Below are 72,089 nucleotides of genomic sequence, written 5' to 3' on the forward strand. Positions count from 1 at the left end.
GGTGCCGGTTCCCACATTCCCTATCCGGGCAAACCGGATTAAAGCTCCTCGCTCGCAGCCTGCACTTCTCCCCCATGCATCTAAATTCACAGGGATGAATCGACACAAAGGGAAGCCTGAACAAGTGCAAACTGATTTTTTTTTTTTCCCCCCACAAATGTAAGTGCAGTATAGCCTCCCCTTCCTGCCTTCTCTCACCGTCATCCAGCTGTGCCCATAAACCAGAGCCTGAGGAACCAATGCCGGAGCTGAAGGGAGCTATTAAATCTGCTCCCTGGAGCTTTAACACTGGCAGCAATTTGTAGTGGAATTATTCTCCCAGCTCGGTTTGCAGCCTACCTCCAGGCAGGGTTCCATCTTGGGGTCAAGCAACCTGTGAGCATCTGCAAACGCCTCCGCTCCGGCTGCAGCCAGGCCCGGGGGGCCATGGATGGCTCCAATGGGCACACGTTCCCCCCGCTGGCATTCCAGCTGGGCAGTGAAGGCCAAGTTCAGCCTCTTCTCCTTCTTGAAATGCGGCATTGTTAGTGTTAGCTAATCGGCAAGACGTGCCAACTGTCTGGCAAGCAATTCCAGGCAGCACTGTTTGTTTAGGATAGGACTGGGCTCTGTGAATCCAAATTAGACATTTTTTTTTTTTTTTTTATATCTACCTCAGCCAGGAATGTTTGAAGGTGTGCTGGGCTTCAGGAGGCAGGGAAACAGCAAAACAGGCCACAGGCCTGGAGCTTTATGAGGGTTTGTGTGTGTTTCTTTTTTTAGTTATTTCCTTGCCTCTTCTTTAGATTCTTTGGGAAGCCAGAAACCAAAGTGTATTTGTGTACTAAATTTTCCTTATCACCGCAGAACAGATACACTGATTTGTTTTTCAGCAATGGACTACAGAAACCAGTTTGCGCTTTTTTTCCCCTCCCCTCCTCTGGAGGGGCCCTCAATCGCTTTACTGGTGAGCACTGGAAAAACATTAAGGGGGCCTTTACCAGTACTCCAGCCCTCCTTCATTGCCACCACTGCTCCAGAGGAAAAGCAGACCCTCAAGCCTTGGCAACGACCGGAGGACGAAATGGTGGGTTCCTCAGCTGAGCATCAAACTGTTCTGGAGCCCTGGACCCACCCCACAATGCCGCTTCCACAGCTTTCGGATGTTCACATTCAGATACCCACACCAAGCACCCCGACAGCTGGACCAAAGCACACGAAAGCTCACAAAAAACCCAGGCAGATGAAGAGCTGTTGCTATTTCTCTCTTGTCCCAATATTGCCATGGAAGGGGAATAAGTTGGGAAGAGCTGGGGCACCTGTTGTGTCCCCCCTCACACAGTAGCCAACCTGAGAAATCTCAAACAGCCACATAAACACAGACTAGGCCAGGCCTCAGCTCAAGGGCTAGAAAACAGCTCTATCATAGCTATAGAAGAAGAACATCGTATTTAAGCCTTATAATTACGCACTGTTAAAAGAATAGCCATTCTCAGCTCCTTGCCACAGAGCAGCTGCCCTCAGGATAGGGCAGGACAGCTGATGGTGCCAGTCCAGGAGACCTCCCAGCCTTCCTCCAAGGAACACAGCCCGCAGACCCACCCTCCGGGCAAACTGAAGCTAACTCTTGCCACAGCCCTTAAGGCCTAATCAATCTGGTTAATTATGCCTCTCAGCTGCTCGATTGCAGATTAACTGGTGCTCTTTAACCCTTTCCAGTCTGATGACATGGGGGGGTGGGGGTGTCATCATTACAGCTCTCCTGCCCACAAGTCTGAGCTATCATTATTTTCACTCTAGCCATTTATATGATGTCCCTGTTCACCCTCCCTCAGAGTGCCTCAAAGAGGAAATGATTGGCAAGATGAAAAAAAAACCAACCCAACCTCATAAAAGCATGAAAACATAATTTTATCATCTTGTATGTTTTCAGTGATATTTGCTATGGATTTGGAGTTTTCATTCCATTTTTAGAAAATCTAGATATTTTAGCTCTCATCCCACACATCTGGGGGAAGGGCAGGAAACGAAGATTCCCTAGGATGTAAATGATGTGAAATATTGAGATTTCAAGTAAAAAGTGATACTTTTGGAGAAAGAAATGATGGCGAATAAAAATTCCAGGTTCCTGTCAACAAGAACATTTTCAAAGTACCCAAGTTCATATTTTTCTCCTTGTTACCTCTACAGCAAACATGGTTATGTGTATTTTTCCATTTTATTTCCTCCTGCTTCTCTCTTTTTGCTACCTGCTCCAGCTGTTCCTTTTCTCTCTCCCCTCTTGCCTCCAGTTTGTGCTTATAGTTAATTGCTTCTGTAGTAGATTGTGAGTAAAAAAAATTGAGACTGCTTTCAAGTCTTTGACTCTCGATAGCGAATATCACATATCAGTGGAACAATTAATATGCTTAATCCTAAAACTTCTGTTCTCATTTTTAAATCAAAAGGTTAAGACATTGATCAGCCCAGTTTTTAATAATGCATTCACAGCTTTGTTTTCCAATGAGGAGCAACAGATTTGAGTACTCAGGCAGGGAAAAGAAGAAAGGCTGCTCCCTGGAAGGGATTCTTGTTTGTATTTATATTTTTCTTCCCTTCTTTTTGTTGCCCTGGCCATTAACCCCAAAGTTAAGCCCTTTCATCTAAAAAGTTGCTGTGCTTCTTACAGATTTTTTAACTTGTGCTACTTATTCCCAGCCTGTAGTCTCTGCAGTGACTTGGAGACATGTAACACCCAGTAAGTGATGTGTTTCTACTCAGCCCACTTTCATACCTGTGTTTCTCCAGTACTGGACATCTAATGTACCCACACCTGATTTATCCTGGAGTCAGCAAGAGAGGAAAAAGGCCTACAGCTTCACGTACAGCAGAGAAAAAAGTGAGAGGCATGAATAACCTCAGCTCCAGATGCTTTCATTTTCACAGAAACACCCCCTGTAATGAAAATGGAGGGGCGGAAAAAAAAAAAAAAGCCAGGAAACATGCTGAATCATCCAAAATGTTGCAGATAATGATTCAGACCTTGCTGAAATGAGATACTCATTTCTCTATGTCGTTCTCATTCTTTCTTACAGATTGCCTGAACCTTGGACATAGACGGAAATTTTTTTTTCCTTAACTGCAGTTTCTCTTCTGTCAGAGAAGGCGGCATAAACCAGCGAATGCTCTCTGTTAGAGTAATCAGAATAAATGGACAAGACATTTATAGTATTTCTGCTTTAATACATTACCCGGAAAATACCCTGGCATGCTGGCACTTCCACGTTTTCTTTTCTTGTCCCAAAGAAAGGGCGAAGATTTTGGAGTGCATGACTTCCAACACAACTCCAGGAAAGAAAAAAGGGGCTAGTATTGCAATAAATAATAATACCAATGTTTATTTGGTTTAGGGAAAGATACCTGGGGGTATTTTTTCCCAATGAAAATAACCACAAGCACCAGGATCTGCTTTGTTTTCTTCCATTTTCTGTCCTCAGTTTTTGTTTTCCTTTTTCTTTCTGTTGAGAAAACAAAGAGCATAGGAGAAAAAAAAAAAGGGGAAATACGGATTGAGAAAACTTTAAAAACTACACTTGGGATGAGTCGTTTTTCTGAAGCTCGATTTTGATTTTCATGGGGCTTTTTCACCGGAATGTCAAAATATATGGTGAAAGAAAGTTAATAATGCTTGGACTATAATAGAATATTGATCTATTTTACTTCTGAGAGAGGGGAGGAATAAATCCAGGAATAAATCTAACTCATAGTACATCCTGTTGCCGTCAGCTCTTTTCCTGCAGCAAATAGGTGGGAAGCTGTGGCCATCGTTATCATCATGATCATTATTATGATACTTAGAAATGTTGATCGTAGTTACAGTGCATGCCAGAGAGAGCTGTGAAGTGCATTTTAAGTTCTCACGAAACACCCTAGAGGTATAAATTAGACAAGAATGGGATTAAGTCTCTATTTTCTGTGTATTTCTATGCTGATCCTAGACATTTTTGAATTTAACTTTTAGAAAATCATCATCAGTGATAGCAAGGTATGTTTGTGACACAAAACCATTTTTTTTTACTTAAGTCACTTACAGGAATACCTTTCCTGCTTGATCTAGAAGATGTTCTTGGTGCGCCAGAAGGACTCTGTGCTGTGTAAGGCTTTGTGCTGCGAGATACAAACATTTAACCAAGATAAAATGATTTTTTCATGAACAAACACATCTGTTAATTGTTTTCTGTGATATAAGGGTAATGGATGTAGTAACAAACTCCAGATTCAATAAAGAAGAGGAGATAAGCTTCTCGTGTTGATAACAGTGTAATTCATGCGCACAGAGGATACAGAGGAACAACAGGTGAATTAAATACCGGGTACTAGAGACCATTTAGGAAAGGATGAGACTGAGGGAAAGAAGTAAAATAGTGGGAGTAGAAATGGAAACAGACTGGGGGTAGGGAGTCATGTCAGCTTGTTGCTTGTAAAGAGCTGCTATCAGAAATTATCCTCCTTAACCTGTGTGCCACAGGTGGGCCCCTTACCCTACCCAGCAGTCATCAACATACATCCAGAAAGGTGAGACTGTTACAAAGATGGAGAAATGAAGTTGGCTTGCCAGAAGCCTTGGGACAGCATTGCCAGTGGGGCCAGAAGGTATCTAGAGGAAACACAGGAATAGCTCCAGGGATGTCCCAGCCTAGATAGTCTTGCTTTCCCCTGCTCATCTTCAGGTAGGTTTTTGATTGATTAGTTGGTTGGTTGGTTAGGATACATAGGACACCCATATGAGAACTATCACCATCTGTGAGTGGCCAGTGCATGAGTTACCCTGTACTTCTCATCTACTGCAAACACGAAGATTAAAGAGGCTTTGCCAACCCACCAGGAATAAAACTATGGTCAGCAGAGAGGGAGGAGGGACTTTAAAAGATGAGGAGATGCTATTACGTCTTGCCATGGTCATGTATGTGCATAGCATATCACAGTTATACAAATATTTTACATCATTGCAGATGATGAAGGGTTTTCTTGGGAAAACTGTCAGAGAGGAGACTGGTACAGAAAGGAGCCTGAAAACAAAGATGCTGCCATGGTCTGGTAGTACACTAAGAGAAGAGGAATCAAGTATCCAGGATTTTGTCATCTAAAGGGTTTATTAGGGCAGAATTGCTCAAAATGTTGCCTGTGGAGAGATGCTCCACTGAGCTGCGGTTGAGATGTATGAGCGTCCAGTCTCTCCCTCCATTCGGCTCTCTACAATCAACTTAACATCTCATAACATGAAGAGACTTGAAGATCTTAATATATGGCCCATAAGATAAGGTCAGCATGTTTGTCGCAGCAAATATCTTGGTTGCTTTGCCATTCTGTACTGTGAGCACATAGTCTTTTCTTTGACCCCTCTCTAAACCTGTTTCCCAGATATTCTTGGCATTCTTCTTTGTTTGCTGAAACTTTGAATTCAAACCCGGGGAAGTTCACACCACATTTTCTCTTGAACTTTTAATCCAGTATCATCATGTTATGGGTTTTCTTTTACACTGGGGTGTTTGTGATAATTGAATTAACTTAACCTGAGTCAGTTTTGATTTCATGTCAACATAAAGACTCGGCAGGCCTTCGTGAATCAGGCTTCCTTCTTCTCCTCCACTTTTTCCTAAGTCCCTTCTGACAACCAAGGACCCTTGGGCAATATTTCCTATTTATTTCACTGTCTGAAGCTAATTTGAACAGATGCACTGAGAATAACAAAAGTTAAACAGCCTGAAAAATAGGTTTCCAGCCCTTGAGGCAAAAGTTTAAACTATTCTTTTCTTTTTTTTTTTAACTTTTTTCTTTCTTCACTCAAAGCAGCCTGAGAAAACCCTGCTGCTAAGCTAATGGTTAATGTAGAAATTGATGTATTCTCTTGTTTTATTCTTTAACTGGGTTTAAAGCAAAGGCTTTGTGTTTCAGATACAACAAAACAACTAGGACATGACGTGATTGTACATCACTGTCAGGTATCAACAGTCAAAGAAGGTGAAACCATTTGTAAAGTGTTTCTATTTTCCAGAGCTGATGTACCCTGTAAGCCATTTTATTCTTTCGTTATTTCTCTCCTTAAAGCTCAGTCATGCAGTTCAGGCAATTCACGTCCAATGAGAGCTCTGGTCCTGCTGCTTTTTTGAACATCTCATGGTAATTTCTGAAGCGTTCCCTCCCAAGTCAAATTCTTCCTCTCTGTCCAGTTCTCCTTTCCTGATTTTCCTTCTTTGTCTAAGGCACAGATCTGATTTGCTTCTGTGCTGGAGTTAACCAGAAGTGCTTCACCCCAGAGACAGTTAAATTACAGCAAAGGTCATTTAGTTCCTATGAAAATCATCAGACCAAGAAATGAGTAAAGGTAAAGTATCTCTGAACATGCATTATGCCATTAAAAATGAACTAAAACATCATCATAATTTGGAAAAAAAAAAAACACATTTATGAGGGATTAAAACCACCCATTCCTTTTTACTAAAGCAACACTGGGTCATGCTATCCACTCTTGCGTCCTGGCAGCAATTTAGGCAAGTGCCTATGTGATCACCTAGACATCTCTGATTTTTTCACTCTCTGTTTCATGGTGTTTTCAGCTGTCCAAGTATAAGCATATACAGCACCACATGATTTACAAGACCTACTGAATGGCACACAAATACTGCTAACAGCCCTGAATACAGCTAAAAACTGCTTTACTGCCAGTGTGTTGAAACATGTTTATACAAAATACGTTTTTAAAAATTTCAAAGAATATAAATACCTACAAACCTAAAGCCTGTTTGCAGGATACTGAGAAAAGTTAGACAGCTCTAAAATCGTCAAATGTTTGCAATGACTAATTTACCCAGTTCTACTCCTAACCACTGACAAATGGGTAGCAAGCCTCCATCAACCACTTTGTGTTCTTTTGGTTGTTTTGTTTGGCTTTTATTCTAATTAAAGACGTCCAGAAATGTTTGGGGGTTTATTGGTCTTCAGAATATAATTAAAGATCAGATCTAATGATGTCATTCTTTTGTGGACATAAAGGGATAGTGCTATTAAAAACCCACAGCCATTCAGGAAATGCACTGATAAACGAACATAGTTACGTTACATAGGTGTTGTATCCACACACATGTACATAAGTGTGTATGTGTATAAGAACATGTGAATATTGAATATTAAAATGAGTATTACTCCTTTAGCTTTGTAATGTGCTGTTATAATGCTTCAGAGCTGAGCCATAAGCAAAGAAGAGGCAGGTGGCAGTAGCTAGCTCATGCTTCTGCTTATGTCAAGGCTATGGCTTCTCCCCAAGCCCACCGCGAGCAATCTCTGGAGGAGCTGCATGTGATACACTCCTGATTACAGTCAGTATCTCTGAACAGTTGGCCAAAAAAGACCAAAGACAACAACACATGGCATAGATCAGGTGTCGGGGTCTGCCAAGGTACCTCGGTAGCACCACTGCAATTATTCCCATATCTGGTCCTTTCCAGCCACTCAGATCTCACACAACTTGTTCAAACTCTTTGAAAGTTAAAACAGCCCAGACGCAACCTGCTATTGTCAAAAGATGGCCTTGCCCCAGGGACACTGAAGTCACTTGTCGTCACCAGTGATGATGATGCAGAGCAGCTTGATTTGGCTCCTGCTCTGAACCAACCTTTGAAGCCCATTCATTTTCAGTCTCTCTCCAGCTGTGGGCCTCTGTAATGTCCTGCTGGAGGAGGTGTAGTAATGTAATGTCTGTCAATAACAGACTTGTTTTTCTTAGTTACGTTCCATGTGCCTTGTCTGAGTAGCTCCTGGATTCCCGGCACCAGCAATGTGAAAATCACTGCGGTGGAGGCTCAGGTTCATCTCTGCAAATCCTCCTCTGGAGAGCAGGCACTGCGTCTCAGTGCTGAATCAGCACCTGGCAGCTCAACACGTTTGATTAGACCTGATGGGAGATCCTGTATTATTCCTATCAGTAAATGTTTGAGACAAGCCCGTACAGCCTTTTCATGGTTTGCTCCATTTCTTATTTCCTTCATCCCTTATATTGTTCTGCTCCCGCTTCATTCATATTGTAGCTGCACTCCTCTTTCACTGTAAGTGAAGGAAACGCATGTTCAGTAGAAAAAAGACCTGTTCTGCTAGTTAGGTACTATCTGTTACAGATAGTTTTGTTCCTTCTTCATGCCTGAGCTAGTGCTCCTATAGCTAAATATCTGACAACAGCATCACAGGAGAAATGCTGAGGCCACCAAGCTTCAAGTCACTCCTGCTGCTTCAGCAAGAAGCTGAGCCTAAACCACATGGCCGGAGCTGGTGGAGTGAAATCTGGGGCTTCAGAACGAATCCTGAAGCACCATCGCATCTGAACGCGGCACGCCTGGTAGTCCCCGTGACTGGGTAAATGCCTTTCAAGCCGAAGCAGCGTAGCAAATTTGAACGCTTCACCTCTCTGATAGGAAGTCGGTGCCTACTTTTAGTATTCAGCTTCCAGACTAGATTTTTCCCTTTCCCTTTTTCCATGCCAAGTCCTTGTCCTTCAGGCAGCTGCCTTCTGCCTTCCCCGAAGGGTTCAAGAAAGGGCTGGAGTGCAGGGGAGGTGGGGAGGAAAACGGTCATCGACGTTTACGTCACCGTGAGCGGATGCAGGTTAATGACAGATTGGTGACAGCCCTCACATGGCAGGTTCCTGCCTGCACTGTTAACTTGTAGCCTATGAAGGAGATGCTGTTAATGGCACTCACAGGTCAGCTTTGCAATTTAAAACACTTCGCGATTCTGTTTTCAAAATCTTCACGCTCGGTGCCAAGTGAAAAGAAAGCAGGGAATCAAACGTTAAATGTCTGCGAGGCTCATGACAGCAATGTCTGCGCCAAAGAAATCTGGCGTGTCTGAACTCCTCAGCCTGAGAAGGTGTTTTTTTTCCCTTTCTCCCCCACTCTCTATCTTTCTTTTCTTCTCGGCTTCCCACCACATCCTGAGGTTTGAGTCACTGTGGGTTGTACTTTTATCAACAATGAAACACAGAGACACCTTTCACAGCTGCTGAGCTGGTTTCTTGCTTGGAATTTGGCTTTATAAAGGCTAGTTGTTTGCTTTTGGAGAGTCCACGCACATGTGTACACAGCCTCAGACCTGCACACAAAGAATCCTCCATTTGCTCATGCTGTAGCACAACAGCAGAGCCGTACACCGCTGAATCCGTCATCAGAGGCGATTGCTGCTGGCCTGTCACCCTGGGGTAATGAGGTGATGCCACACAGGCTAGCAGGTAGGCCAGTATTTAATTAGATCCCTGCAAAATAAATATTAATATAAAAACAATGGGTGACGAGCCTTTTCAGGATGCCAGATGCACTGCGCAGCGACAACAGCATCGAGATTAATGTTACTGATTTGGGATCCTCACAAGGAAAATTCTTTTTAGAGCTGCATTTGCAGCTTCTCATTTCAACGAAGTTTCTCATCCTGCTGCATTCCCCAATCACAGGGCAATGTCATTACCTGGGCTGCACCAACGAGTGGGGCGAGTCGCTCTTCCAGAAGCACATCCCACTACCGCCCGGCACAGCAGCCCCTTCCCACGTGTGCTGATGCCTCTCAAGCCTAGCCTGTTAGCTTGATGAACTTTCCTTCTCGATATCCCTTCTCCCCCCTCGCCCCCACGCTGGTTTTCATTTTCGCGCTGCCTCTGCGCTTCCTGATTCCCTCTCGTACCGAAAATGATGAACTCCAGCGAAAAAGGCTCTTCTGATGGTATTTCCTGCCTGTCAAACAGCAGGAAGCATCAGAAACCTTGTGAGAAAACCATTTCTCATGACACTACGAGGTTAATAAGCGGGGCGCAGATGGCTTGGATAGGTTTGGAGAGTGTTCATGTTAGTATCTGAGCGTTAGGATGTTTATCTGAACTTTTGATCCTGTCAAGGTCTGGCTCTCTCTTTCAGGTTCCACGTAAACTTTTGTGTTGTCTACTGTGCATTCTCTGGCCAAATGTATTTCACGAGGAGGGTTATTTATACCTCCTGATCACCTCTGGCTTCGAGCTGCTCTAATTGCATAAGGACACTCTCTCATAGCGTTGTTTCTTGTAGTTTGCTCTGACTTGCGGGGTTTTAGCTCACACGTATCCTGACAAGTGGGGATCTGTGCGAGTGCGTTGATAAATCCCTTCGCTAATCCCTTTGACATGAGCAACCGCTCATTCAAAACTCTTCCAAGCAAACAAAGTGAAAATTTTCTCCTTCAGTGTGTTTCAGTCATCTAAAACTGGGCAAAGGCATTATATTGTGCAGTTTAGTTCACCCATCACAGAAATTGAAAAGGAAATGGCTGAATCAGAGCGTACATCGTCCAAACTTGTTAATGAATATTGGAAGTAAAGACTTGAAAGAATCTAGGTTCACTTCCCAAATAATTCACGAACCAGAAAAGGAGCTACGGTCCTGCTCAGAAAAGCCGTGGGTTCCCGTTGAATCTAGAATCTACCCTTAACAATAAACACATGCTTAAATGCACGTAAGACAAGTGAGACTAAAGAGTGCTGAGCTGGGACACTATCATGGAACATTTTCAGCTGTTTTCAACCCTGGAATTTTTTCCCCCGCATCCTGCAGACGCTGCCGGAAATCCTCAAGGCAGCCGAGGGCATTTGGGTATTCGTTTCTGCATGTCAAAATTTCCCTGTAGGCTGTGCAAAACTTGAACCAGCTCTGCTTTGTATTTGTCTGAGTGACAATGTTAGCTACTGATTTCTCTTGGAGACGGTATAGTTCCAAAAATCAAAGGTTCAATTTCACTGTAGTGGTAAATGGAAATAAAAGACAGGCAAACTACCAATTTCCTGCCTGAAATGAAAATAGCTACCGAGATGCAATAAAAAAAGTCAAAGATTCAAACTGCGTTATTCAGCAGAGCTTCTCAGGACATACCTGAAAGTGTCTTTTCACTTTATTTTTCTCATCTATTCCCAGGTAGACCAGACTTTCTTTACTGTGATGTGTTGGCAGCAAATAACATTTCATGAGACAGATACAGTCTGCCCTGTCCTGTCTGCTGTTCTTATTAACAATTTTTCCCCCTCATCTGTGTCTGCTTCGTCTGAAACAAACAGTCTACATGTCAGATGTTCATTATATTGATGATGTCCCAATGACAACCAATTTATTTTCCTGCCTGCACCTCCAAGAATTGTATTAGTAATGATGTCTATCTGCTCTAGAGATGCTTTGTAAAAACTGATGGTCTGCCATGAGGATACTTAATTACATCTTCTTAAAGGAATACAATTAAGTTTGCAGGTAAAAGATTGCTCTGGGGTTAAAAATGTATTTTCAAATTAGTTTTCCTGGTGGGTGGGATGTCTAATTTTCATTTCGGTAGCCAAACTAGAGAACTGATCTGAGAGATTTGGTAAGATGGATGCTCTCACGAGCAGAGATGACACCCATCAGAGCTGTCTGTCAGCCCTTAGCCAATGTGATATTTGGTGGTAAAACCAGGAAAACAACATATCTATACGACAGTGCATCTGGTCATGAGGGACCCCCTGCGGTGTAGACGCTGTATGCTGGTGGGGACAGGGCAGGCATCCCCCAGGACCCTCAGCCAGTTATACAGGGCACTGCTGAAAATGCAACTGTTGATTTGCATTTCTATCAAGGCTTCCTGGACTGACAATAAGGAAACTTCAGCTTCTTCAGAGATCTCCAATATTGCTAAAGCCTGTAGAGAAGGTCACTCAAAATGCTTATCCTAGCCACAGGTATGTGTTTGCCACTGAAACTATAAGTCCATGGCATTCCCAGCTTGCACGAGCTTCCATGGGACACTTGGCCACCCCATAATGAGAGTGCAGGGCTTGGGGCACCACTGACATCTGGATCCTTCACCCATAAAGGGGCGACGTGAGGATATGTTGGCCAGGCAGTGACAGACTCATCCACTCGAGCCAGCAGAAAGTCTCTTGGCTCTCCTGAAGCCTCCATGGGAAGCAAGGGTCTTTCATCTGTGGTTTTCAAACTGTCCCAACTCTGGTAAAAGTTGGACTTTCTGCTCAGTCTGCTCCAAAGTTTTCCACATCACCTCTGACATATTTAGTTTCCACATTAGCTATAACATATTTATTATTTTTAGCTGAGCAATTCCTTTCTGAAAGCAAATCACTTTTTCGTAGCATTTTGGAAACGAACTCAAAAAGATGCCTGAAAGGAATGTCATGAAAATACATGTAGCAATACTTCCCTACAATACAAAACATAACTCATTTAACGTGCAGATCTCTTCAAATGCTGGAAACCACCTGCTTCCCAAAGCACACAATTCTGTAGTCCAAACCAGAAAATTAATAAATAAAAGTGTCTACATGCGTAAATACACACACACACTCTCATATAAATCCTTATCCAAATCTATTTTAGCACGTCAGAAACCAGAAACTGTTGATGTGAAAAAGGACATAAAGAAGAAACTCCTTTGTATAGTACTAATTTAAAAATAGTCTATCATAGTTATTTCCAGAATATGTCAGCATATAATTTAAAACAAATGTTTTGGATGAAAACGGAGCTTTTCCAATTACTTGTGGCAAATAATATTTATAATAATATTGATTTTATTTGTGGTCTTTTCTCTCCTGTTTTCTGCTAAGCCACTCATTACTGGAACATATTTACCATACAGTTTGGACAAGCAATTGCCAATCTGTTGTCTTTTTGCAAATTGTACAGTATGATATTTTGTTAGTTGATTTTAATAATAATGATGATACTGGTTGGCTCAATCACATGCTAATAGTTCTGTTTCTCGACTGGAGAGACTGGAGAACTTAAAACTAAACAAAACCCCAAGAAATAGTAAATTATAATAAATGCACTTCCAGGTGCAAACATCTGGTTAAGAACAATGAGTTTAATGAGTTACAACTCATTTAAAGAAAAAAAAAAACCCAAACCCAAAACCAACCTACAGAAATTGGGCAAGTATTAATCACAATGTGACCAAAATCTTCATGCTGACTAATGTTTCCAGCCTATTCATGGGAGCATTTGTGAATCAGGTTTTAAGTACTATACCTGCTTCAGCTGACCAAACAACCAAAAAAACCCAGACTGTTCTGGAAAAAAGCTAGATGAGACATTTGAGCTGGGCCATGTTTGGGAACTCTGGGAATATTCTTTGCCTTCCTGGTTCCCATGGCTGGAGACCCCTCTCCCTCGCAAGCGCTGCTGCTGCTGCTGCTGCTGCTCAGGCCACTCTCTTCCCAGGTTAAAAGTCTCCTCACCAACTCAGTCACCCCAGAACGCCAGATCCGATAGATCTTATCCATTGAGAAAAACCGTACTCCAGTACTATGGATTTTCCATGCACGTACAAGAGATTAAGTGAAACCTCCAGATACAAAAAAACCCCCCACCTCCTATTCTCTAGCAAAGTTTGGATCAGGGTTGTAGATCTAAACTCCATGGCTCGGGATCGTTGCCAATTCTGTCGTGTCTTTCCATTCCTCTTTCTGGACACGATCAATAGCGGCCGTGCCAGTAGAAACGAGAGTTAGAAGCTGTTTTTAGAACTCTGTTAATTTGTGTGAAAGCAAAAAAGGAGCAAGAATACCCAAATTGAAGCCTCGCTTCATGAAATTTCCGTCTCCATTATGCAGACTTGGGGTTTGGATGAGGTTCAGTTTTAAGGTGCTTAGCACACAGCTCACCGCCTAACGACTGCCCCGCCGGCCAAGACCTCGTCTTGCTCCATTTCAGCACAGTTTAAACTCATCACTGAAATCAATTGACGAACTTGGGATTTCACCATAGTAACACGCAAAAAAAAAAAAAAAAAAAAAAGAATTAAGTACCCTGGGAGTTTGCTCCTTTTGCTCCATTTTGAATGCTTTAGTCTAATTCTTGACTGCGTTGTATTGACCCTTGCACTAAACCTCTTGAAATCAATGGATGGAGCAGCTTTGATAAGCTTGGCATTCAGCCTATTCCAAGAAAAGCACCAGTCCTTCATGTTACAAAAGGAATGAAAGTGTGTGGGTAGGTATGCCTGTGAGAAAAACGTTTAAAATTATTCTTGTTCTCTTACTCATTTCAAACATTAACCACAGAATTCATTCACTCTTTATAAGCAAACTATCTATGAGACTTTCATATGCATGAGCCATAAATATTGCATGTAGTCAGGTTCCTGCCACATTATTAATAGGTATTCTGTTTACACCCACCAGATTTGATAGAAAACATTGCCTGCTCTGTCAGGAACAAATAAGAACTAGTTGGCACCCATGAAATAAATATTACTTGATGAATATTGCTTCAGACCTAGACTTACAATGTGTTTATTCAAGGCCTTGCAACAATCTGTTTGGATACACCGCAGCTAGGGAACGTGTCACCTACGGTGCTGCTGAGCAGAGGTTCCAGTTAAATCATTTTAATGGTAATATAAGCCATGCTGCAAAGAACCCCTTAGAGGTACTGCAAGCCGTGCCATGTTTAAGAAAAGCTGATTTGTTATTTGTTATTCTTTAAGGTGGGCTGATAAACTGAGGCGTTTGCTGGATACCCTCAGCAGAACCGCATGGGGCCCTTTGACGACAGCACGTCCCTGGGGGCGAAAAGCTGGGTGCAAATGGCTGGAGACACCCCCCAATCACCTCCCCACCGCAGCGCCTCCACCTGCCTTCAGCACTTCACCGTTTTATCTATAATATAATAAATAAAATTTATTTTAAAGGTCTTTTGGGATTAAAAGAGAAAAAAAAATCACTATATGATATTAATTATTTGTTTATCTTGGGCGTGGGGGACAGGGACCGAAAAGTCACCTTCCTATATACAAACCAGGAACAGACTTTGCCACCTGAGCATTGTATCACACCTGAATGACAACCAACAGGTAAGCTTTCTGTTCTCCAGCAGCAGGAACATCTAGGGCACGGCCTTATTATTGTCATTTATTTATTTGCCCGGAGGCAGTCTCCCGAGAAGCTAATCAAATAGCCCATTAGAGAGTCTGCACACAGTGAAGAGATCCTGACTCCTGGCACTCGCAGCCGGGAGCTGCCCAGGAGACAACCAGGTGACGCAAAGCAGCGGTGACAGGAACCCGATGTCCCCACCAGACCGTGCTGAGTGGTGTAATTGGCCTGTGACTGGTGTCGTGGCACACTGGTTGCCAGTCACAGCTAGAGCAAGCCGCTGGTGAGGTGCAAAGGGAAAAAGCACTGGTCCGTAATGAGCCCTGACTACACCATGGGAGAGATCATAGATTTTTTTTCTTTGTTTCTAAACTTGACTCAGCACAGAGCAGGTGCCGAGCTGGCAGCCAGGAGCAGTAAAGCCTAGAAAATGTTGAGCTGAGCAAGGAGAAAATGATGGTGACCTACCATATAATTGCTCCATGGATAATCTTTCCTCCCCAAAGAGCCTGCAGCGCTGTCTGCAGGTGAGCTCTCTCTTCAGTCACTCACAAACTGAGTTCATAGGATTGAAGAGATCCATGGAAATCAGTGCAGCCTCCAAGTTTTAGGCAACAGTACTACCTATGGTGGCCCTACCCCATTCTGTGCAGCTATCAGACATATGGTTGCTACGGGGCTAGAGCCACATCTATCTCCTCAGCTGTTTTTGTTCTGATCTCCTGATTTTTCTGTTCCCCACTGCCTTTAAATCACGGTCTCCTGTTAAACTGATGGACAGGCTTGGCAACCATGCCCTCTTAAAAAAAGGGAATAAAAAAACCCAGTGTCTTGCCAGGCAGATTTTAAAGACAATTCTCCATGCATCTGAAACGTAGCAAACCGTGAAACGTCTGTGTCTGCTTAAAGCTGCACTTTAACCAGCCCAAGGGCACGCAAAGACAGTGCTGTAAAGGACCAACCCAATTGCCCTGTAGGTAATATACCAACGTTGAAGGAAGGACATTTTTAAAAGGCTAGATCACTCTGTTCCTTAAGCTCCCTTGTATTCTCCCTGTAAATCTGGCCACACTCACCATGACTGATCTAAAATATTCCATTTTTAATTAGTTCCAGGCTCGCAAATGTGATTGCTACATCTGCACGACATAGCAGTGCCAAATCAAAGTCTGAGGCTGATGAACGAGTGCTGCACAGTTTAAAGACCTGTTGAAGGAGAAAATAGGGCTACTCTACCATTGGAAGTGCCTTTTGGAAAGTTTGGAACAGCCAGGTCTCCACCTCGATCTTGCAGCCCCATTAAAAATGAGCAACTGGGGGATATTCTTCGACTTCCCCCAGATTCAAAAAACAGCTCTCAGAAATAATCCAAATTCATAAATGCTGTGCTGTTCTGAAGATGCCTCTCTGCAGAGATACCACCAGTAATTGTATCTGGAGGCTGGGGAAAACCGTGATTCACTGAAGTCATGTTCTGAAGCTGTCACTGTGTCGGGGTCTGGGGTACTTTCTGAAGTGGGGATCCCACAACACAGGGATGGAACAACTATCCCATTTACTCCCAGGCGACACACCAAATTTCCTTTGCTCTCTGTCACCGTAAATCTCTACCTTCAGTGTCCTCTTTTGGCAGCATCTAACTTGATACTTTTTTCCCCCGCCCCGTCAAAGCCATAAACTCTTAATAAGGATGAGACCTAAACGGTGATAAGGAGGCACGTTATCCTGATACCAGGGTGAAAACTTTTCTCCATAAATACAAGTCCCTTTATCATGGAGCTCTGTTAAGCAGCCACTTGAAATGCAAGGCACTTAAGGGGCAAGTTAAAGAATTCCTTGAGAAATTATCTTATAAGGAAGACAATAACATGAGAAGGAATGCATCACTAATAATAAAGCATACGAGCGCAACTGATAGACAGAGAGACAGATAGACTGAGAGATAGTCGCGAGTGTTATTCTGTGGAATTTTATGCCAACTGAAACTAACATTTTTGCGGTTCACAGAAATCACTGCTGTCCCTAATTAGATGTCATGACTAAGCCACCATAAGTCTGTGCATATGCTATTCTTTTCTTTTTTCTTTTGTAAATGTTCTATGTTACTCTCTTGAGAACAAGGCTGAAACTCTCTCACAAGGAATAGGAGGGTAAATCTAAACCATTACAAACTGTGGCTTACATAAATCTAACCATATGCACTTTTGGAATGTCTCATATTTAAAACTACAGGTCTGTGTGTAACTGTTCTTGCTTTCAAGTCTCAAGTCCAAGAAAATACAACTCTGGATGTGTCTCCGCTCTAAGATGACCTCTTGTGCAAGGATACTAGCACCTGGCTTCCCATTCCATCAGAGCAGGTCACAAAGTCATTTTGCTTACAACGGCTTTACGGACCATGGCCATGGGTTGCTTACAAAGAGGTGCTGAGTATAAGACTGGAGGTTGAGACCCTGAAGGTGAATTATCTAGAGGCAAAATGCCTTTGCTTTCCCAAAGACTGAGTCTCTGGCTAGCTGGAAAACAAGCCTGGTGTCTGTTTCTGCCTTGCCTTGTCAGGATTAGCAGTACCTACCTGGGATCTGCAGTGTTGACCATGGCTGTCAATTAAAACTAAACACATTTCAGCGTGGCTGCCAGCCAAAAACACAGAACCTGCCAAATAGTAAACACAGAAGATCTGCCTAGTTTCAAAACAATTGTGCCACCGCTGCGAGAAGAGTGTGCTTATAATTCCACTGTAATCCAAGGGCTGCCTGTGCCAATTCCTAGTTGATAGACGAGGTCTTCAAATAGAGCCATCCAGAGCTCAGCCTGCCTCCTATCAGATCCTCTTTCCTCAATTTGAGGATCTCCAGAATTTTTTATTTTGTAATAACCTTTCCCAAAACGCACTTGATTTACAGTGGAGTCTTTGCTCAGGAAGCAATGAGGGCACTAACATGCATCAGACACAAAGAAAACCAAAGGGCTCGGTCAAAGACCACAAGTGGATTTAGATTTCTAGAACGGGTATCTATTTGTGACATTCCATAAAAGAACCAATTAAGCCTGTGTGATTAATTAATAAGGGAAATTCATTTTGGTAAAACTATTACTAAGGGCAAAACTTTCCCATAAACTGTATTCTGAAGTGCTTACAACAATCATCACAAAGTGGTTCAAACTAACAAAAAGGAGTATCAACTATAAAAAAGTTCTCCGCAGTTTCTAAACTGGAAATGGATACTCACCGAAAGAAATATGCTTGAAATAACAGCGATGACTGAAAAAGATCTCAGAGTATGGAAACAGACTGAGTTTTGCCTGAAAGTTTTGGAACATTTTGACCTTCAAAAGAGAATGTCTCAAAGCTACTTGTGCTTGTGGCAGCAGCGAAGAAATGGGGCTCAAGGAAAATCCTCTCATCCCACTTCCATGGGCCTCCAATCCAAAACTTGGCCCTAATCCTTTGGAACCTGGATGCAAACAGTTTATATTTCCTGAACTATTCAAGAGCATTAGGAAATCCATAAGAAGAGATCACAGGTGCCCTGAGGAATGGTGACAACTATACCAGCTGCCTATAGGGTGGTATGTAAGCAGGCTTGTACGAAGAGTTACGGGGATGATATTAAGATGAGTGGAGACTTCTTTCCTGGCATCACAAGAACCAGACCTTGGAGTACTGTTGAGTTCTTTTTTTGGTTTGTAAATCATCCTTAAAACCTACAACAGAGGAAATATGTCTTTAATTTTATATTTAAAATGGAAACCAAACAAAGATGCCAGAGCACATTCTACTGTGTTAAACTGAACTTGGTAAAGCCTATGACAGCCATGTTTTCTTTTGCCAGCGATATCCACTTGCCTTTTCAATTAGGCTGAGATTCAGTCCAGAAATATGATGGTGCCGGGCCTAAATAGAGCTCACATGTTCCAGCTTTCACCATTATTGCCTCAAATCTTGACTGTGAAGATCTGACAACACAATGGGACAGGTAGATCAAGGGAAAGAAATATGGAGACACTAATAACTAAATACTCTACTTCAATCCCTGCCTTTCATTATGAAAGCCCCTAAAGCACATTACAAATTGGGTTCTTTAGCTCTCCAAACCATTTCATTCACCCATGAAATAAAACCATCTCAGGAGGTGGGATAGGGAGGAGGGCAGAGAAAAAGGCAGATATTTAACGTCAGCCCAACAGAATAATTTTAAATCAGGAAAAAGAAAACTAACAAACCCAAAGACTTATTTATGAAAACACCAGATACTAGGAGTCTCACCTCTTTACTTTGAGTTTTCTATAATGCAGGTAATGGTTCTAAGATTCATAATTTACAAAGTTTTCAAAGTGCTTTGGCAGCCCATAGGGAGTAAAATGTTACATATGACTGGCAGGTCTTCACTGAACGCTCCTCTTCCTATCCAGGAAAGATCAGGACTGGCTTGCTGCAACAGCTTTTCTTCAGGGAAGCGCTGTAATATAAACTCTCAATCCAGGCATCATCAGGGTATAGCAGGATGCCATAGTCACCCCAGCCTCTCTAATTTTCTGAGTGGGAAAAGCATCATTGAGGAGGGGATAGTGTTAGAATCAGGAGCAAAAGGTATTTTTCTATCTGTACATACCTGTATAGCAACAATTTCTTTACTATGAAGGTACTTACCATCTGTCCTTCCATTTGAGCACGATGGGCAGCAGTGGCATGGTATTTTTGGCAACAAACAGAAAAACAGGTTGGCTGTCTCTGGACTTGCCCACCTTCTTGCAGCAGCAGCCTCAAACGCTGTTTTGTTTTGACACATGTTTCCAATAAAAACACAAGGTTCGTATTGACAAGAGGAATGCTGGACCAGACCACTGGCATTTCAGAGCAGCCACAAATCCTGCTTTCTCTGAGCCCCCAAGGGTCAATTCCACGCAGCAAGAATCCCCACTCCCTAATTATTCACGTTCTTCCACAACCAGCCTCATTATCTGTTGAGCTACTGTCAGCTGAGGCTGATTTTTCAATTATTTAAAGAGACATTGTCAACTCAACTATGCTCTATCTGAATACATAAAATCAATAATCTCTTTTCCATTACCTGTGCTATGTCTGCTTTAAGTGCTCCTCTGAAGTTTGGATAGGGGCAGTGGAGGTTTTCTTTTTTACAGCAAATACCCCAGAGAGATGCTCCGGTGACCCATGTAGGGGCTGGGATACTAAGACATGTGAATGAAGATAAAGTGTTGCCACTGGGGTATGTTGATGGAACGTCCTTAGTTTCATGGCTTACCTAGAAGGTCAAAGATAGATGTATACATATATTAAATTTTTTCTCAGAGCTGCCATCCAAGAGTTAGAAATTTAGAAAATGCTTTGCTCCTGACTTAGTAAATGGCTCTTCCTGTAACCTAGCAAGGGACAGAAGATCGTTTAAGTGAGGGAAATAGTGCCAAAGAACTGTGGTTCCTGGCTCCCCCTAATAATGCCAAACAATCAGGTTATTAAAGAATCAAAGTCCAACTTTGTGTTTCTCCCCCACTTCCTCTTACAAACCATTGAGGACCAGGAAAGGCTGGGAGGGTCCCTTGCAGTTTCTCTCTCTGGAGGAGGTATGTGTAAGGTCCGTGTGGTCTGGGAAGGCAACATGGCCTTAGGTTGGGTAGAAGGCAATCCCAGCTTCCTCCACCTATGCATCTCAAAAATGCCCCTTGTAAACCCTGCAGCAGGAATTACAATGCCATGAGCTGGATTTTCCTCCACGTGTCCAGAGACCATCATCCTTCTTAATCTGGACCATCGTCCAGATTAAGAAGAAATGCAGCCAGCGTGAGCTGAATGTCTCCAAGAGTCCCACAAAATCCTAGCAGAATAACTGGGAAAAGGGCATTAGCTCCTACTCATCTCCTGCAGGGGCAAGATAGACATTTGTAGCGAGTCTCTTTTATTCATCGATCTCAAAGAAATGATCCATGTGTTAAGAATCATGTCTACATAGGGAACAAGGAGTATAGCCAAGATGACTGATATAACGGGCCTTTTCCTCTCGTCTTCCAGACAAATAAAATAAGTATGATGTTGTGGAGTTTGTTTTTTAAAAGAAGTTCTACTCAAATTCCCAAAACAAACCAAAGGAAAACAATTGTAAAGGACTCAGAAGAAACCCACTCCTAATACACATTGGTATTACGTGCTGTGAATTGCCATGTCTTCACATTTCATCACACACTCCACAGCGATAATAGAAGCCTGAACAAATTTCTTGAACCAGCAAGTCAGGCTCTCAGTAGAATGCTTCAGATCACTTGGTGTCCTTCTGCTTTGATGTACTCTACAATCTCACATGAAATCAGGCTTCAGTGGGAACGGCCAGGCTCAACGTACCAAAGGCAATGGGCTCCCCTCCTAGGAAGCTAATCAAAACCATCCACTGTGAGCAGAGGGAAGGGAAAAGCAAAGAACCAGCAAATAACTAAATAAATACAATTGCCACCCCTTAAATAACCATGTCACCGAAACACAGAAGTACACAGATAAGTCGATCCCTCTTCTGAGCAAACATGCTGTGCGTATTTAACTTGACAGGTTTTTCAAGACTCATGTTCCATAGCTTTCCATATTGTCCTCAGCAGGACACAGCCAACAGTCTGGAAAATAATATCTTCTCTAACTTCACTACTCCCTCCCCCACTTTTTTTTTTTTCTTGTAATCATCCATATTATTAATAGGAGGCAGCTGGTTCCCATTAATGTTGGGAAAAGTGGTCTATCTCAGGAATTATGGTTTAAATTGGCTTGTAGTCTGGGGGAATTAGCCATCTGCACCTGGCCTAACATGGATATTTTCAGCCATACTAATCATAAACAGGGCTTTGTTCTAGTTGTGTCCACTTGGGTCTCTCACTCTGTCTTTTTTTCCCCCTTAGAGGGTGAAAAAAGAAGAAGAAAAAAATAATCCCATTAACCCTTTCACAGAATTAATCAAAACCTAACTGCTTTGTTAGTGTCCTGCGTTTTATTTAGTGTTTGTAACTGAGCACATCATTTAAGTTTGAATGAGGCCCAGCACAAGTCCTGTAGCTTTTCAGAGGCTGAACAAAATTGGCAAGAGGAAGAGCCAGTTGTTTGGCAAGACAGCAGTGATTTAGCAATATCTTCATGACGTCCACACGAAGCGTAATACCATGTGGGCAGGAAGGGCTGCACACCAGGATAAAGCTGGAGAGAGGGAGGGCTGCAGTATGTAAAGCAAAAACACCAGGACATTGCACATTGCTCTGAAGAACGTGCTATAATACAACGAGAATGTAAGGTTTGGGGGTTTCTTTTTTCCCTTCCCATCTAATGTCCATGTTTGGCAAAATCATTTTGTTTATCCAGTGCGTTTGGGCTGAGATAAGAAAAATGGATTAAAGGTGAGTGAAAATAAATGACATCATCAGGTCAGAGGATTGCTTTCTTTGTCTCACGGACTTGGCAGTGCAGGTATAAACTCTACCCCATCCCCAAACTCTGTAGGGAATCCATCCACAACTGCAGCTATAGGAATACGGGGTTTATTCTACAGAAGAACCTACCCAAATCTTTGAATTTTTGACCACCTTTTTTTTCTTTTTTTTTTTTAAACGGCTGGATATTTATAGAGATTTGTAAAAGACTGGACTTTCTCTCCCTCCACATCAAACTTTCAAACTTAATAATTATAAATCGCCAGCGTTAATGTGTTTAAAAACTGTATAGACAAAGTCTGGGAGGATAGGTTCATCGGTGGCTATTAAATACAATGATCTGGACATGATTTTTGGCTTGAAAATCACTGAACTACTGCACACTGGAACCTGTGAGGCTCTGCCAAGGAACTGCTCGGTCTCCTCACATCCAAGTCTCCTACCCGCCCTACAGACAGGGTGTTGCCTTAGCCATGACACTATAGATGGTTGTACATACATAGTTATGAGGGGTTGTATTGCAAGCAAAAATGCACGCTTTAATCAAACAGTCACACCTTCATCTATCGTTTTGGTTTTTTCTACACAAAGCCATCTCCACTGGCCACTTTTTGTGGCACAGCATCCCTTCTTCACCCAGACTTACCCCTGGACTGAGGTGCCAAATCTCATTTTGTGCCAATAGACAATCTCGCCAGTCCTCTCTCTATCAAATGCCAACCTACGGGTCCTGGTGAGGTATGTCTCAAGCACGAGGAACCAGAGAGCTCCTTACAATCCCCTCAAGCTCCTACCTGGCTAAGAGCTGTCTCTAATGGGCTTGTTTGCTTGCTCACTCATTTTGCAGGGTCCAGCTGAGACAAGAGGCAGAAATGCTGACCTCTGATGCAAGAGCCTGTTGCCATGCTATTTGCAGCTTCTCTGGGATCAGGATGTGCCAAAATCTCAGAAAGCAGCCTGGATCTTCCAGGCCAATTTAGAGTCTCAAGAGGCCCAGATCGTTTGGATAACCTACAGTCAAGTGTTACAATTTATGGGAGCTTATCCAAACCAAACTCTGAATCAAGTCACTCCCCCACCAGTAACCGAAACACCTCTCAGAACAAGGTGTGCTGCCAAGTACTAGCAACCAGCCATGAGGTGGGGCCAGGCAGCATGGAGATGGGCTAGAGTCAGCTGGAGATGGACTTCTGGAGCCAGGGCTTGGTGGGCAGCGAAGGTGCAATCACCCTTGCATTCAAATATGAGCAAATGGGTGGCAGCAGAAGGGAACAGAGAACAATGGAAGTAGTTTTTAATAAGCAACTCTGTGGAACCAGTTTGGCTGCCCACACACAGGTGTAAATCAGAAGGGACTGGTTCATGAGAGCAGGGAAAAGCGCTGGACACACAAAGGGGAGAAATGCAAACTACATCCCCCGTGAAGGTCGGTGTAGGTCCCAGGGGTCTGCAGCTGAACGTCTGTGCTCCATCCTCTGCTGAACAGCTCTACGTGAGCACCTTGTCTGCCTGAATGTAGGGTTTAGTAAAACAGAGTGAAAGGGAGGAGGTGGGGGCATAAAGTCATCCTTAATCTTGGTGAGCTCTTAAGAGTTTACTGAGACAGCCACAAATTCCTGGAAATGAGATTTCCCACCTCTTCGGGGAGCAGGATTTAGGTATAGAAGCCAGAATAATGAATCTTGCACAGGAAAGGTATATTAAAAACAAAAGAATAGCAATGACACAACTTCAATAACTGAGAGAAAAGGCACCTGCAATCCCCAGACGTGTCTGCATTGGAGCTGTGTACAGGGTCCATGATTCAGACACAACATCTCAAGGCAAATACAAACCGAAAGCAAGGACGCCCCTGTGACTTGCTCCTTTGCCTGACAAACCAGTCCATGACTTCCATCTGCTCTTAGTCTGCCTCTCTTCCTAATTGAGGGCCTCAGAGCTAATCTTCAGAGCAATTAGTGCAGTGCCTGGTACACTGCAAACCTCCTCTCCGTCTGTACACGGGCTGGGCAGTTATTCTTGCTTCTTCTCCATGACAGTGCAAATCACAAAGTCCAGAACAAAGAGTGCAAAAGCCAGAGACAAAGTCTCCTGGCTGAAGAGATGCAGCTGTGGAACGAGCTCGCAGAGGAAATGAGACAAATCCAGTAAGAGCACCTTTGGGAAACAATGAAAACCGTTCCCCATTTCCATCATAAGCAGGATGACATTCACAGCATCACCATCCCTCCACATCTGAAGGAAAGAGAACTTTTTAACCATAAAGACGACAAGAAGCAGAGATATCCCAACCTTACTTTTGCTGACTTTTTTTTTTTCCCCCTCCGCTCTCGTGAGAGACAGTTAGATATTGTATCTCTGTGATAACCAGAAGGATAAACCATCAGGAAGCTCAGTATAAGAACAAGGAAAATACTGGCAGGAAATATTTCAGGAGGTTGTGGAGCTGCACGGGATATGAAGTGAGAGTGGGGAGCGTACAGACAAGGGAACTGTTTGCAAAGATTCATTTCTGTATCATAGCTGTGGAAAGAGCCCATGGGTTTAATGCAGTACACGAGGATTCACAGAAAGGCAGAACTGTAACCCGTGCTAAGGGCAGCACGAGCGCGGTGTGATCTGGAGTGTACCACAGGTCCCTGCTACGGGCCTTTGTCTTCCTGAGCCCTGCTTCTGACCTCGGCGCTGCACTCCAGGTTTTTTCCAAGCATGGTATCTCCCCTCTGGGCCTAAAGGGATGGAAACCTAGGCCCTTAGGCTTGTTTCTCCTCAAGAGAAAAAGCCCTAAGACTCATGTTCATAATACTCTTTGCCTTCCCCTCCTCCCCAATCCAAAACATGAACATCTTTTTAGGCATCTCAAAAGTCACCGCTACTTTTCGCTATTTTTTTCCCCAAAGCTTTACTGGCTGTCTTGACACTGCTTGCAATTGTTTATGTAGCTGTAAACAAATTAGAATCCTGTTGCCATTCTCAATCCTGTCTAGCTGCCTACGTACCCCTTCTTCTACAATGCCAGCAGCGCTTTCCTTCTTTTCCCCCCGTGAAGTTACCTCTCAGGAACACGCTTTTTCAAATGTGGTTTCCAGTCTTGCAGGCACTAAAGGAGGTGCCAGGCTAATGGATATCCACCAAGCCAGGGCTCCTGTGTGACGCTAATTTGACCGTGGAATGTGTAGTTATTTCTATTCTTCCTTCTTGATCCATACTGTCTTTATAGGGAAACTGAGCTGATAAATTCAGTCTTCTTCCAGATGCCGTAGCTAGCTGAAGGGCTCTGTGCCGCCACCAAGCTCTGGGCAGGGCTATCACTCTGGGGAAGAAACCCCGAAGAACGACTTGCTTTGTAAGAGTGAAAGCAGAAAAGATGGATAGGTGCTCAGCAGCACCCGGGATTGGGAAGCCTATGAAATCTGTTAGCTGCGTACATCCAGGGTCAGGATACCTGCGCAAACCCAGGGAAAGGCATTCCTGAGCTTATGGGAGCAAACCACAAAGCCTTAAATGTCAGGCTGGTCAGAGGAAGATAAAATGTGGCAGGGATTTGACTGGGGCAAGTGCTCGAAGGAAATAGGAAATAAACGGCTGACCTTGAGATCGAGTGTGTATGGTATAGCCCAGATGCCAAAGTGGAGATTTTAAATGAGTTTCAGTGGAGATGGAGATGAAGAAAGGATGAAAGAGATGAAAGAAAGGAAATCCACACACAGATGGGGTTAGGGGGGGCTTTTACTTTTGGTTGGGGTTTTTCATTTTGCTCCCTCTGTTCAGGAAAAGCTTGAAACAAATGGGTAATAAGCTGATGAATTCATGAAGCCCAACATTTATTCTCTGTTGTGACAAGGATATCTCAGCTTCAAAGCAAAGGCAGATGGGCCACAGCTCAGCAGCAAGTAGGGACTGCCACGGAAAAATTAACTCACTGAAATTAAGGTGGAGAAATTAAGAGCCCAAAGGGTCACTGACTCCTTAAGGTCATGGAAGACCTGCTAAAACTTATTTCTCTATGTCGTGATGAACAAATAGAACAGAGAAAGCTCTTATGTGCACATTTAATTAAGGATAGGGGAAAAAAAAATAGCTAAAGGGGTTGGGAACACAATTTATAGCTTTTGAGTGCTACATCTCCTTCCATTTTTCCCTATGTATTGCTCTCAGGGAGTCGCCATCACCCAACAGCTACTTAATGACCTACCTGTAACGAATGTATTTGTTTCCATCCTATTCCTGCATTGTTGTGCACATCACCGTCACAAATAGCCCTCACGGGTGCAACGCAAAACCAACCACGGTGGAACACCCTGGGTCGTGGAGACTGAGCTTACCCTCTGATCACACGCGGTTGGTGCTTCAAGAGAGGGCTTCATGTCGCCAGCCTCGTCACGCAAAGGCCTCTGAAAATCGTGCTGCTCGGCTCCAGCAAAAATGCAATCTTGTAGCAAAATAAACAGAAGAAAAATGCCCTAATAACGCAAGGACCTAATTCAGGGAGTAGATTTCATTATGGGAATAGCGCATGTCTCTCTTACAGACCTTAAAGTATCCCACACGCTTTGCTTGTTTCAGGACCCGATTCCATGAAACGGAACACTGCAGGATAATCATATTTATTTGTTTGGCTTTCCACTTTGTGCAGTTATCCTGGCTTAAATCTAAGCCAAATGTTACACTAACAAAACCCCATGGATCTACATGTTTTTTGATTTACTAACAGGAGTAAGAAAATAGGTTACAACAGCCAAGACCAGAGGCCCTCATTTGCAACCGTTTATCCTCATGTAGTTAAAGGTCACCCACAAATTATAGACTGTGGGTTCTAGCACCATTTTATGTATATAAATATACGTGTGTATTTACAACTGCTACGTACTTATTTTCCACAGTGTGGTGCCCAACGTTTCTGCTACAGCCTGAAACGGAGCTGCCGTGCGGGAGGGCCGACTGCTGCTGTATTTAACGCAGAGAAAGTTTTTTCCTTGGGTGGAAGTGGGGTGGGAGGAGGAGGAGAAGGAGAGGTAACATGGTAAAATCGGTTGCGCCCCAGACAACCAAAGGTAACTGTTGTGGTTTCTGAGCCAAATGGCCGCTGGTATCCCAGATGAAATAGAGAAACAAACCTAGAAAGCCACCCCATTAAGAAACCACTCACCAAAACAGGAAAAAAAAAAAAACCCAACGTAGTTTACAACAATTCCTATCCTTTTTTTTTTTAAATGGAGAAATTAGGATTGCGAGCTGAAGCTCTAAACATCAGAATGTCTAAATAACAACCAGATTTGTGAAGAATTATAAAATTGAGGGGATATTACTTTCATTCTCGTTTATGATTCTTTAGGCATGAGCCTTTCAACATTCCTCTGTAGCTCCTGCCATTCGGAAAACTGAAAACCTGCATTCGCAGGAAAATACGCGACGCCGGGAATCAACACTTTAAGAAAAACTGCAAATACTCTGGGACTAGCACTAGAACTGTGAAACTGGGCAATAAGCCTGTATAAATTGATTACCCAGCAAGTTTACGTGGTTGGTGAAATTATTAATGAGTAATTTGTAGTCACCTACAGAAAAAAGAAGAGATATCAGGTTAAGCAGGTGGCGTGTTACCGTGCAGTGAACACTTATGCAAGTGAGATGTAACCTCTAGGTTATTTATAACTTGCCATTTGAAATTAGACTTCAAAGCTGACCATACTTTGAGCAAGGGCTGGTCTAGATGACCTCTAGAGGTCTCTTCCAACCTGAAATATTCTGTGATTTTAAGATTTTGGCATATATCTCTCTTCAAGTGTGTGTGTGTGGGGGGGGGAGGGAAGTCTTTGCAAAACACACAAAAAAGGTAATCCTGGTTGAAGAGCAAGAGGTGAGAAAAAAATGAGGTTTTTATGTTTGAGGTCTAAATAATATCCTCCCTGCAAAACATTTTTTGAAGTTTTGACATTTTCTAAGCAGTTCTTCGCTGAAATGGTATAGCACCTTCACTTCTGTGCTGTTCGGTGAGGTTTATTGCAGGATTGCTCGCTATTGGAAGGGTGTGCACGTACTCTGCGCTGTTAGAGCCTGCTGCAGTGGGTACAGACTGATGCTGTGTCCCTTTGAACTCCTCCAGCTGCTTCTCGTAGCCTCTAGTTTTATTTCTGCTCAGGCTATTCGTGAAAACTCACAGCACCCTTCCTGAGTCCCTAAAGGTAATTCAGGTTTTCAACTGTCCTGCATACTCTCCTCGGGAAGAATAGCTGGAGGAAATACCGAACCTTGCATTTCTTACGAAAGAAGCAGATTTGTCTCATTTAAAAATCATATTTCATATTCGAGATTTAAGTGGGCATTTCTCACTTTCCTTCTTCCTTGCTCTCGCCCTCCATTCCTGTGCAAGCGCAGGGGCCCCAGGAGATCTGAGATGAGGTGGTCAGAGAGCAGCTCAGCAGCTGGGTGGGAGCATGGACAGTCCCACACCGTGGTCTGTGCTGCTCGCGGACTGAGCTGGCAGCCCGAGCACCACGCAAATCCAGAGGGCAAAGAGGTAAAGACATGGCACTCCACCCCAACGGTGGGAAATCAAAGCACAGCAGGCAGAGGGCAAAGAGAGAAGAAGCCAAGCCCCACTTCTCCTGGCTTTCTGCTCCCTTGGAGAATCACACAAGTACAAACCCATGAAAACAATAACCCCAGCTGCAAAGGCAATGAAGCAATTTGTTAGGGAGATGACATTTTTAATGAGAAACACTTGCTGGAAGAGAACAAAAGGCCCTGTTTGGTCAGAGAGATGCTCTTGATACTCTTCTGAAGTGCATGAAAAAGTAATTTCATTTAAGCGTCATACACAGAGCAGCTGAATTTCCTGAGGCTCCAGATGTTGTCCTGTGCAGATGCTGAACAAATGGAACTCTGTCCTGATGAAATGAAAAGAAAAAAGCGAGCCTTCCTAAACCAAAACCCATGCACCAGAGTATTTCACATCTTAAAAGAAAAGAAAGGAAAAAAAGAGAGAAAACCATGCAAATCAGGGAGAAAGGAAGTTCTGGAAAGCAGCAATGTTTTATAGGACATAGGATAAACTGTTCTTAATTGCCCTATAGATAATTGAAGGAGATGAGAATCTAGATTTGCAAAATACCAAGTTCTGGCTCTGTCGCTTCTTTTTCTTGGCTTTGCACTGTTTCTCTTTGACAGTTATCTGGCTGTGATTATGCTGATTTTGTTCCCTAGGAAGGGGCAGATTCTGCAAACTTTCACTGGGCCAGAAGTTACGGGAACTTTCCTGGGGTGAGCGACAGAATCAGAATCAACAACTGAAAAAAACTATAATCAATATTTTACCGTATTGCTCATGCGGTAAAAGCACAAGCCTGCTTCTTAACTTGAGATTACACAAGTTTATTTCCTGAACTTTGGGGAGGATGAGGGGCTTAGTGCCTCAGTGGTAAAAGCTTTTGAAATAAGAGATGAGACCAAGATCAGCGCTCATGTTAATGAAGACTAATGAAATATAATGACCTTGATACTCAGATACTTCGTTCCTGAACTTTGGGATGGGTGACAGAAGTAGATGTAGATGATCACTAGGCTTTGTAAGCCATACAGGGCCTATACAGATTCTGATGTAAGTCGGAATAGCCTTAGGCCTGCTGGCTTACACTCTGATTTTTTTTTCCCCCCTGCCCTTTTAGGCTCTGAAAACTGGAGACTATTCACTCTTTCTTCTAAAGCACAAGTCTCCTTCTGACACAGCATTATCCTTTTGCTAAGTGGTAGCAGATGACAGAGTCTAAAGCACTGCACGAACACAAGAGCATTCCTACCTCTTACATAGGGCCCCTTGCTAAGAAGCGAGGCTGTCACAGGCAACTCTGCCTTTGGAAAAAAAAAAAAAAAAAAAGCAGTAATAAAAGCCAGGTTTGTGATGCTGGTCCATCAGCAGGTGGTACTGTGTAGTCAGTTTATGGTGAACAAAGTGAGAACGATATTGTTTTAAAGTGGAATTTGGAACAGGCGGTTAGCATCACGTCTGACACCAACCCGATGGGCAAAGCTAAGGGACTGACACACCAGAGTACACACTAAACGAGAAGGAAGCAAGCCAATGGGTGTGTTAAGTAGATCTGAACAAGAATAGAGCTAAGAACTTCTAAAAAGAAAACAGCTTAGTGCATGCAAGTTATGAGAAACTGGGGACTGAGCTTTTGGTTTTCCCTGTTGAGAGGTAGACGTAACACCAGGCTGCGAGCACGGGAAGAAGATGCTTCCAATACAGTCTCACCAGTCAGGGAGAAGTGGTCTTAGAATTCAGACAAGAAAACAGATCACAGGACTGAGAAAGAGCATTCCTGGGCTAGTTTGTTTTTAAAGAAATTCAACATAGGTCAAATGAGCTGGTTTTGTCCAAATTCAGTCAAACCTGATGCTTAGATGACCTAATGTAAGCATCAGCAAACCAGGTAACAGGCACGGTGCTGGTGGCTCACAGAGGAGCATTGTGCTTTGGAGAAACCTGCTTGAAGCAATTCAATAGAAGTGAATTGACTTTAGGATGGAAAAATCAATTTTTACAGAATTATTGGGTGCGATCTAATGACTATGCTGAATAACCCAAATTCCAACAATAGGTAATGCTTTTAAGCATGTTACCAGGTTTTGTTTCATGCGTACGTTGCCAAAATAATCCCTTTGCATACTTAGAATGTAGTCAGTGAAACTTAACTTCTAGTAAGCACTTATGAGACTTCTACGGGCAAGCAATCTTTTATTTCATATTCTAAAGAGGTTTGTGTTAAGGCCTGCCCTTACCAGTCTTCGTCAGTATACTGACAATCTCCAAGTCTGGACTGTTAATGAGGAAGAAAATCACTGGGGTAGAGAGAAACTAAATAGAAATAAGATTTTTTGCACTCGTTTTCTCTCTGAGAACACCCTACAGAAGAGCATGTTTGAGCCACATGGGATACAGGAGGCTTAATCCCACATAATTTTTGCTGTGAGGGTTTGGGTGAAGAGGGAGCACTTGTGCATTCCCACACCACCAGCAAAGCCACCATAAAGGAGACAAGCAGGGAGCGGTGCTGAGGGACTGAGAGCTTCAGGGCAAGAAGAGAGCCCAAGTGAACAAGGCAGCATATTTTTTAAGGATGAGCATATTTTTAAGGATAACACCATTCCAGAGCAAGCGCCGTGAACTCCTGCTCCTGGGACTAAGTAACGCGGAATCTCACTGCAGCCCCATGTTGCCTCTCTCCTGCGTCATTTTCCCCAGCAATCCAAGGATCATCTGCACGGCAGATGCTACGTCTTCACCCGACAGAGAAGGCAGTGGAGATGGGTTTCGCTGAAGCACACCAATTGCTGAGTGCCCTTTGATGCTCAGGCTGCAAGGGGAAGCTGGCATAGGGCACAGAGAGGGCAGGTTCCCTCAACTTGTGCATCTCCAAGCCACAGGGAGCCAGATAAACCTTTGGTGGAGTAGCAGCATCCAGGGTATCATTAGAAACAACCTGGGGTCAAAATCCCAAGCGTCCATATCCATTTTTTAAGGCATTTCTTGGACTTCTCGGTATATGATTTGATATTTCAGAACAATAAAAAAAACTGTCCTGGGCATAAATATAAAATAATTCCTTAAAATTATCTGGAATACCTAGCTTCCTCATGGATTACTAAGTGAACACACTTACCCCCTTGAAAACACCAAGGAATGATGACTTCCTTATTGAGGAATCGAATGTTCGTTTTCACGGGCCATTAGAGATGGATAGCTCTAAAGGTAGTCTAAGCCTTTAAACTCCCCTGTCTTTTAGCAATGGGAGAAAACCAGGAGAAAGGCGAAGAGAAAGGAAATAATGAACATTTGCAAGGCCAATAATGAGCTATTGCAGGTCATTACTTTTATTTCCAATCGGAATTTAAATTACAAACTGTTTTGAGAATCACTTGCATTAGGCATTGACTTCATAATGAATGTGGCTGCAATTTTAAAAAGCTGGTGTACGGGATGGTAGAGAGGCTATAAAAAACCCAAGTTACATATTGAATTGTGTGTACACATAATGACTGTATTATTTCTAGGGAATTAACTTTTTTTCTCCCCTCTAACTTTCCAGACTCTGAATCATTTTCTAATAGGATCTCAACAGGCAATAGTATTAAAAATGTGTTAGATGTTAGCGTCTGGGCCAGGAAAAGCATGACAATCTAATAGAGAGAATCTAACCAGGGCATTCATCCAAGCCTGCCATCCATTTTTCCATTCTCTGCGGTGTCTCTCCTACTTCAGGGTACGTAGATTGAGCAAGTCCTTGGAATAATGGCATTTAAATGAGGTAAAACCTACCTGACCTTGTTTCCTTGCCAGGCAGGTTGCAGGTCCCAGGGAACTGATATCCAAAACTACAGTTGTCTTCCTCTCAGTAATGGCAATTTGAATTGAGAAGTCATTTCAATACATGGAGGCAGACTAAAAACAGCAATCTCATTCCATTAAAGGGAAAAGTGAACCCCAAAGCCCCAGGCGTCATGATTTTGACACTCGATTTTCCTTCCACAGTGGAACAGAAATGAAACCTTTCAACAATTCTCGTGAAAACTTTCAGGAGAGAGGGAGAAGCCAGAGTAATGAACTCGCTGGGTGGGTAGGATCAGCAAACTGGAACAGCAACGTTGGGAAATTTGAAAGAGAGTCTGACTCCACGTCTTTGTACTTGATACAGAAGACTCAGTTTCAAGATCCTCCTCTAAATTAAACAAATCTCATTGTAGCTATAAGCAGTCTGATCAGCAAAGCTTACTCTCTTGCAGTTTTTGATAAAATGGCTTAACACAAAGTTTTTTAGCTATAATTTTTTCTTGACTGATTCTAATCCTTGGGATTGTGGAGAAAAAAAACGAAATCTGGTTTTGACCAGCATGAAATTCACCGTCTAGATTTAGGATGTCCATTTACCCTCTTCCTATTTATCACAGCAGAGCAGATGAGGTCACATCGGGAAAAGAAAAGACAAGACCTAAATGAAAAATACCTGCGTATTTCCAAGTATGCCTCCTTTTCCTAAGGTATCCAGGGTAGTTAAAAATTAATCAGTCAGCTGCACAGTGTATCATATTTGGATGTTAGTGTGCTCAATTAAGGTCTTGCTTCAGTAACGCAGACTGTCAGGAAAACTGTTAAGAAACTGTAGCTGTCTTTGAAGGCTTAAAATTGCCAAAGGCAATATAAAGAGAGAAGGAAGAAAAGGCATTTTAAAGAAATTATCCTGTTCCCTTTTTATAGCTTAGGAATCTTTGTCTGCAGAGAATGAAAGGAAACAAATTGCATTGCTATAGTGCTCTTCCAGCGGGTTCGGTAGGCAAAGGTTAAGCTCCCTCTGTTTGGGATAAATTTGAGTAAAAGAGCTGAACTCAAGTTTTGTTCAAAACTTAAACTAGAGCTTTAGCTCTTAGAAGTGTTTTGTTTTCCTTCTCAAATATGCAGAATGTGGTAAAAACAATGAACAGGACCAGACCTCTTTGGACACTGTGCCCATCCCTTTATACTGCAGGTACATATCGCATCGTCGTATTATAATCTGAAAAAAACTTTACCTTAAAACAAGGTCGTATGCTTTGGTGAGTCCTGACAAGAGACTTTTCCAGAAGCTCATCTCACTGATGGTGAGATGCTGCCGGTCTCACTGATGTCACAGGCTTTCTCATTTCCTTCCCCACTGTGTTCACAGGCAGGTTCTGACTTTGCCGGAAGTGGCATTTCATACGGCAGCTCCGATGAGGCTTGCAGCAACTTGGCTCACAGCCAACTGGGATGATAACTTCATCTGATGCTTCTTGATGTTGTCGCCAGCCTGATGTCTTCCTTTTCATTTTCAATCTCTTCTTGCAGTAACATGGACCAAGTGTTGCTTTACATTACTCTCATTACCGTGGTCCTTGGAATTTCCAGCAAACCTGGGAACACGCGAGACACTTCTGGCTCAGGAGGGTTTGTGGTCTATATAGAGGAGAAAAAAAAAATAATTGGAGAGGAAAAGAGAGGCAGAAAATAACGAAAGTATTGAACAGAAAACCTATCCACCAAACTTTTCCGGTGCAATGTCATGCCTCCATAGGCCTCACTATCCCTTTGGGAAAGGTCATCGTCCTGCTTTCTAAAAAAGTCAAAGATGATCTCTGAGGACTTGGATATCTTCAAATATTTAGAGATTACCGTAATTATTTTATTGTGTAATCCGTTCTCGCATTAAGTAGGCAAATGGTTGCTGAAATAGAACATTTCAGAAAGTATTGCTACTGCAGCCCAGTAAATCTACTCTATCAAAAAAAGACAAAAATTTCCAGCTCTAGTTTCCTGCTTATCCCTATCGGGCTGTGCGGAATTGTCTACGTGTCAGCCAAGCTGTATACAATTTCCACCACCTGTTCTAAAGACATACTTGTTTCTTTGAAAAGCCACTTAAAAAGACAATATAACATCAAGATGCTGTTTCTTTTTCTAACGTGGACATTCCACTCATGCCCATCAACTCGTCCTATGTCAACCAGGAAATGTCTTGCAATTATTCAATCCGTAGGGTGACATGAAATGTGTGCATTTGGAAAAGATCTCTCTTCCAATTGCTGGGCTTCACTTATAGTCTGTATGTCCGTTTGGATGACCCCATGAATACGTCAGTCCTTCCGGCAACCACACAGCCACTGCACCTCAGCGTCACAGCTCTACATCAAAGTGGCAAAACAACAGTTTGACCCGCAATGAAAATTTGGTCTAGATGTAATGCTTACAGCAAAGCGTAGATTAATCTATCTCAAATAATCACCAAGGAGCAAATTCCAATCAGGATATCAGGATGAGGCAGGATTAAAAAAAAAAATTAATGAAAAGGTGAGTAGCAGGATTCGTGTTTTTGTATAATGTTGTCCAAAATCATAGAATCATAGAATCTTCATGGTTGGAAGGGACCTTTGAGATCGAGTCCAACCATACACACAAAAAACCCCCTACAATCTCTGCCACTAGAGCATGCCCTGAAGTGTCAAATTTACACGTTTCTTAAATCCCTCTAGGGATGGTGACTCAACCCCCTCCCTGGGCAGGCTGTTCCTTCAGTAAAGTAATTCTTCCTAATATCTAATCTAAACCTCCCCTGCTGCAACTTCAGACCATTTCCTCTGGTCCTGTCATTATTCACCTGGGAGAAGAGGCCAACACCCACCTCTCTCCAACCTCCTTTCAGGGAGTTGTAGAGGGCGATGAGGTGTCCCCTCAGCCTCCTCTTCTCCAATATAGATACCCACTGGAGAACAAAGTCAGTCTTGTACTGTGAGATCAGATCTCGGCCAAACAGAAGCTTTAGAAGTGTCTCCACCGCGTGGCCCACACAAAACTGTCCGTTGACAATATTACTATGGCTCTCGCTTCCTGTAAACTGCGCAGCCATCAAAGCCGAGGTGGTCTTTGCATTACCCTGCTGAATGAACCTGACGTGATTTGGAAATCTGATACAGAGGGGCAGTCGCCATTTTATTGCCGATCAAATTATAAGCATCTCTCTAAAGTCCTGTCTAGCGTATGTGTTTCCAGTCAGGCTGGGGGTGCTCTAAAGACCAACGAGGATTTAACCAAGTACATTTTGCACCTAGTATAGGGACACCTCTGTGTTTCCAAGAACTCCGGCTGCCTACAGAAAGGCATTTCTGTGTTTAGTTTAGTACTAACTTGGGAAATGCCTAACCAAGACAGTATGGGTTTTATTATTATTATTGTTTTAAGCAAGAGACAAAACAAGAGGGAACAAAAGTTAAAGCTGTTGTGACTGAATGGTGTTTATTTTAATTCCAAAGAAAAAAGATTTACTTCCAAGGCTTGAGTATTTCCAATGTCCTTATTAGTTCGAGTGCATAAAAACACAAGCGAGAGGAAATAGCATCTGTAAGGGACAAATGGGGCTACCCAGATGTTACAGGACTTTCACGGAATTGCTATCTGAATGTGATTATTAAAGCCGCTAAGGTATGAAGCAGAGCAGTGCTCATTTTTATTACAAGAGAGACTATGTGTAAGCATGCCTGCATATTATGCTGTTGCATATTGCATCCATTATTCACTGGTTATTTTTGACCTACGACTTTGCTTTTGGCCATGAATGTTTACCTCCAAACAATTTCTGCAGAAGCTGCTATATAAATTACTCAAATTACTGACAGTCACAGGAAGCATCAAACATTTGGTTCTGCATTTTGTTTAGAATATTTTCAGAAAAGCTCCATTTTTGGCTCGGTATTCTCATCTGAAATCATTCCGTTTCATAATATTTCATAACAACATTTATACAGAGCTGCTTTGAGAAAGAGAGGCATGAAAATGAGCAATAGAGACTTCATTTTGATTTTAATTAAGCATATTATTGCAGATCCAGGGATATTAAAAGTAGTCCACTGCAGATGGACTCACGCTTACATATCGAATCACAGGTTCTCTCAAAGTGAAATATTTCATTGGCAAGTTGCTCGTAACTACTTATTGCTGCACCACAGGGCAAGCCGATCAGGAAGACAAAAATCTGTTAAAAACACTTTCTAAGGTTTTCACTCTGGAAGTAAAGTACAGTCCTAATTTTCTTGTATTAGTTTTGCATAAATACAAAGGCTGGAACCTTCTCCCTAGAAAAGTCTTAAGGTTTTATGAGACTCTTTGCAGAACCTCTTAGGAGCGCAATGCCATGTTCACACCAATGTCAAGGAGGGGAGGAAAGGAAAAAATGGTTTTGAACCATTTCTTTCACCCTCCTGAATGTAGACTGCAGGACTTGGACAGTCGGAAAGTAGAACAAAACTCTACGGTAGAGTAGTAAATATCATCTCACTGGGATCTCTCTGCAAACCATCTGTTATGGGAGGAGCTTGTTCATTCTCATGGGCTCTTGGATGGTTATTTATGGGGTTTATCTCCCAGCTGAGCAATCCCATAGCATAACAAAGCAAATAACTGGTAGATCTGGCTCTTAGAACCTCTTTCCAATTTTAGTTTTCATTTCCAGTGCGGAAGACAGAAGACAGCAACCATGGGCCTTGTCCACGGGTTTTTTTTCTACAATTAAGCTACTTCCCTTCACCAAGAGGTCCTTGCACAGCGAACATTTGCGCAGAGGCACGGATGAGCAACGGAAACCACTGCCACCCCTCTGCTCCCGGAGAATGGCCCTTTAAATTGTCCCTTACAAACTTGAGTAGCTGGCCCAAAGTGAAACAAATAGCTGTTATTCCAAACTTCATTAGAGGAGCAGTGGATGAGAGTTAAATGGGTAAGACTGGGGTAAGAGAATGGATTGAACGTGCCGAGGTATATGAGGATTTAAAGGAAAATAATTTTGTTGTGATTGAGAGATTTGCTCCAGTAGGAAGGTCCAAAGACAGGGCCAGAAGAAGAAGTCTGGAAGGTTATTTTAGCAGCAGTAATTTCAGCAGATTGAAATAGCCAGACCAAGCCGTTCAGCCAGGAGGAACAGTTGGATGGAGCAACTGGAGAAGTAACTGTGGATTTGTAAAACGAAGGGGTTAAGTTCTCTCTCCTCCTGTGACCAGCCTGCTGATGAGATTTTGTATGTTCGCTGTCGTGCCCAAGTGCATGTGGAGTGCAGTCAGAGGCAAAGAGGAGGGGGGAGAGGCAGTGGGAAGTCAAACAAAAGTCCTATGAAAAGAAAGTCTGGAGTAAAAATAGCATGAAAGCCCCATTCTGCTAGCATGGAGCCAGATGTGGCAATGCAACGTAGCTAGAAATAGTATGGGTCTCAGATGGCATTTTTGTGTCCAGTTCTGTTTATACTGATGCTATATTGCTATTATTACTGCACACTAATGCAGGCACTGCACATGTAGAGGGGACACTCTGAGCTATAGTGCAAAGCTGAGTAATTACATTAATTTATCACACGCCTTTGGCTGCTTCACCACCTCCTCCCTCCTGAATACTCTCAGCCTTCCAAACAACCCTTTATGGTAGAAAATCTTAAAGTGTTTAAGAGGGAGGAAACCAGTAGGGTTCTATAAAACCTGAATAAGGTATTACAGAAAATATCTTGAAGCTGCGTTGGCTCCATTCTTCTTTTCCAGCAGTGCAAATCAGGAGCAACACCAGCGTAGTTACACTGCTGCTCTGCTAGAAGACAGCAACACAGGCCAGGTCCAAGATCCAGTGGAATTGTCTCCAGCACTAATCAGCCTTAATATCTCTTGTGAAGTTGTTAACCCTAGTTAAGGTCACTACAGATCTTTAGCACTAGCATCTTGTTCATTTAATCGATCTATGTCTTAAAAGCAGTTCAGTTTTTGTCACCACTTCAGAGGTTACTCCAGAACATCTTGTCTCTGTCGGTGAGCAGCTCCCTTATTTTTTCCAGCCTAAAATCAAACATTGGTTTGTCTGTTCCCCACCATGAGATGAGGTGAAAGAGTGTGCTAAGCTCTCTTGCAAAAAAAAAAAAAAAAAAAAAGCCACCCCAAGCAGGGCAGCCCCTCAGCTTGTGACGTCTCAGGACAGATCCTGATCCCATCCATCCCCAGCAGAGCCATTCTGCCAGGTGGTAAGGACCTGAGGAGGGGAGCAGGAGATGAAGCTTTGCTGAGGCCGGTTCCCCTGTTGACAAGGATTTTAATAATCCTCTTGTGCCTCATCGCAGCCACTCACACCCATCCTTTGTGTCAGAGGGATACTTGGATTCATAGCTGATTAACAGACTTTCTGTCAAAGAATGGCAGGGTTTCAGAACCATAAGCCAACACGTTGGAATCGTTTTAAAAACAAAAACCAAACCAGAATAACAACAGATAACAGCGCTGTGCTTTTACTTTGATGGGGTTTAGGCAGTGGGATCCACAAGTAACTACCATGCTCCTCTAGGATGGATAGATAATGTTTGTTATTTTCAAGAGTCTCCCCTCCCCGGCCCCCCACTAGCTCTTTTGTGTGGTTGCTGGTACTCACAGCTTCTTCATGAGACGGGAGCATGAAATAGATTTTGCTATTGCTGTCACATCTGCACCACAGAAACTTCCTGGATACTCACAGCAAGAAGGCAGCTTGCTTCTGGTGGGATGTCCTCAGTTCCCGTGGCTTCCCTTCCACATCCATCAGGTGAAGGAGATTTCGAAGTCGCCTCCCATCTCATGCAGCCACAGGCACACCTGCAGTGCGTGAGAGTCACAGCTATTTCTTACTTTCATAAATAACTGATTGCTGTTGAAGGGTTCAGGTTGTTCAGAGCAATTCTGTGAATAAGCAGCATTGAGTTAACACATCCACACACACAGACACAAAAGGTTTATTTGGGTGCACGGGGGAACGTTCAATTGATCTATTTCTTTAACTGAATGCAAGATTACCTACAGACTCTTAGATCTGCGTTAAACATTCAAGCCACCTTCCATACAGGCACATCCTAAATTTTGTTTTCCTCTGGATCAACATAAACTCCCAAGAATCTGTAATTCTGCCTATCCCGTTCCCTCACTGACCAGCTTCAGATTTTTCACTTCAAAAACCAAATAAGCAGCAGCTTCAGATATCACTGCGTTTTCCCCATATGACATCTCTCCTTCATCCCTTTTTGAAAGAGTCCCTTTATCTGCTTTTAACGGACACGAATGCAAACACAGAGGGAGTATGATTCAGCGCTCTGTACTCATGCCAACCTGACTCACGCCACTTTTAACGAAGTTCGCTTCCACCGGTCGCTATCTGCTTCAAGGTTACGCGGCTGAAACCCTGTGATCAGAACCAGCCCTAGGAGCAGCTTACTCAGCAAAGCAAGCAAACAAAAAAACCCCTCGCACGCTCCGATATGCGGCGCCGAGTGATTTTTGCTTTTCTCTAGTTTTATATCAACATATGAACATCTATAAATCTACACTGATTTAATGTACAAGCCTATATAGCAGCAGTAGCAGAGCACTAAGGTAAGGCCAATGCTTGAATAAAAAACAAATCTAACAGAGAACGCGATTAGGTATCCAGGGTTATGTCGCACAGCGGGAAAGAAGATTGAATAGTAAGGATTTTGCATCTGAAATATATTGGTAATTTAAAAGTCTTTGGGATTTGATAGCTTGGCATATTTGCGTATAATTCACCTCAGTTTGGCAGTTCCAGGACAGTCTGAAATTAAAGGAGTCATCCTATAAGAAAGTAAGATTTAGTGATTTCCATCAGTTTGAAGGGGAGTTAAAGGCTCTTCGAGCTACCAGTGACAACTTGGCAGCTCGGAGACAACCAAGCACTTGGTTTAACATCGGCGCAGGGAGGCCTGCCTCTGCTGATGCTGCAGAGTCACCTGCAGAGCACGGCCCCATCCAGGAATTTCCTCCTGTTTGAGAGCTCTTTGGGGATTTCAAAAGGTGAGTGCTGCTGCCAGCTCAGCTCTCAGGGGAAAATACCCACATGGCAGAATCAGACAAGCCGGAGCTGTCAGCCTAATGACCCCAGGCAGTGAGAGAGGCTACAGGCTGAATTATCCTTTGGGTATTATGTGGAAATACAGATGCCACGTGAAAACAGGAGGGTTGTTTGACTAGTGGCAGGACAGAATGGCTCTGAGTGCTAACTGCAATAGATCTTTTAAAAACATAAGCTTTGGGAATCTGAAAATTTTAAGTCTTGGCTAGTAAGTTTCAAAGCTGGTCAGACAGAACCGAGAAGTTGTTTGATGCCTGAAATACCTGGCATAAATCCCTGCACCCCCACTTTGTCATTGGCTACTCAACACGTTTCTCCCCATTTCTGGTTCTGTTTAGACATTAAGCAAGTGAAATGCCCTTCAGTGATGCCATCCTACTGTTAAATCACGCTGCTTACCTGCAGTACCGTGTGAATAAAACCTGGTTTCATGGGTTCTAATAAATCAGCTGTATACAGATGAATCCGGTCCCTGATACCTTTGATATGCAGAATGTGCACATAGCAGAGGGGAAGCCTGGCAGTGAGTTTCTATTGCTCAAGGTCTGATCTTAATGCACAAAGCAAAGTCCTGAGATCAGAAAAATGCATTTGCTTCTGGGAAATATTCTACATGCACGAACATGTTAGGAAGATAGCTTCTCCTAGCGCTGGATTGTGATCTCTATCTGCGGCCCTTTGTTCAGGAGCAGAAGAGAAGGGAGAGACTGAAGACGATTTGAGTAAGAGGCTTAAAACTTACTGATATAACTCCAAAGCAAAGGCGGCTAAACTCTGCCCGTTTCTCCAAACTCTGAAAAGCTCTGCACAACAGATTGAGCAGTCAAAGGCAAGAACTGACTCAAATATCAGGCATGGAGAAATCTGAGGTAACAGATAACTTGCTTTTGTTGATGCTTTTGCTGATGCAGCAGAGAATTACATAGGGGGGGGAAGAAATAATCTGTGTTTTACAGGAGCTGCGGTTGTTGCTACGTTTGCAAAGTTTTCAAAGCAGCCACGTGACCTTAGTTATGGAAAAATAAAATCTCATCTGACTTCCTGGCAAAGCTAGCTGGCTCGGGAGAGCAGAAAGCAGAGCTTCCTCCAGCTCTCAAGGCTACACACCAGCCAGGTCTCATCTTCTTTGTCACTGGCACCTCTGTACTGCTTTCCCCTCCTTCTGGCCCGTGGCCCTGGGCTGGCCACAGTGTGCCATGTGAGGCAGCCACACTCTCCCTTTTCCACCCCAAGGTCCTTACGTGCCCACCCAAACTCCCTGGCCCCAGCCAGCTCGAACCTCTTGCCATCTCCCTGCTTTCATAACTTGCTCCCGCTCCTGCATAGGCAAAAGACCCACAGAAGCCATTCTGCAAATAAATAATCCCTCAGAAGTCACTTCGTCGTCTAATAGCATCTCTTATGACCCACTTAACCAAAGGATAGAGCACTACTGTCTGCTTGTTTTAATGGATAAGCGAAACCGGAGCAGAAGACAGTTCAAATGAAGATTTCCAAATACAGGTTTATCCCAGGGTTCTACCAGGTAATTCCTAAAGGTTGATCTAATCAGGGCGGACAGCCTTTTAAGGATCCAGTCAACCTTCCTTAAATCATACAAAATACAGAGGGGCAAAAATTTCACATTAATCTGAAACTGAACCCATAGACTTTATGAAAGTTGACATCCGCATACGAGAAAATTACACATGGGTGATCAAAGTTTCTCTCTGACTGAATCTGCTTCCACCCATATAGATCTGGGGATTTTATGTTTACCAACAGACACACGTACCTCATGCATACTGGGCAGACTTCTCAAGGGTCATCCTGAAAACGTGCTCCGTAGACTCCAGGCCTGTATCTCCAGGCATTGCGTGAACTGGGGACCAGGATTTGCCAAGCGAAGCTCTCATGGTCACTTCACGACAGCATCGCTGAAGGTCAGAGTTCTGCTGGGGGTTCTGCAAAAGGGCTCAAAGTGCAAATGCAGCAGTCCCCAGCAGTTCACCTCCTTCAGGGAATAGCAGCAAACAATAACTGTTGCCTGCAGAGGTTTATATTCCCCAAACAGTGGCTAACTACCTTTAATTGCTGCCAGGCTCCCAATGCCAATGATGATATCTGAGAGACCAAACCCTTGCAGCTAGGAATTATTGCTGATTTCCTTACCCTGGAGACAATTAACTCCCATTAGCTGAGGAGGATCCCAGGAAAGCAGGCAAGGTGAAAGGGAGGTTAAGAAAGGTTGCCCTGTGACGATGGGATTCATTGGCTTCTTAGGGCACGATGCCCCACCAGTCAGGTAAAGAGCTCATCCCAAGTCCCTTGAATGGCAGAAGGATAAATGAAGGCAAGCACCCGTACCTATCCTTCTCCTCCCGAGCAGAAACTGTATGTCCTTCTGGTACCTTGACCCTATATTCTGAGCAGCCCTAGGAAGCACACACGTTATCTCAGAGATCTTCCAATACCTGGCCATCCACATGAACAAGACAGAAGCAACCTGATGAAACGCGCTGAAACTGGCCTTTCTAAAGGGCTCACGAACACAGATGTTTTGATAAATATGTGCTGTGACTGGCAAAGTTGTTTCATCTGCCTTCAGCATCACCAGATCTGGAATTGCTTCCATATTATTCTCCTGGCTGTTAAACCAAGATCTTGAGGGAGCAATAGAAAGGGAGAAGCAGGGGGAGCGTAATAGTCTCTTATGTTAAATCCACCTCATGTGCAAGCACATAAAGCCAGAGGAGTTTGCTGCTTCATGCTGAGAGTCTACGTCTCAGCTTTTGGCAGTGGAACAAAACCCTGGGAGCAGTCTGGAGGCATTCGCATGTTTTGCTGCTTGCTTTGGCTACTGTCGAAGCATCCTAAGCCCCGTGTTGTCTTCGTAGAAATATGTTTGCAAGGCATTTTTCTGAAAATGGTCACAATGAAAACATCCACAATTTAGATTCCTGCACCTCTGGAAGCCTTTTCAGAGCGCTTCTGGTGTATTTTGTAGTTATGCAAACTGAAAAGTTTTATGTTGCTTTCTGGTGCCATGCAGAATACGTTTGGTTCTGGCTTTCTGTAGTGCCCATCCTGCAAATGGAGCTGTGATCAGCCGCTTAATTACCCTCAATACCTGACACCTCAACTCTAGGGTTTTTCTTGGCAATTCAGAGATAGGAATCGTCTCCAGTTATCTGTGTTAGATTCCATTTGGAAAGCTCTCTGAGGACAATGAGAGCACACGGGAGAGGGAGGAGTTTAATCATGAACCAGACTACGAGCTGAACAGCAAGCCAATCGCTCTAGTTAGCTGTCCTGAGAGGGGCAGAAGTAAGGAAGCAAAGCAAGAGTACATCACTTTGGAGACTTCCATCGTAGAATCATAAAATGTGTTGGGTTGGAGGGGACCTTTAAAGGCCATCTAGTCCAACCCCCCTGCAGTCAGCAGGGACATCTTCAATTAGATCAGGTTGCTCAGAGCCTCATCAAGGCTGGCCTTGAGTGTCTCCAGGGATGGGGCCTCCTCCACCTCTCTGGGCAACCTGTGCCAGTGTCTCACCACCCTCATTGTAAAGAACTTCTTCCTAATGTCTGATCTAAACCTGCCCTGCTCTAGTTTAAAGCCATTGCCCCTCGTCCTATCACTACATGCCCTTGCAAACAGCCCCTCCCCATCCTTCCTGTAGCCCCCTTCAGGTACTGGAAGGGGCTCTAAGGTCTCCCTGGAGCCTTCTATTCTCCAGGCTGAACAACCCCAACTCTCTCAGCCTGTCTTCATAGGAGAGGTGCTCCAGCCCTCGGATCATCTTCGTGGCCCGCCTCCTCTGAAATCACTGAATCATCACTGAAATCACTTTACACCCGAAGCGACAGGGATGAAATTAACCTGATGATATTCCCCCAGGAGATGGATCAGAAAGAGCTGCTGAAATTTGCCCGAGTCTGAGTCCAGTTACTCTCAATCCCAGTCACTCCTGCAACGCTGCAAGTTTGCTCCGGTTTCCATTGGCTCAAACTCTCTCCTGGTGGTGTATGAAGATGTGAAGTATGGCATGAAGGGCAAAGGGGCTGAATTTGACTGTTCTGGGTCCTTGCTCATGGTCTGATTGAAATGTGAGGTATTATCTACTTTTCCTTCACATCAGAACAGCCTCAAACCACTAGCTCTGAAATGAAGCCCCTTTGAGGCTCCCTGATAATGCGCTTCAGCAAGTATTTCACAATCAAAATGAGTCTTGGTATTTCTGAAAGACGCCAGAATCATGCCAGCACATCTGTTTAGGCTGAATGACTGACTCATTTGGGCAAGTCCTTCTGCCTCTGTTTCCCCTTCCTAATAAAATAAGGATAAAAATTAAACCCTCGGTAGACCGAAGTTCTCGTCCCGGTTCCAAATATTTTTTCTCTGTTTCTTTTAATGCCCTTCAAGATAGAAGGAGAATGCTTGATTTATTTTTTTTTCACTGCTGTCATTCTCATCTGTTGTTCATCACAATGCAGACTGGGGGATTTATTTTTTTTTTTGATACTGATATATGTCTTATCTTTACACGTCAAAAACAAAAGCAGAATAATATTTTGGAATGTGAAAAATATGGAAAATATAAGGAGGAAAGGGAAGGGAATGGAAGAGGGAAAACGCTAAATGAAGAAAAGTGCTAAGAGAACTTATCCCCACCTTGGGACTACAATATGTATTAAACAAAATAAAGTGGTCTCTGCAAGCAAAATACAATAGAAATTGCTCTAGGACCTTTTCTAATATATCGGCTATTTCAGAAAAGGACTGGAAGATGTCACTGAATTAAATGGGTAGGAGACTGTTAAAGCGGCATGTAACTGTCAGAGTTTTGATTTAATTAGATCATGGGCTGATGACGGCCACTGGACCTTCATCTGCACACTGTCTTGGTTTTAAATTCTCTCTGGAAAGCAGAGAGTAGGCCAGCAAGGGAGAATGGATCGGGGAGGTGGTCTCTAAAGCAAGCCACAGATGGAAAGAGCAATGGCACATGTGAAAAAAATCAGAAGTGCAACAACCGCAAGAATGTCTTGGTTTTCCCCAAACCTGCTGAAGCTGTGGCATGTTTGACACATTAACCGATCTGTCCCACGAGCAGCACGGGGCCAGACAATAGCGAGGTGACAGGTCACCGAAGCAATAAAGCAACGCTTTATTAATGTCTGTGCTCCTAAAAATGCAACCCCAAATTCCTTCCAGATATTCAACTGGCTGATGGAAGTTTTATTTGTGAGTTAAACCATAGAGCAAACTGCAACTCTGATGCCCTCTTAAATCATGCAGCCTCCGTGGAATGACTAAAATTCCCTCTGAGTTGCATTACCCAGAGTTTGTAAATGTCTGGGAGGCATAAACCACTAATGCATGTAATTTTTCTTTTCCCTCCCGCCATTTCTCCAGCTTTCCCACACAGATCGCTGCTTTCTCCCAGCCGCTTCAAGAACGGGATATATTTCTGTCTCAAAAACCATGCACTATCTCTCCTGATCCAGAGAGTCAGATTACACTGAGATTCAAAACATACTTCCTCGCTGAGCAAATTAGACATTCATTTTTTTTCCCCTACAAGAAGGTATCTGCTTGCAAACCAGGTGTGACTTGGCGTGGTCACCTCCAGGGGTTCCTTCAGGGGGAGTTTGCAGGCCTTGGACAGGAGTTATTGATCGTCGCAGCCTGACTGCAGACAGGAGGAAACAGCGCCCCAGTGCACACACAGCACGGAGCTGCGCTGGAGACAGAGCTGGGTCCAGTTTCTTTGGATCACACCCTCGGACAAAGCGTTCCCACGCGGAGCTGGCTCTGCCTCTTCCTCCACTTCGTCGCCGGCTCCCATTTGCCCAGCGCTGAAGGCTTCCTCCTGCAGGAGACACGTGTTAGGCCACAACAAACCTGCTCAGCAGTTCTGTTCTGCTCCCCGTCGTTTCTGCCAGATTTACTTTGCATCCAGCGCTGGTTCCCAAGGATATTTTTCACGTACAACAAGCTTCTCTCCCCTTCAAATACTCTCGAGTTAATAGCGTATTCAGAAGGCACTTATTTCTGCACTTCTTTTCAAAGTAAGGCACTCAAAACCATGAAATGCCAAAGCCAGGGTGATCTGGGCCACTTCACCTTTAATTTTCCGTCTCTCCAGCTCACTAACGCGATGCGCTCTGTGTCAAAAGTAGATTGCTTGTTCTTGGATTAATTTTTTGCATAAGCTATACCTGGAGCTCTCTCAAAAACATTTTTACAGTCCTCCTGCGAAGGAGCTTAGCATGAGCTCAGTCGTTGTTTCTCATCCTCGCTTAGTGCCAACAGCGGTACGTCTCAGAGGTGTGTGCATCCAAGGCCTTCTCTATTAGTCACCAAATCTGTGCTTCCACGCAAGAATTTTTCACAACCACCACACTGAAGTCGCTCTCATCTTTGAACAGCACAGCTAACAATACCGGTATGAAATACCTGTGGCAAAGGGCCGAGGCAGAAAAAAGTCCCCCTCTGCTCAATTTTACACTCAGAGTGATGGTAATTTTCTTATATATCTATGTAACACTATAGCTGTCTCAGATACTTATCCTTGCTATTTAAAACTCCACTTATATTTTGTTCCGGGCTTGACCTCCAGAAACCTTTGCAAGAAATGGACTTTTCTTGACTTCTCGCGCTGTTTACCTCTGTAAGGCTGATGACTATAAGGCTGGCAGCATCTCCAAGAGTTAAAAACAGAATAATCGCTTAACATTCATAGGCTGAATTCAGATAAGGATGCGAAAATCAATGTGCTTTTCAAAACTCACGTTGACTAGCCGTGACTTCTTCCGTTTATAAAACTGATTCAAAAATGTAAAAAAACCAGGGATATTCAGACTGCTTCTGGTTGGGACAGGAATACACAATTTTTGTCACGGTCTTCCAAAAAACCCAAAGATAATATTGAAAGTGGGTGAGGGAGGAAAGAAATGCAACCCAAAATTTCTCACGCTAAAGTAGCGTGATATAAATGTAGCTCCGTGAAGCTTGCGGGAGATTGTTTTCAGCGTGTATTTGTTTGCTCCTGAATCTTTTTGCCCGTCTTCCCAAGGCCATTGACTTGCAACCACACATTATAGCGTTGGCTTTTGAACCCTTAAAAACCCATCTGTAGGATTTGGATTTTGTTCACTCTAGGTACAGCACTGCAGCTCCTGCCTGGGATTTCACGTGCCTCCGCTGCCAGGTGATGAATACCTGCGTGCCAATACGTTTCTGTGTCTGTTTTCATACCTGAGACTCTTGTAGTGGATAAATAAACACTGAAGTGGCACAACTAGTTCTGCACGAAATCCGTGAAGAGGCCTGAACCGGTGTTTGTTAACAAATCCCCGCTCCATTCATTTCCCCCTTCTGTTAGGAATCCTCTCTCCTTGGGCTCTTTTTTTTTAAAAAAACAACACTATTATCCTTACTTTTAAAACAAGTTAGAATATCTCTCAGTACTGCGTATTTCTTTGAACCTCTGATCATGGCAATGAATTGCTTAATTGTGGGTTGGTTGGAGACACCAGGCGTTCCAAACGAGCTTTTCCAGGTAGCGGGCAAGCAAACCCTGCCAGATTTCCCAACTGCGCTCAGCTCGGTGGAGTCAATCCAAGTGGGTTTGGCAAGTCAGCGGCTCCCACCACCCACACACGCACACCTCCTGGTATTTTATTCGCTGAGCAACTCTTTCTTCTCCCCTTCGTCCCACCCGCCACGGTTGCTTGGCCAGGAGGGGAATTTGTAGTTCAGCAGTTCAAAAGAAAACTCATCCATCCTGCACGGAAAACTGTGGCAGGGGCACGGCTGCTCTGTTCTGACTTGTCTGGAGCGATCGAGATGCTCCGGCGCTGAGTTCCCATCTGAAAAGACATGTGGAAGTCCTCCTGCTCTCGCACCAAGCAGTGCCTGGCTTTAGCAGGGTTCCAGCTTGCTTTTAAGCCTGGAGATGAGCGGGATTCTCTGCTGACATCTGAAGGAGCTTCTTGCTGCCAGGCAGCTGGGAGCCACGGCATCAAAAAATCCACCCTCTCAGCTTTTCCAAAGCAACACAATAATACCATGCAAGCTCCATGGCCACCTAAAGCTCCAGTGAATAAGATATAAGAAACTAAATAAAAGCAAAGGCCTTCAGCATTACAAGAACCTCAAACAATGTAAGGACTTATTTTTTCTTGTTTTATTACTTCCATCACTGGTTTGATTCTCCTTGCAAAACGCTTAGCATTCAGGCAATATTAAAAACACCCGAACAGTAAACTTTCAAAAAGGACACAGCCGACACTCAAAAGTTTGTTTTCTCCCCTTTTATCTACACCTATGAAGAAAAAATCTGAACAAAACCACAAGTTAATACTTCTGGAGAACCAACAAAAACACCTTTCTGCCTCCCAACTCCCAGCTACCTTTTTCACAGGAATCAGATACAAAACTGCGCCCCCTGAAGTCCTGCTGACACTGATGATTATAGTGCACAGGGATTATCTGACCTGATAAAGGTGGTCTGTCCCCCCCCACACCGCCCTCCAAACAGGGCAGTGCTCGTTTCAGGAGGCAAATGGCGTTTTTCAAAAGAAGCAGGGCAGAGGCAGGGAGAAATATTGAATGCCGTGTTTCTTCATTGATCGTGGAAAATAAAGAGGATATCTAACTGGAAGCTCTATATTTCCTCCCACCCCTTGCAAAGCATCTGCATCTGAGGCGAACTCAATATTTCAGTTGGTAGGTAGTCAAAATGCTGCTCAAGGAAAGGTGGTGCCCTGGTCCCAATATCACCTGCACCTTTTGTGCCAGGAGGTTCAGGAGTTGCTCTAAGATCAGACACGGTCCGTGTGAAACAAATACAGGAAGGTTGGAGTCCTGCATTCTTCCACCTCACTCACCCTGGCTTGGAAATAAATGCAATTGAAACCCAGGGAAGGAGCTAATTCAACTTTGTTGTGCCATGTGATGCTTGTTTAGTGCTCGGCAACGCGCCCGTCCACTGCTTCTCCCTGCAAAGGGCACTCTCCCACAGCTTCTTTACCAGCCCATGGGATAAACAGAGGCCCAGGGATAGCGAGAAATCTGACCGGAGCAAGCTTGGGTTTCTTACATCCTCATCTTACCTCCTGCCTTATCTGTAATTAATACCTGTAAAAGGCTTTGAACTTTCTTTTTCTCTTATCTCAGCTGCAGCACAGCCCCTGGACGCAATGAGTTGAAATGGTCTCCTGGAGAGATCTAGGCTGGCAAACGGGATGAATCTCAACCTGCTTATCATTTGTGTTTTGCGGTATTAAACATGACTGTAGTCAAGCACTTTGTGCGAACTTTAATATTAATGTGGTTTAATGGGAACTTTAAAATCAACGTGGTTTATTTTGGTCAACAGGCTAAGTCTATTCAGTTCTGGTTCGGAACAAGCTGTGATTTCTCCGAAGTGACTGACCAAGTTTCTCTCCCCGGCTGTCTTCTGCAATGACTCAGGTGATAAGTACGTGCCTGTGTAACACAAGAAACTTCAGGGAGGTATAAGGAAGGGTTTATGAACCCAACCAATCTGAGGCAATGGTGTTCTCAGCGGCGTCAAAATATGACCGATGTGGCTAGTTTGATTCCTCGGTATGTCTACAAATTTCCTTCCACGAGGAGTATAAAGTACAAACCACCGTTTTAATTTGTGACAAACAGTTGCACAAAGTAATTTACTATGGAAAGATCCAAAATAATTCAGCACCAGCTCCCTTCTTAATTTTTTTTTAATTTCTACTATCTCTAATTACAGGCATGAAATCCAGGTAATAAGTGGGTTACATTTTCTGCTAAGAAAATGATGTCTATAATTATAGGCACATGTTCAACTGAGATATTGTGGCATCCAGTACTTCCACAAAGATGATAATTGTCAACCTTTGCACTGTAATTAAGTCTAAATGGGAATCCTAATCATTTTCCAAATGAGCAAACAGTAAGCCTATCTTGATTGGCTCTGTTGTGGCAATGAATGAAACTGATTTACTCTGTGAGTTAATTAAGTTTTATGAAAGCCCATGCCCCCCTCTCCTCCAAACCCACATTGTCAGCAAATATTTGAGCTAATTAGTTCTGTATTGTTTTAGTGCCTTGTGATAGCATTACCTGCATTATCCTATTAGGAGCCCTGATTTTCTGCAACCTTGATTTCAAGTTTCCCCCCTTGGAGCGACTACTTTGCCTTTGATTCACCTGTTTCTTGGGTTCATGGCCTTCTTTTTCCTTTGAGGCTTATGATTTCAGCAAGGCTCATGAACAAAAGAGGACGCTATGCAGTGTGGTGCTCAGCTTTCCTTGCAAAATGCTCTTTATGCCTAACCGTGACCTAACAGGCTCAGTGTAAGCGATCTCGTCTCGCAGGCTTTCTTTTCACTGCTATTCATGTGGGATACTTTTTCCTATGCAATGCCTGTGCAGCCAGCTCAGCAGGACTCTGCTAAGCACGGACCACACGGGGAGGTCCTGTGCATTGCTGGGTGCCGTGTATCATCCTGGGTAAAACATTAAACTTCACGGGCCAACCATAACCAACGTGACACGCTCTTGCCTTCTGTTCCCGCATTCAACACAACGTAATCATCCACTACAGTTAAAGTGATCGTTTGAACTCAGGTTGATTTACGCAATTCCTACAAAGTCAACAATCGCATATAGCTATGCAGGAGAAGAGTCAGGAAACTCTTCCACATCACTTAACACCCTGGTCTCCCAAGGAAGCCACAGTCGTGTCCAGGAGACCCAGACATGGCTTCAAGTAGCGGCTGCTAGGAGCTGCCACAGCTGGGCATGGAGAAGGGGGGAAATTTTGGATCCACACTTCATCTCATACCAATCAGCGCAGGCACATTAAGTCAGTGCAGATACATTGATTTATTACATGTGAAGACCAGGTTTTGTTTCCCTACTATCTGCTCTCTCTCTGCTTTCTCACCTCAGTTGTTTGCCTAGAAGAACATATTTATCCTTCCTTTCATGAAGGACTTGAGCTGCAAAATAAATGCAGAGTAAAATGTTTCCAATGCACTTGCCCAAATGTAATGATTTGTGCAATTTAGTGGAAAAAATCACAGAGCTGAAAAAATATATGTGCTTCCTGTGGCGAGAGCACCTGAAAGGCAATGAAATTCCATTACCTGAAACAAGCCTATAAACAGCATTACAGAGCAGCCACTTGTCAGTGCTAGATGCTATTTGTGGGAAGCCACTAATTGCAGCTTTCATAAAACGGTTTGACTCCCTTCCAGGCTGATGCACAGTGCATTCCAAGTGGGTGATTTAGAAGCTGCAGAAAGCCAAATGCCCCAGCCACGGGGGAAAGCTGCCACTTTTGGACTCCCTAAGGAGAGCTCCCCAGCTGAGCAAGATGTTGGCCACTTCTTGTCAGCTGCCTTCCCTGCTGTCAATGTCTCCTCCTCCACCACAGCAACCGGGAAAATCAGGGACCTATAGGAGCAGGAATGGTAGCACACATTGTAAGGGGCAGCCTCTGTCTCCAGCAGGTTCCCGAGATTTACTATCACAGGAAAACTAGGAAGAAAGACTAAGATTGCAATCCATTCGCCTAAACAGAGAGTTAATGTCTCTTGAGATGTAATACTCAAGGCCTCATGGTACTAGTGGACACAATGCTGGACCTACAGGAGCCCTCTGTCCTCCTGGAAGGACATCTGAAGGTCAGGTGGGGCACAGCAAGCATCCCAAGTAGTTTGAGAAGACTACAGTTAGGCAACAGAATCATGGCACAAATGACATTTTCATGACCATGCGACAAGCCCACGGCAGAATTAGCTCTTTCCAGTCTAATGCTTTAGCAAAAGACCTTTCTTCCTAATTACCCTTTCTTCTTAAGTAACCTGGTCTCCCTTATAGAACAAAGAAGGGAAATGAAATTTAAGTCAGACTTCTCATCTTCGTTCTGAATCCAAAACACACGTGCTTCACCTCCGACCTTAGGATTGCTTCATATCTTGCCCCATGAATCCATACAGATGACACAATAGGACACGCTTGATTGGCAGGTAGGAAAACTGGCATGCAGCAGTGTGATTCATCAGTCCTTTCAGAGCACACAGAGAAGACAATCTGCTGATGTTTGGATAGTTTGCATGTTCTTATCTCAGTGGAACTTGTTCACACAAGCAAGGTTTGATTTTATGTTATCCTAAGCCTTGCCCTATACTTGTCCTAGTAGCTGAAAACAAGTTATTTTAGCCAAAGGCTCCAAAATTCTCACTCCTTGTTTTAATAAAAATAAACTGATCAGTGAATTTAAAAAAAGGGAAAAAATAAAAGGGAAGAGAAAAAAACAGAACAGTATTTTCAGTGGCTCATGAGCTGGAAAAACAACATTTTTTAATGAGGGAAAAAAAAAAGATTAAGGCCTCTCAGCAGCTGAAAAAGCAAGCACTTATTAAAACAAAATATTTAATGTTCACAGCCATTCAATGGTTGGAAAAGCATGTTCTAATGACCACGTTTAATAATGTTTAGAGCCACCCAGGGCCTTGAAAAGCAACTTCTTGCCTAACCTTACAGAGCTGCTGATTCTAACAAATAACATGCATGTTGAACCCACATGTAGTGAATTAAATTCCCTACCACTTCTGGGGAGAAAGGGGTTAAAAACCCAAAGCTCAAAGTATCCCTCTACTGTGAACTGAGGGAAGTTAGCAGATGGGTAACTGGTGGGAGAAGAGGGGAGGGAAAGGGAGAGAATTCTGCAGAAAGGAGCTGGGCTCTCTGCTGTTCTTCCCAGTGGGGAACATCCAGCGTCCAGAGGGTGACCACATTGTCCCAGTATGAGAAGGTGGAGAAAGAGAAGGTGGAGAACAAATACAGGTTTCCCATTACCAGGAAAAGAGGGGAGATTGTGCCACTGCAGACAGCCCTCGCATCTCCACAAGCTGAAGGCACTGGAGATTGCAGCTGGGCAAAAGAAGCCAGGGGCAAAGGTGTGACTCAAGCACGCTGTAACATAAGCTATTCTTCTTCGGTTTGATAATCTAATGGCTTGTCCCGAGGCAGCATCGCAGATTTATTCAAAAGTTCATCCTACTAGCCCGGGTTATATTTGTTGGGGAACGGTCCTACTTCCGCTGTTTCCTTCTCAGAAATGGCCCGTGCATATTGAAAGATGGTCTTAATTGCTGCATTTAAAACAAGAAGTACTCAGGGGCTAGTCCTAGGAGAGCTGAGGTGGTGTGAACTAGCCCTCTGAGCCTTGCGGCAGCGTGACTGCCGTGAATTTGAAACAGTGCTGCAATTTGTTGTCAGTATTCCACACTCCTCTAATTTTCATACGTGGAAAATAAGCGCTTGGGGTCATTTCGCCTTGCTGACGGGGATTCAGGGAGTCGTTCTGAATCCCTCTGTGCGTTTGGAGCCTTTCCAGAAGCTCAGCACGGTACCTGCAAAGCAATTTGTCTTTGCAAAAATATTTTGCCATTTAAAGCCACTAAGTGGCAGGGAAAAGCAAGTCCTGAAAATATATGTTGTGCTTAGCGCTGGTTCATAGCTGTACATGCTGAGAGTTTTAAATGCAATGCAATAACCCCTCCTAAAGAAACCAGTTCCTAGGCTGCTGTTAAGAGTACCCTTTCCACCCAGCAGAAACAGGAGAAATCAGTGTACCTTAATCAAGGTATCAGATATAAGAGAGATCTATCAACAAATAGAAACAGGACCAGTCTGCCGGCATGGTGCCAGGCATCTGGCCAAGACTTTGTGCAAATAAAGATGCCGTGAGCTACAGCGAAGGCTCCCAGCACAGCGACGAGACGACAATCAACTGCAGTGTTTCAGCTCAGGCTTGCAGAAGTCTGTTGTGCCCATCTGACCCTACATCAATGACCATCGCCAAGCTCAGGCTGTAATTAAGATGATGACAGGAATTGCTCCGAACATTTGACTTCAGCTGCCTCAAAGGAACAACTGACATTTCTTGGGTAAAACTGGAAGCTTCAGCTGCTTAATTTTAGATGACATTCATTTGCAATGTCCCAGCTCATAGCAGTGACCTTCAGCTGAAGGAAGGTCTCCATTAAGGGCACACGAACCTGAATGCTCGCAATGTGACAACCTTACCCTTCATCCTCAGTGAAATAGTTTTCTATTCAGAAGAAAAACATACTGGTTAGTTTTACGATGCTGAAATGCTGGCGTTTATGTTCCCAGCTAAAAGACACGTGCAGAGTTGGTAAAAAAACATGTCTGCCAAGCAACATCAGGTAATTTGAATCTGTTGGCCACTCCAGATGCTGGCTGTGATCAGTAATGGGAGTGCTTCTGTGGCAGCATTTGGGGGTCTGGAGCTCGGAGCGGAGGGACACCAGTAGATCAGCAAGCTGTACAGTGATCGAGAAGTTGGATGAAGCTTTTAGAGTGAAGCGTGATGGATGATCAGAGCTGGGAGCCACACATCTCTCTCAGAGCCTACGCTATTTATTAAGAGATATCATTTACACTAGTTGTATGTACATCACAGTGTCCTGCCTGGTCCACAGGTGCCCTTTACAGTCTCCTACCACTGTGCCAACCCCCCACCTCCAACTGTCAGACCTTCTGCCAAGGGATGACACGACTCTGCCCCGGTGGACTCTGACCTGTGTCCAGCTCAGCTCGCAGCACAGTGAATATTCAGAGCATGGCTTGGAGACGCAGTCCTGCCCCACCACCGGCCCAGGGCACCCAGTCACCAGACAGCAGCCAGCCAACCGGTAAACTTGGGTTTCCATTTCACTCCATAAAGACAATTACGACACCGCACACCCCCTGCCTCAGACACATCCTCTGTTGGGAGAAACCCTTGGCGTCAAGGAGAGAAAGGGATCCTTCTCCCTCCTCAGCATTCAGAGATCATGATTTCGATCATCTTTTGGCTCCTGCACCCAGCTGGGTTGCCTTCTCCTTCCTGCTGGGCCCAAAATAAGGTTTTCCTAAAAATCCTGAGAGCTTTCAATTAATGGCATCGCTTAGGTATAACTTTTTTATTTTTTCTGGATACTATGAAGTTGAGAAACTGTCCTTTCCTCCCTCTTCTTCCCCTGAAAAATCATTTTTAATTGGAGCTGACATGGAAGTTAGACTGATCTTAAAAGACCAGGCAGGGAAGGCTGCAAAAAATAAATGTGGGGAAGGTATTGATCACTGGGGATCAGCCCAGAAGAAGGATCCTGGGACAAAAAAACCTGAACAAAACCCACAAAGGATCGAAGGTAGCAGTTCAATGGGACACATCTGTTGCTCCTCCCAGCAACATTCAGGCATCCTGTAAGAAACAAGTGGTTACTTCTCATGGGACGTTTTCCCATTTTCTGCAAACATCCTGATAAAATCCTACAGCTTAGCGTCCCCAGCAGCTCCCACCACCTGCTCTTTCCAGCCTCCAGCCCCGGGTTTGTCCAAGCTCTCACAGATACTGTGCAGATGAGAGCAGGCTACAAGAATCCTGGGGAGGAAGCACATGTCTTTCTGTATGTCTAAATGAAAAATGCCCCGGATCCAGTTTCCTCCTCTTAAGATCGTACGAAACACACGTTCTGTTTTCTGACGAGGAGCTGCAGGGAACCACCTTAAGCCCCATGACAGGTTTGACAACAGCTGCAGCAAGATTAATGTTTTAACTACATTAGTATCCTTATTGGTACTAAGTGGTTTTTCATATATTTGTTCTTCCACAGTGGTACTACAGGATATTTACCCATTGGGAATGCTATACTTTAAACAAGGAAAGGACATGATTCCTTTCTTTCCTATACCTAATTTTCACTCAACTCCCAATTAATTTATTGGGATTGCTCACAATTTTAAGTAGTGCAAAGACAGCAAAAGAGAAACAAAACTCCAGACCTAGGAGTGAGGATGGTGATGTTCAGCAAAGGGGAGGGCTGGCTGGGCAGGGCAGGTGACGAGGAATACTCTGCTACAAAAGGACACCCCAGCGTCCTCTGAATTTCTCCTGCTGAGTTTTATGGGGTGAGAGCTGATGAGTAAACGGTATGTGACAAGTTGAGAAGTGTAGATCTGACATCAAGAGAAGCCAAATACAGCAAAGCGAAGCTTGCGTGGTTAAGGGAAATGGAGATGGAGGGATGTGGGCGTCGACGTGAAACCTTGCCTTGAGCTCCACTGATAATTAAAAAGGGGGAATGGGGTCTGGCTGTGGTGGGAGATGACTGGAAACAAGTAGGATTCACCTTGCCCTGAGGAACAAGAAAATAACCAAAATGAAGTCAGTAATTAATCCACTTACTTCCTAGCGCAGTCCTGAAATGTAATTATAACCATTTCTTTTAGGATTATGATGATTTGTTTCATTGAATCTTTGTTTAACGATTTCTGTAAGAGAAAGAAAGACGCTCTGTCTGCAGAGCTATGTTGAAATATCCTTATATTTGGTCTGTCTGCCTTCGTCGGCTGCGCTAAGCTGCAGAGATAGAGCTTTCCCTGACGATGCTGTCACCTCTCTTCTTTGCAAAGAGAATAATAGAGGGACTAAAACTTTTTAGGAGATGCTGATGACAATGGTTTTCTCAGCTGCTTTTGTTCTCAAAACCATTCCAAAGGTACTTACCTCCAAGGCGGGGTTTCACAGTCAAAACTTTTTGGGGAGGGAAAGGGAAAAGGGAGAGGGGAATCTTTCAGGAATTTAGCCACATCTGCTGCTCCAAATTTACTGCCTCGCATATGAAAACGTCCCTGTAAAGCAAGACAGAACAATCGCTCCGTAAAAAATATTCACCAGGCTTGTAGGGCAGCTGTTGGAGTGGACACATTTATAACCGCGTCTTAACAGTCCAAGAGCAATGTGATTGCAGCTTGTGCATCATCAGCCCGGTGTCTAATAGGATGACTGTAAATTGGCTAAAGGCACTGAGAAGAACAGAGGCCTTGTCTGTCATTCTCATTCAAACTGGGCTGGTGGTACCGAAGGCAACGCGCAGGAGTGGTATGGAGCGAACTTCTAGTTGCAACTCATTTGGGGGCGAATTCAAGTTTGTGCCCTGAAAAACATTTTTAAACTATACAGAAAAAATATGAATTGGGCTTTTAGTAAAGGACCGCTGTAAGTTAAAAAACATCTAAGTGGCTTTAGTGAAAATAAATCCTGATTTCAGAAAGTGTTGTTCATTAAAAAAATGAAGAGACTTCAAGTTGTTCACGGGTTAAGCTCAAATTACCAGGAACACAGTGAGAAACTTTAAAGCCTGGGCTCGGAAGGTGGAGTGGGAAAATAGTGAGATGTTATTTAAACATCAAGTGAAAGGGTTGATGAAAAAAGCCAAACCTTTGCAGTGAATGTACCAAGACTTGTGCTGGAAAATGGAAGGCTCCGAATCTGCAAGTATCATTGCAGTGCAAGAACATGAGGAGTTAAATCTTTCTTTCCCTTGACAGGACTATTTTTTCTCCTGCTCTGGGAAATAACCTGGTTAGACTTCTTGGAACAGCTGTTTTCTACCATCCTTGTCATCTGTTTTTCAAATTACCCAGATATTAAGTGATTATTTCTTATTATTTCAGCCTGAGAGCATCTGGAATTCTTGAAAACTCCCATCATTTCAGGTTTCTCTTCCACCTCCTTTACATCCTGTCTTCCTCTCTTTGGTCTCCAAATTAATTTTTGCCCTAACATGCTGATATTCTTGAACTTAGAAATCTGGCAAGTTCTCAATTCAGAGGGTACAGGGACGCACGCAGATGAAAGGGTATTAATTATTCTCATGAATCCTGACTATTTTCCAAATCTTGTCCTTTTAGTAATAATTCCAAGGGAAAAGACCATCTGAGTTGTTCATAAAATGGCTGCTGTTGTAAGATAATTCCTCAAAATTCCTTAGGGAACAGAAACTACATGACCAGTGCTCAGGCTCTTGCTGAAATGAGGAAATTGCTCTCCTTCTTCTTCCACCTACTGGATCTCCATCGTGATGGCAATCCATGATCTTGTTGCCTGACCTGAGGTGTATTCCAAAGATGCAGACCACAGGTCTGAAGAACTTGGTGGTGGAACATTAACCAGTAAGTGTTTGACCTGAAAGTTAACATCAAACCGCAGGTAAGGAGCGAGAGCGTGGCTGTAAAGGAGTCAAAGGAGAGAATGACTGAATACATTAAAGAAGTGAAACGTGATGTCCCACTTCACAGCACGATGCACTTTACAGATCTGTGACAGCACAGACTCTCAAGGCTTTAAATGTAGCAAATATATTTTGCTGGTTTTGTAATAAGATATTGCATATTCTTTAATTTGCCACCTGCTGCCTGTATTATGCAATGTGCATCCTAAATCAGGTATCCCTCACTGTAATTGCACTTGGCTTCCCTCTCTCCAAATCATCAAACACACCTCTGCTCCCCTTGCACCACCCTAAACCGCTTCAACAGGGCTCAGCGCTGTGTGCTCCTCTGCAGCGCGGCAATAACACAGGACCTGTGATTTCTCATTTGGTTTCCCCATACAGATTCCTCGATGGAATACACCAGGGACCCAAAATGAGTTTTATTTGTCTGCCTTCGGGTCATGTGTGGTGATTGCTTACTCTTTGTAAAGGTTACAACTGTCAGCACCGTGCCGCTCTGATGTAGCGGTCTGCCAGAACAGCACACGTGGGCAACACATAGATGTTTGCAGTCTCTCCTGCTGCCACAACATCTCATCCTCATGATATCGCCAAGGCTTAGAGGGACCTTATCTTGCAAGTCAGTCTTTCTCCCTGTGAATAAACAGTGATGAATTATGTGGCCTGGGTCGTCACCTGCAACGTGAAAGAGCAGAGGGGTTGCAAACCACGCAACGGCCTCAGCGTTACACGTTACAGGTTGGGTGCCACTCCACACGTGTGAGGATGATGAGTTGATGGTCTGCTGAGAAATGAGGTAGTTTTGAACCTGCCTGTGAGCACGACTGAGAGGGAAACGCGTGCGTGATGTGCAGGGCGTGGGAGTGCTGTTATCTCACCCATTCTGACACAAAAGTCTTCGCTACACCCTCACCACGCTGCGGCCAACCCTGCTTGGAGCCATCAGTGGCAGATAATCAAGGGAAAAAGCTGTACCAGTGCAGTCACCCATCTTTTAGGGTCTAAGGTGGGATCTCTATGTGGCAGGTGTACTGACTTGCTTGAAATGAGATTTAGCACCTGTAGCACGCCATTGCAGACAGCCCTTAATGAAAACGTCCCGAGTGAGCAGCCAGAGGTTGATCTTTGACCTAGGACCACTGTGACCTATAGACTCGTAAGCAACTAAAATGAAATAAGAGCAGTGTCCAGCAAGAATCGCAGATTGGAGAAGGACCTTGAGAAGTATTCATCTACCTGATCGATCTGGAATGGACGGTGCTGAGCTTGGGAAGTAACTCAGGACTGAAGTTATACTGCTTTCTAAAGCTACCTGACACCGTTGCTGCTGAATTGGCACCGCTGAGGTCATTGAATGATGGGTTGAATTTTTGTCCCACCTGGATTTTGAACACTCAGCAGCTCCCAGGCACCAACGCCCTTCCTCACAAGCACATCCATCATGACTGGCATTGATGGATTAGCCAAGGAGTGACTGGACATGAACTAATGAACACCATTCGGCTAAAGCAGACGCATGCTAAAAGGGCAGCATAATGGGAGCTTTCATTCCACAGGATGCATCTGCACTGGAGACCTTGTCTGGCCACAGCTTTGCAAACGCACAAGCCTCTAGTCTGTTTGGGATGCAGAACATTGTACAGCTTCTGAGAGCAACTAAGCGTAGGTAATGTCCTCGCCTTGCTGTGTGGCCTCCCTGTGGCCCATGGAGCCAAACCAGCACAGCAGCCTCTGTGGAGGTGCCCAAACCCACCCACACCTGTTGGGATAGGATCAGGGCATGCCACGAGTGTTAGTAAAATATCTACAGACGTTGACGCCAGGACCATGGCTGGGTGGAAGCTGTGACAGTTAGATCTAAACTAAAAGACGGCGTAAGATGAAGAGACAAGTGGGTCGAGACAGTTCCCAGGATCACAGGGTAAGACGAGACTCATAGGACACCCAACAGCCCCTCAGGATTAAGAGCAGATCTCTAGCATATTAGTGTCTGTCTGCAAGGGCAGGTCCTTCCTACAGCCTGAGGCAGCCGTTTCCCTTCAGCTGTACCCTCGGATGAGCTCCCAGTTACCATTCTCAGACTTGCTCTAGTCCTGCCTCACTCCTCCTTCTCTCTCCTGTCTTACTGTCCTCTCTTCCAGGTCTACATTCATGGATCAACAATCTCCACACGCTATGGTAAAAATCTCCCTGTTTGAAAATTTCTCTGATCTAGAACTACTTAGAAACCTCAGAAGTGGCCAGTTTTATCCATGAAAGGACAAATTTTCCCTCTTAAGATGTGCTCCAGAATATTTTATTTAACATCCTGGAGTCTGCGGCAACTGTTTCCCATTTGTAGCATCTTCTTTTCCATATGACACATGTGACCAAAACCCTGATGTAAATACTGTGGCATTGCATATCTTCATGAGTACACACTGTCACATTCTCTTTTGAAGATAACTGGCAGCATACTGGATGCAAAGAACAGCTGGAAGCAGGGAAGCAAGAAGGAGATCGGATGAAACTGCGAGGGAATACCATAGGGATTGTGTAGTGTGGGTGTTGGCTGGGAGATTCCTAGAAAACAGCACTAAAATGACAGCCCCTTGGCTTTAAACATTATTTACTTGTTCTTCTAGACCCAAATATCAACGGGCAGAGAGCTGCTAGGGGCAAATAAGGATATAGCCAATGTAGATTTGATGGTTGCTTCTTATCAGAAAGGTACGTTTCATACCCATCAAATACTTAATTAATACCAACACAGTTTCAGGAATCCGCCACAGGGTTTCTCTTCCCAGAGTTTCGGTCTGGGAGAGGCAGCTCCGCAGGGCACGTTGCTGCACAGATCTTCCTCAGTGCAACATCTGGCGACAGAATGGTAATTGATGTTGTATGAAAAATAGATCATCTGTATGCTATTTTCCACCCTCCTCAGGAGGGAACCTTTTAATTGGCTGATAATATCCCCCCTTTAGTCTGTCCTCTGAGAGGATTATATAAATCAGGCATCTAAAAGGTCAAGGGATTCCCAGGGGAGGATCCATAAAGAACAGAAAGTTTATGCCACAGCCGTCCTACCGCCTCCCCCCGAGATAGAACCACAGAGGTCCAAATCCACCCCTCGCGTGGCCACAAAGCTCCTGTTGAGCAAATATTCTCACTAATGAACTTTTGATTCTGTCTCACCAGGAAAATGCCAGTGAGCAGCACCATCCAGCCACGAGTTCTGGCTGTAAACTTGCAGGGGAGGCGAGTTTGGGCTCCCCTCCCTTCTCTGCAGCTCATGCAGCAGGAGGTGGCTGCCACACGGCCCCCCTTCCCGATGGGGTCTGTGCAAGGCGTGTTTGCTCCAGACACCATCCATCCTCCTGGCTGCTTCAGGAGTGACCATTCTCAGCTCCCGCTCAACTGTGTTTATAACGTGCCCTGAGACACGTACTGAGTTTGTTCTTCCTCTGAGCGGCCGGGTTGCTCCAGCACCCCAGATGAATCTGCAACCCGGCTTTCCCCGTGACACACACCTATCGCTTTCTGCAGTGCCGGAGGTCCACCGCCAGCTTTCATAGCAAGCACGGACCATTCTCCCCATGCCCCTGTTTGCACAAGCCAGCGAGCAACTCGTCGCTCAGGGTGCGCTGAACGGCCCCGGCACTCCACTCGCTGCTGGAGCTGCAGGGGGAAAGAGGAATCTCATCCCTGCCCCAGCAGAAATCAGTGCCCAGAGGCTGCAAGTGGTGGGCAACTGCCGTTTCCTCCATCTCTTGACTCCTGGTGCCCTCTTCCCTGTCAGGCATGGGCTGTCCTTTTCCGATTCTTAAGGCTACAGCTGTTCGAAGGCGGCAGCTTCCCCGCTGTGATTCCCTGCATCGCATTCAAGTGCTTTGACCTTCTCGCTCTTCCACACTTCGGCTGTTCTGGTTTTCTCTGGTTTGCAAATTCATGAAGCCAAAAAGAGGGAGAGCGCACAATCGTAACACGGAAAGGGGGAGCTGCATGCGGCTGGGGCTTGCCACTCAAAGGCACAGACAGGGGCATGCACATTAAATGGTGAGCAGCCGGGCCACGGTAAGGGTAAGGTGGGAGGAAATTAAAGGTGGGAAGTGAAAGAGCATTTGTAAAGGTGATGCTGCAGCATAACTGCACCCACTGCCATGGGACTCCAGGCAGGAAGAAAACTGGTACCCTTCCCCGGAGACCAGATTATTTCACTAACTCAAATTAGCATGAGGATGGGTTACAGATAACAATTTACTTAACTAAGCAAACCCAAAGCTTGGACAGAATCGCTTTGCAACCAGCTGCATCTGACCATGTGACTATATCGTGGTGGGTTAATGACAGAACCCAGAAGTCGAATCAATTCGTGGTCTTTGGCTTCAAAAGGGAAATCAAAACAGAAAGAAAGAGAGAAAAAGAGCATCTATTTGCCTTCATTTCCTGCATTGATGAAGTTGCTTCCAATACTTGCAATTACTCTCTTCTTGAGAAAGGAATTAATTAGCATCATAATATATCTTCAAAGTTCCAAGACGAATAAAGGGATCTGGCACAAAGCGGGATTGCTGGCATGGAAATCAGCCCCCTCATCTAAACAGCAGGGGTGATTGTACAGGCATATTAGTGTGAAACAGGGGGATGCACTTCTATTTGCTGCTGGAAGAATGTTGATGAATAAATCAGAACCCCTACCACGTCTGGAGGCGCGAGTAAGGCACCTAGTGCTTGAGGAGGATGGATAATTGCCGTGTGCTAAGGGGCTCTATTCAGCTCCATAGAAAGCAACGGGAATGTTGTCACGGAGTTTGGGGGGACAGAGATCAGACACCAAGCCTGTGCTTTGGCTGACAACACGCCGCATTCTCCCAAGCACTAATTCAGTTGCCTCCACGCAAAGCATGCATCTCCCTTCTGAGCCACCAAAGTCCAACACGTTTTAAGTTAGGCAAAAAAACGTTCATTTATATCCTCAGACAATTTCAGCTACTGGCGCTACCGCTGAAATATTGCATTCTTTATGCCCTATTTATTGAGGCATCTTGATAGCGTATCTGGAGACACCCTGTAGACACATTGGAAAAGGCATCCCTGTGTCAGACAGCACGGGCCGCAGAAATGAAAGACGATGTAACGACAGATGAAGGCACTTCATCATAGATCCGCCGTTTGCGAAATTCAGAAGGGTAATAAAGTGACAGGCAGCAAGAGTCACAACCTGCCACACATCTAAATGCCGCTGTAGCAGTACGAGCACGCTGTAAATCATGGCAGAAGATGACTCGGAGGTGGTATCTGAAGGACAAATAGCCATTGCTTCATCGGCCATTGACACTCAGGCAAGCCGTGGCCACGGCGGGCTGTGTCACTCGGAAAATGATGAGCCAGATAATGTCAAACCTGAAACATAATCCTTACAGCCCTACCTGACTTGAATGGAAAAATCTGAAATCAAACAGATGTTGGAAACAAAGAATGATTTTATGTATTCTTTAAAAACAGTGAGTGGCATCTGTCACTGCGCCTCACGTTCTTCCTTGAAGGTTTTTGCTGACATTAAACAAGCGTGTAGATAATTCTAATCTCATACTTAATAGAAGGGAGGATGGGAACAAAAGAGGTGACTTGAAACGCAATTACGTTTTGCAGTCGAGGTTGAGCAGGCGGGTGCAGGCGGTTACTGAGCGACCCGCTGCTTCGGCCAGAGCCGTTTGAGATGGCTGCACTTGTTATCTCCAATCTGTTTACAGAGGAGTAATTGAAAGTAGAGATGTCTATCAGGCCGAGTGTAACAGTTTGTTCATGCTTTTCTGCCCTTTCAGTGTCGGTGAAACGATGGCAGGAGCGATAAAGGACGAGGATCCACAAGGTGTGAAACCTATCTGATTGGCAGCAGGAGATGTTGTGATGGGCGCACGCTCAAGTTCTCCACCACAACGATGTTATTTTTACAGCTTGTGACTCATTTCGGTTTGTGCAACTGTTACAAAGCTGCTCCTGGCCACGGGGGCGCACGCGTGACCGGCGTGGGATTCAGGATGGATTTTGCTCAGGTTTCGGTATCTTGAAAAGACAACCCTGGGAGCAGAGCTCCCAAACCCACTGGTGCGCTGTGCCCAGAGCAGAAGGGGGAGGCAGCAGGGCCATTAGCCGTGCGCCCAGGACGTGCCCAGGAAAGAGAGGCTTCTACCTTCACTTTGCTACTTCATTTACTCCATTTTACAGTTTCACCTACTGTTTTCTTAGTGCTGTAATAGGAAAACTCTGTATTAGGCACTTTCAAACAAAAATTGGTGGTGAGTGAAACACGCAATTATTTTCTCTCCCTTTTCAGACCGAGAGCTGTGCGCTGGGCAGACTTCCTAGAGTGTGCTGCAGATTCCCAGAGTGAGACCTAAAATGACCATTCCTGCAAAAATACGTGCTGCCACAACCAATTTAATCCTGACGCATGTGAAAATGCAGTGAGGAAAAGAATATTTCTGGTGTATGATTTTTTTTTTTCCCCAATTCAGAAACTTTCCTACTTAGAAGATCCCTTGAAGCCAGTAAAGATAAAGTGTAAGATGGAAAGTGTCAGGAAGTGGGCTGAGGGTAAGCCCAGCTCAAGCCATAAAAAAAGCCTCTCCGCATGCAGCTCTGTCAATACTTCTCACTACAGAAGGGGAAAAAGAAAATAATCCTATTTCTATTGCGTTTCCTCCTGCCCCATGTGCATAAATTGTTCACGGCGTAACCTACCTTGGAGAAGTAACAGGAAAACCCCCAAAATGCTTAGTATTCTCCTGTTTTAGCTGCTTTGTGCTAGTCAAGGACAACAGTTTGGAAAATTAGCTTGAAAGTCACGGCAAGGCTGCGCGTTAAGTCAGAGCTGTTAAGTGAGCGTGGGAACAACATCATGCTCACAGGGTAGCGACGGCAAAAGCCAAGGGGAAAAATAAAATCCTGACTTCTCACCTGATGCAAAGCGCCAGCCGCGTAGTAGGGGAGCTAATGAACATTTGGGAAGAGCTGGCATGGAGAGGGTAAAACTACTGCTCTAGCTGCAGACTGCTAAACGCCACAGCAGGCACTCGCTCCGTGCCACGATTACTGGGGAACATCACTCAGAAATGAAAATCTAGAAAGTAGCACTGAATACTGGAAGAAATAAGGAAAAGTAGGCTTTTCTATCCCCCCCCACCGGATTTAGAAGAACAAAGTCAGGCACAAAAAAACTTCATACTATCTCGTCACTCGTTGCACTGTTTAATTAATTGCTAAAAGAGTGTTTGAAGGTTATTTGTTTACCTGGAAGAAGAAGAAAAATGACACAAGGGGAAAAGGAGGAGGGCTCACAGTGATCCTGGTCCTAAAGAAATAAATCCAACAACACTTTTTGAGAAACCCAGAGATGTATGAAGTTTGGACTAAACTCCAAGTATCTCCCGGCTTTTTGGGATGATCTTATCATCAGATTTGATTCTGGGCTGTGTTTGGTAGAAAACAGCTTAAAATCGAAAAATGTATAGAGAAGAAAACACCGTCCTAGGTCTCAAACCTTCCAAGTAAAGTTTGTTAGAGGTTGCTTAACGATTCAGACATTCCCTGCATGCACATACGTAAAACAAAACCCACCGGCCACGCTACCCTCAAATCCCGTTTAGTCATTTTCATGCTCTTTTGTCCTTGACGCTCCAGCTGGCACCAGCAGTGGCCACGGCAAGTAGCGGGGAGCATCCCCCGTGCCTCGGCAGCTCTGGAGGAAGGGCTGTGAGAAATCTCAGTAGGAAGCCTGCACGGCAAAGATTTTTTTTTTTTCCCACCCCTTTTTCAAGGCACAATGTGACTGAAGAACTTAGATAAGGCTCCAAATGCATCTGTACTTTGGGGTGAGCACTTGCAGCCAGAGCCTGTTGTACAGACCAAGACTGAAGAGTCCCACTGTCACAGACAGGAACTGGATTAGGATATGATTTCTCCCCTCTTTTCCATAACTAAGAAGCAGTTCCAGCTATGGGGTTGCGTTCCCTGCTGGCACAGATGATTGTACCGCACTGGATTGCCCCACAGCCAGCTTACTGGAGAAGGAAAAGCGGTGAAGAGAACCCCTGGAGTTTAAATGGTTTATAAAAAAAAAAAAAATAAAAATAGCATGGATGGATGTGACTCCTGGTGTCCTAATAAACAAACAATACAAAATGCTGCCAAATCTACTAGAGGCTTGAACCCAGGGCTGAGATTTGTGGCTAGCCAGAACCCAAATCCAAACCCAGGCCTGGCTCCCTCCCAAGTGAGTCCGAATTTCATGTCTTTAGCTTTTCTAACACTGTTGCTTATGCGGGGCCTGAAACTATCCAACATCCTCACGGTAAATTTGGTTTCTTTCTTGCTCTGAGAGCCAGGGAATGGCAGAGCAGAGCAGAGAGGGCTGTTTGTCTTTTGCTACCTATCTTCAGCTCCATAGATCAATTTGCGAAATTAAATTCAAGGCGTGAATGGCCCCCGCCGCCCGACCGCTCCCGTATCGATTTAGCCCGCGCTGTCTGTGCCCCGCACAATATTTATGCCAAAGAGCATGGAAAGAAAAAAAAAAAAAAAAAAAGAAAAAAAAAGAAGTGCTGCTTCTTCAATATACTCTGACATTCAGCAGAAAAAGAAATGAAGGTGAGGAGGGGAGGGGGAAGGAAAGGGGAAAACAGTCAATTTCCAGAATGAAAAGCACAGACGTTGTGTGTGTCAAACGGTTTTGTCTGGAGCAGCGGGACCAGGTGGCGGGAGGATGCTGCAGTTAGGAAAATACTCAGCTTTCCTTCCTAGCAGACGCGCCTCCATAATTGCAATTCGGTCAGGCCGTGATGGTCCCCCGCAAGCTTTGCTGAGGCAAAACTCCCTCAGAGGTTAAATTATTTAGCGTGGCAGGAATGAAGAGGAGAAAACGCGGCTCAAAGTTGCCTGTGGGGGGATATTTTGATAGAGGAGTCAATCAGTAGGGAAATCAGTATAAATAAAGCCCCCTCTCAAATTTTTCTCAGGGCCTGGATGCTAATCTCACCTTGCAAGGATTACGCGGATAATCTGAGCGGGCAGATCCCCAGCTGAATTTAACGAGGCTGCTCTTCACAGTGTTTTTGAAGCTTAGCCCTGTAGTGGCCACGCTCGGACTCTGGTGAGCTGGAAGCTGCACACAAACCTGGAGCCGGTGGGCAAGGACCTGTGTCAGCGCCCAGAAACCAAACCTGCAAACGAGGACATGTGGTAAATCTTTGCAGGACTTGCTCCAAGCTCATACATCTGAGCCAACGCTCACCAGGATATCCAACACAACCAGGAGATACTGTCATATTTCCCATTCACCCCCCCACAACTCACGAGCTGGTTTTACCAGGGAGAAGAAATGTCCAAAGCAGCTTCTTCCCCAGCCCAGGTGAGGGGCTGAACAGATTCGTTCATTAGCTTGGTGGCACAGTTATCTGTCTTTTTCTCTCTTGCCCTCAGTTTGCCGTCTGGGATATTGCAATTCACTCCGAGCTTTCAACCACTTCCCCTTTGTTCACCCCTCTTTTGTATTTCCTTTTCTGCAAATACTCCAGCAAATGAGCTCCCCGCCAAGAACAAAGGCATTTAAAGCTAACGTTGCTACCCCTGCAGGAAAAACGGTTTTCAAATCTATCATGTACAGAGCTAGCAAATATTTCATAGACTAGACATTTTTTTTTTTTTTCTGTTTGCTGATACAGGTCATCCAAAACATGTCACAAGTTTGGGCTGATTAATGTGAAATTGTTTTGGTAGAAGAACAGGTAGTGAAGGGGGAATAAGAATGTTTCTCTCTCACATCCAGAGAATAAAAAACTTCTGGCTTTCAGCTACACCTAGTTTTATATTTACATCAGTTTTATATAGCAAATCTTTTAAAGCCTCAGAAATAATAAAAAACCCCAAACACTTCAATTTGGTAAAAAAATAATCCCTTTCTTATCTGACTTCTGTTTTTCTTAAATAATACAAAAATTATTTCCAGTTGAAAGGAGTTATTCTTCCTTTTCTCATAACGGTTATATGTCATTAATGGCTTACAAGAGCTACATTTAGCCAATGAGCTAATAGAAATAAACCATGTGATTGGCAAAGACAGCTCTAATTAGAAAGACTTCCAACAAATTGACCACAGATGAGATAAAGGGCAGGATAAGTAAAAGTGCTATATAAATTACTTGCCATGAATTATCTGCCAGCTCAAGCAAACTGACAGTAATAGACCTAGGCAGCATATTCTGTCACCTTTCATTTCAGATCCTGATTTTTCCAGTGAAATCAGTAGCAAAGATCCCGCTCCGCTCACTAGAGAAAGGTATAAGAAATTTAACTTCCAGGAGGTCATTTTGTATGTCAGAGATGGCTTTTGTGTCTCCATGTGCGATTGCTCTCTCCTTGCCTTGTACCTTGAATCCTGCGCTCCTGAGGATTTTAGCATGTTCCATAAGGGAGCCAGATTTGGCTGCTGAGCATGAAGGACCACAGCAAGCGCGTCATCAGGGATGCAGGTAAGAGAGATAAGAGCATCCTCGCCAGAGATCATTGCTTGCTGTTACCACAACTGTCTTGAAAACAAGGAAAGGGGGAATATTCCTCCACGGACCTACCAAAGCAGAGAGATGGCCAAGCTGAGACCCTGCGCCCGGACAAGGGGCAGCACCACCGTGGCCACCCCAGCACCTCGGTGCTTGCGGAAGCAGCTCTGGAAGCCAACCTGTCTGCAAGGCTCTCGCTGCCTCCCTCTGCCAGCTCCTTGTGTCTGCCAGCGGCCTGGGGATTTGGAAAGTACTTCATCAATTTCCAATGGAGCATATTAAAAAATAAATAAATAAATAAATTAAAAAAAGACTCTTAAAACCATCAGAAGTCAATATTCAGGATGACATGTATTGATGTGTTCATCCAGGGAAGCAAAGGCCTCGGAGACTGCTCTCAGCTGAAAGCAAGGCTGGTGTGCAAGAAAAGGCAGGAAAAGACTCTTAAGGATGGTTTCCAAATCTTTGGCTTTCGTGTTGCCAAGAACATTTTCTGCGCTGGACAAGGGTGCGTACGGCATGTTAAACAAGGCCTTGTAACAGCTATCTGCAGGGATTGTATCAGACGGCATGATAAATCATTTCAAATAAAGGTATGGGATGATATCCAGAGACTTCGGGCTTCAATCTAATTAGGCGTCTGGCAGCGGCGCTGGGCTGCTGGATGAGCAGGGGGCTGTGCGCAGATCCAGGGCGCCATGCCCAGCACTTACATTTAGGGAACATCCAGACCTCCCACCCCATGTGGGTACGACGCTGCGGGGTGCCGTCGAGGTGGCCAGCAGAATTAGTGATGGTGGTGGTCTCGGTGGGGAGGGAGGAGTGGGATAAGCACGCTACCTACCCGTACATGGGCGTACGGGGGAACAAAAATCACCTTGTAATAAGGTTCCAGCGCCAGGAAGCTTGTATTTTTTCTGGTGACACGTCAAGGCCCATGACATCATGCCTCGGTGTCGTGGCCCCACATCATTTTATCGTGAGGTAATCAGGTCAGCCCCAGAGTAAGGGCCCCTTAAATCAAGCGGCGAGAGTCAGGGGCTGTTTCTGATGGAATGACAGCCCTGGGGAGAAGGTGCCATTCACAGCCTCCAGAAAGGGCCTGTCATGCAGCTGCAGATCTCAGGAGGGAGGGAGGGGGAAAAAAAAAAACCCTCCAACACCCAGGTGTTGGCAGTTTGTCCTTGCTTGGAGGCAGCCAGATGCTTTAGCAGTTCAGAAAGAGAATAGGAGGTGGGGGAAGGGGAAGGGAAAGAAATACCCTCTGGTTTTCCCAAGGAGACAGACAGAAACGAGAGAGTCCATTAGATGTTAATAAATTATCCTGCAATATGCCGGGCAGGCGAGGCCAGCTCCTTAACTCCAGAGCTGGCAGCTCTAGGCAGAGATGCCAGTTTATATGCGTCTGACACACATAGACTGCAATATTTTAGTATTTTGCAATAACATGCCAGGCTACGTGGTGCTTTCCCCCACTGCACCAAATACTTCCTAAGGGTCCACCGCTGGCAGCACCGTGATTTAAGACCAGAGTGAATCTGCGACCTGCAAGGCTAGTTAAAGTGCTAAAATAAATTGCCAGAGGAGGGTACGGAACCATCATCACCGGGGATTTTTAACAGCAGGTTCATCATCCTGCCTTGCAACCAGAGCCATGGAGCAAATAACCTTGCAAAGTCCTCTCCAACGTAGTTTATATGATTTCATGGTTTATGGAAGCACCATTGAGAGCTCTGAGCCCTGTGCCACATGTTCGCTGCTGCCTAACCAGGAAAAAACAGAAAAAACTTAAATATTAGGATATCCTTTACGCTTATTTTGTTTCTCTTAATCTTGGTCTATGAAGTGGCCTTCAAATCCAATTTTAGAGGTCTTCCTGCTTCACAGCTCTCAACATATGGTAGGCCAAGAAAGAGGTTGTGCCTTCACCAAGAGAGATGTTTCCAATTGTGAAGGTTTGTAGTGCTTATATCAGCCTTGTCTGGGGCAAATATCCTGGCAATGGGCTCAGTAGACTCTCTGCTGCGTAGACCTGCACAAGCATCTCAGTCCCAACCCACCGTCTGGGGACTGTCCTCTTCCAAATCCACCAGACACAAAGCTAAATCCTGGAAAGGGCCCTTGCCACCTCGCACAAAGTTTGATGGAGGTAAGTGTCTAGGTAACAGCCTGAACAGGTAAATTAAAAATAGTTTTTACTTGTGATCAGAACATCCCTGCAGGCTTCAAAGCCAGGAGGTGAACTGCAAGCCAACCAATGTGCTATTTTTTAATCACCTCAGAACTTTTAAGATGATCTCCTGAGTTTTGCCGGGTGGATGTATAAGATTTGAAGGTCTGAGTCTGGCAGAATTGAAACGGTGCCGGATCCGAGCCCGATAGTTGAGATACAAAGTGTTTCCCCGGAGAATGGTAAGCACCCTCACCTCGGGTCTAAATCATGTTGCTGGTGGGGGCTTACTCTTGTCACTGGGTACACTCGGAGCCTCCCAGGACTGAGTCAGCAGTGCGTCGGTTACACCATTTACCCAAATGAAGATAATGACATGACAAGCAAAATCAATTTTCATATGGTCTCTAAGCTGAGATTTGCTTCCAGAGGTTAAAGACACAGGGCAATACCCTTCGATGAAGCTAGACAATTTATAGCAGCTGAGGATCTATCCTTCAGAGCTTAACTGCTAAGAGCAGGGAGAAATTAATTTCTGAATCCAGTGTATGTTCAGCCAGG

The 72,089-nt window shown here is 44.2% G+C and overlaps 1 long non-coding RNA gene across 1 annotated transcript; it reads right to left on the reverse strand.

Moving 5' to 3' along the window:
* Positions 1–18,723: 18,723 nt before the first annotated feature.
* LOC141748917 (uncharacterized) lies at positions 18,724–19,766 on the reverse strand. Its single transcript, XR_012589158.1, has 3 exons — positions 19,539–19,766; positions 19,155–19,423; positions 18,724–18,844 (listed from the first exon to the last, which is right to left on the reverse strand). It is a non-coding gene; the product is annotated as an uncharacterized LOC141748917 (long non-coding RNA).
* Between the last annotated feature and the right edge of the window lie 52,323 nt (positions 19,767–72,089).

This window comes from Larus michahellis, chromosome 9 (genome assembly GCF_964199755.1).
Source record: "Larus michahellis chromosome 9, bLarMic1.1, whole genome shotgun sequence".
NCBI lineage: Eukaryota > Metazoa > Chordata > Aves > Charadriiformes > Laridae > Larus > Larus michahellis.